Raw genomic sequence first — 72,089 nt, 5'->3', positions numbered from 1 at the left:
AAAACTATTGAAAAGTGCACAGCCCTTGGGACTTTATTTTTATTTGAAGGCAGAGTCACAGAAAATATGAGATAAAGCGGGAGAGAGATCTTCTATCCACTGCCCAAACAGCTGCAGCAGGCAGAGCTGAGCTGAGCTGAAGCTAGGAGCCAAGAGCTGTTTCCAGCTGGAGTGGCTCATGGATTCGCTAGCTCAAGGACTTGGGCCATGCTCCTCTGCTTTCCCAGGCCAAAGTAGGGAGCTGGATTGCAAGTAGAACAGCTGGAAAACAAACTAATGTCCGTGTGAGATGCCAGCACGACAAGCAGAGGCTTGGCCTACTATATCACAGCGCTGGCCCTACAAACAAAAATTTCCATGAAACATTTTAGCAAGCATTCCCAGTGAGGAGCAACAAAACCGAAAGAGCCGCGGTGACTATGACTTCACACATTGTCAACACGACAGAGCTGGATCAGAACAGGGGCTCCAGAGAGACCTCGGGCCCTGAACCAGTGTGAGAGACGTGGATGACGCCCTGGGCACCTAGCTTTGACCTTGCACAGCCCTTGTCATTGCATCTTAGGAGCAAACCAGCAAGTAGAGAATCTCTCTATCTCTACTTAATTCCACCTTTCAAATAAGATAATCAATAATCTTTTAAAATCAGCAAATTGTGTCTTTCTTTCTGGAAAAGAATGCTGAGATTTTTTTTTTAAGATAAACAGCAGTGACTTGTCTCTCAAAGCTATAGAAATATGACAAATGAGAAGTGAAATGAACTTCATTCATACTTTAGGACCAAATTCAAAGCCACACTGATAGGGCCTGGTGCAATTGCCTAGCAGCTATGTCTTTGCCTTGAACACGCTGGGATTCCATATGGATGCCAGTTCTAATACCAGAAGCCCTGCTTCCCATCCAGCTCCCTGCTTGTGGCCTGGGAAATAAGTCAAGGACAGCCCAAAGCCTTGGGACCCTGCACTTGCATGGGAGACTCAGAAGAGTTCCTGTCTCCTGGCTTTGAATCGGCTCAGCTCCAGCCTTTGTGGTTGCTTGGGGAGTGAACCATCGGATGGAAGATCTTCCTCTCTGTCTCTTCTCCTCTCTGTATATCTGTCTTTCCAATAAAAATAAATAAATCTTTAAAGAAAAACCACTGATAAATAGTAGAATCTGTGATTGGATTTTATAGCCTATTTCAGGTTGTTTGCTTTAGATTTGGTGTAAAAAGATCATGAGAATGTTAAAATCCAATATGTAATCATTATCAGAATACATCCTTCCGCAAGAATCCTTCCGGAGAGACACACGTGGCACAGCCGGCTGTGAAGGCTTCCTGGCAGAGCAGGTCGCAGTTTATCTGCCACTGATGTCACGAGTCTAGAAGCAGGAAACTGCTTCGTTCTTCCCACTGCATCCTGAGTACACCCCTAAAAGCAAACACGGTTCCCTGTCTTTACCCAGAGGGCCAAGGGTCTAGTGGGCTGTGAAGTCACGTGGTTGGTATCTCTACACGGACTCACCATTCTGCAAGGAGTGCACCAAGGTCAACGCTGAGCACGGATGGAGCATCCCGTGTCCACCCGTGTTAGAAGCTCAGGTGGAGGCAGAGAGCAGAGCGAACCACAGCTGCAAGGCCGTCAGAGCACTCGCACCAGGACGAAGGTAACCGTGTGTGCGTGGTAAAGCAGGTAGAAGCCCTTTCACTCCAGGGGCTGACAGAGCTCCTTGGTGTAGAAACAGAACAGGCGTGTGTGTTGTAGAAAAAATTGTTGTAATAACTGACATGTGATTATGGAGGCTACATCCTGACTCAGGTGTAGGGATCTGTGGGGCTTCCAGTGTAAGGCCAAGTTCAAGGTCAGGGGATGACCCGCGCTGGAGCTCCTGACGAACAGGCAGAAGGCGAGGAAAGTCCTGTACACCCAACCTTTTGTCCTCCCGGAACCCGTAAAGGGTTGGACGAAGCCTGCCCACCTGAAGCTGAAGCTGTTTCACTTAATTGACCAGGTAGGGTTGGTCCCAGACCCACCCAATGCAGCGTCGTCCAGGTGCCTGGGCACCATATGGCCCAGCCAAGCTGACATAAAATTAACTACCACAGTGCTACCAGTAGAAGCTTAAAGGAAGCCCAAGGAACCCTGGGTCCGGAGCTTGGTGAGGGCAGCCCTGGGGGCATTGGGCGGTCTCATCCTGTATGCAGAGTGTGGAGCAGGGACCTGGCAGTGGCAGCTGGCAACAGACATGAAGGGGATGGACACACCATGGCTCTGCCCCTCACTGGCTTAGAGCCTCAGCCCTCACCTTGCCAGGGACCCTAGCGCATGCACATGTCCCCGTTCTCAGGCACACTCTCCATACTTCCTCTGTCACTCCAGGAAAACAACTGAGCAAAGCAAGCTTAACTCTGGCCACAAGAGCTAAACTGGAAACATGAACCAAGGCCCCCAAGAGACGGTCCCAGGTTCTCTACGCTCCAGCCGGACTAGAGGCTCATCTGTTAGCTTTAGATCACCGCACCAATATGTCTGAAATGCTTTCATTCATTGTCTTTGGCCATTGGGTATTGCCTTTCAAACATGTTATAAACATTTCAGAATTATAGAGTGCTACTTTTTAAGCATGTTACCTTAGTGATGAAAACCATACTTGTGTTATTGCATAATACAGCACTGACTCAGTCAGCACTGCTTAGGGTCAGCCTCGGCGTGCTCAGATGTCTAAGGCGCAAACTCTGCACCTTGTTGGATGAAGGCACCACCACTAACTCACCCCACGGCCTGGGATGCGCCCCTTGCCCTCCCAGGCTTCAAGACACCAACTTGTAAGCAGACATCTGATGGTGCAGAGTTTCAGTTTCAGAGGCACGATAGAGAAAATTGTGGACATACTTAGGAAGAAAGGAAAAAGGAAAATGTAATGAAAGTTACAGGAAAAGCCTTAAAAAAATAGGAATAGAAGGAAGACCCCAAAGAGCACAGCAACTGAGAGGGTGGTCCCTCACCAGAGTGGGGGACATCTGTGTGTCCTTCCAAGGACAAGTCGTGATGGAGGAAGCGACACTCTTCTGGCGGGGAATGAATCTTTACTTGTGCTGTTTCTGCCTCCTGGCTTTTTAAATTCTTCAACCTGTCCACTGTGCTGCAGGGAGGACGGACCAGCCAGGGCATTCCCGGCTGATGACCCTACAGCTGTGCAATGGCCATCGCTCACTCATGCTCCTTGAAGCAGCGTGTGGGAGGTGCACCCTCCACTCCCAGAGACCAAATCCTGCCCAGCTGGCCTTGTGAAACCCAGGCATGGCAGTCATGCTAGCCCTAGCCGGGGTCACGGCCAACACCTCACGGCCAACACCAACACTTGCTGCCATCAGCCACTGCCTGGGGCTGGCTTGTCCTGCAGCAGCAGATACAGGGAGTCAGAGCTAATGGTGCGTACTTCAAAGCTGCCAGGAACGGAGTGTGGCAGCTTGGAAAGCTACACAGCTGCCCCAGCTTTTAGCTTCATTTTGCAGCCTCTTTGGCACCGGTCTTACCCAAATAAAGAACTGCCAGAATTTTCCCCTTCCGTCCGGTGATGCTCCTGCCTCCGGTCTTCTTCCTCCTCCTGGGCATATGTAAAGCGCCGACATCAAGAAACACGAGGACAGATTTTCTATCTAGGAAACTGTGCATGACCTAGTAACAAGCATCTTGCTTCCTGCTTTAAATGCCCGCTGGGGCACTCCTGGAGGCAGAGCATGCGCACACTCTACTCGCTTCTCCCCAGCGTTCTGCTCTGCATGCTGGCAGCTTGGCACCAGCCACTCCTTCCTGCAGGAGGTCCCCCTCCCGCAGGGCTGCGTCTGTGTTAGCCTGGGTGAGTGTCTGGGGAAACCAGAGGCTTCTGCCAGGGCTGGTGCCACCGTCATGGGCGGAGATCTTGTCCTGAGGGACTCGTATCAATGGTTCAGCACAGGGAGAGGGTGACGAGAGATGTACAGTGGGAGCAGAGCACTCACAGTGTGGAAAGGGATTTCAAAACATCCGTGGAAAAACAAAATGAAAAGATAAGGATTTCTTGGAATAAAAAGAAAATATTTTGAAATCCATGCAGTTTTTGTCATTTGCATTTTCTGTGAACTGTTTAAGAATCCCTGCATATGTGGGAATAAAAAAAAAAAGAATTGCACCAAAATAAACTAATTTTTCCCTTCTATTTTCCACACTTCTCGAATTGCCCCTGTAGTCAGTAGCAGGAATGGTAGTGTTCAGGGATAACCAGAAAATGAAGATTAGAATCCCTTCCCATTCGCTCCCTGCATACCAATTTCACAAGTTAACGGTGACACTGAGTCATTTTGAGATTTTCTGCCAGGAACTGCCTCTCTGGCCATTGACCTTGAAAGCTCACAGAGCTTGGAAATCTGCACAGTTAGAACTCCGTCTCCCAGGGCTCGGAAGGCCTCCTGGGAGGAAGCAGCAGTGTGAAACACACCTTCAGGAAGCTGTGGTTTCAGTACCATCAGCCTCGACACTGATGGGCAAGAGAGTTGATGGCAAAGAAAGTTATTCTGTTAATTGTACGGAAATGAAGTCAGTGGCCACACTGTTTTGGAAGTGTGTCATCAAGAGACAGTCTCATCACGGACAGAAGCACCAAGCACACGCCCTGTTGGCCTTGCTGGAAACATCGCTGACCTTTGCCACTAGCTGTCCTTCTGTGTGTGGGACAGACAGGAAATGACACCTGCGGGGCTGGTCATGTGAGCAGGAGGCTGCTCTGAGGGGGCACACAAAACCCCAGTGCACAGATTCTCCACCCGCTCAGCAGCCCATCGAGTGCCTTAGAGTGATGCTCTCTGTGCTTCTAGCAAGATGGATCCACACGGGACACAGACCCTGTTCAGCTCCTGCTGGAGATGTGTCCCTGCACCCATGTGGTCTCACACTTCTGCCCTCTGCACTAAGCCCTGCCCGCCTGAAGCCTGCTGCCAGCCGACGGCTTCCCCTGCACCCGCTCTGGTGTATCAGGTGTTGTACACGTTTCTCTGTTCCCTCATCTGTTTCTTTCAGCTTTCTGTGTATTCGCCCCTTGTCCAGGAGGCTTGGAATGACATCAACTCGATCCAGGAACATGTGTTTGTGGTTTCTCCACAGTAAAACTGCCGGTGGCTTCCCTGAGTGTATCTGAACTTGAGACTGTTCTTAGACCAGGCTGTCTCACCTGACCCTGAAGTATATGTCCTGCTAGATCACTAACTTTGTAACACTGTTCTGGACCTGGCTCATACAGATGCTGACAGCACATAGTGTGACAAGAAAAGGTGTTGAAGCCAACGCCAACCATTTTCTTCACACAAGTTGGGAGATGAGAACTAGTGGACAAAAATGTCTATTTTCAGCAACCATAGCCACTGTGATTGATTTCATGTAATTTCCAGAGAATCCTTTGAGGAAAGCTACACATAGGAGACTGCTGGGCATTGTTGGTTTGATTCTTTAAAGAAAGTTCAAATTCAACTCCAGGAGCGATTTGGAAATCTTTGTCACAATCATGTCAAGATGAAGTGATTCCGACAGGCCCTATTCAGCAGACTTGCTGTCCTTGCAGAAGGGGCACTAGGCAGGCAGGCACCTTGTGAAGGTGAGGATGGAACTGGGGTGGGGCATCTCTAAGCAACAGACACCAGAGACGCCAGCATGCCATTAAGAGCTGGCAGGACACCTAGAGCAGAACTTTCCCCAGAGTCCCTAGAAGGAACATGCATGGATCCGACCAGGATGACACATTTCCATGAGTGAAGTCACCCTGTGGGTAGACCTGGCTGCAGCAGCCCTAAGGAATGCAGGTGCCACGTGTATATGTTCCAAGTTCATAAGAATCTTCCAGGTTGCCAGGCAGCTGCCTCATATCCCGTAGCAGCACAGCGGTGTTCCAGCTGCTGCCAACCCTTTCAACACTAGCTATCACCAGGCTTTTAATTTCATCCCTTGTAGCCAGTGTGTCACAAGACTCTCAGGGTGTTGTTCTCAAGTGCTCATTGCCACAACAGGTGTTGATTTGCATATCTTCCTGAATGCATACTGACCATGTCAGTAGCGTTTCAGTGGAGTGGCTGTTTGCATAATTGTCCATTTTATCTGCATGGTTGTTAATCTTTTTACTAACACTTGGTGAGATACAGTCTACAAACGAGTTCTTTGTCAAGCACACTTTTCGCTAGGGCTTATTCTTCATCTGAGGTTTGTTTGCATTTTCACTCCATTATTCATCTCTCTCCACTAAAAAATCTGTTTTCAATTTTATAAGGTTGACCAATATTTTTCTTTCATTGTTAATTAGTTTCATATAATATCAACAAAGTATGTGCTTTACCCAGAGTCATGAATGTTTTCTGTTTTCTGATAGAAATGTTTTCTTGCAGTTTATACTATGTTGTATGAGGGACTTGAACACGGTCTTGCAGGGGTGAACACAGGCATGGCAGGTATGAGGCTGTCCTAGAGTCCACATCCTACACCTGCTCAAACCCCCTCTCACATCTCACCCTGCTTCCTGCTCAAGTGCATCCTGGAGTGACTAGCAATCCCCCCAGTGCTTGGACCCCTGCCACCATGTGGGAAACTTGAACTGAGTTCTTCGTTCCTGGCTTCAGCTTGGCCCAGCTCTAGCTGCCATGAGGATTTGAAGAAAGAGCTAGAAGATGAAAGATAATTGTCTCCAACTTTCAAATAAAAGAAGAAAGAAAATCAAGATGGTGGAATAAGGTAAGGACACATTTAAATAGACAGAGAAATATTATCCAGTGTGTAGCAAAGAGGGCAAATTCCAGGATATTGGAGAGGACAGAACAATAGCAGAGGGGCACCTGGAGACTGACAGACACAGGAAAGCAGCGGACACAGCAATGTAGCATTGCAGTGACTGATGCCCCCACAGCATTCAGCAAGTAGCATTCAGCGAGTGGCAATCCAAATCACACCAGCAGCTGAAACTACAACAACAACCAGGTGGGAAGGGAGCTCAGGTTATGAACCCAAAGAACTGCCAGTCCCGCTGCTCTGTCTAATTTGACCAGGAGCAGAGACAGAGCAGCAGAACCCGTATGAGCAGCGCAGGAACAGGGTGGATTTCACAAACCAGTTGGCCAACAAGAGTCAAATTTGGTGCCATTTTGTTTAAGCAGGCGAGGGATATAGACAGTAATGCACATGAACTGAGCTGGGAGTTAACTATTTTCTGGCTCAGTGAACTGCAACAATGTGGCATCTTACATGTTCCACCCAAGACAGGTCCAAGTAGCCCTCAGACTTGATGGTCAATAGGTCGAGATTTCTAGTAGTGGCACATCAGGCGTCATTTTGTACAGTTTGACAAAGTCTTTAAGTCTGAAGGGACAACAGTGAGCTGTGCATGTACTGAGGTCGGCAAGAACTCATTGAGCTCAGTGCATTACACAGGTCTCACAGGAAAATAATCCTATGCATCAAAATAGGTCCAGGTGGCCCTCCGACCAACAGGTTCTGGCAAGATCAACACCACCAACCACCTAGCTATATTGGACATCTGATGTCTCACTAATCCTGGGAACTGCTCCAACGAGATGTGGGAGAAAGGTTGTATACACAATGGTGCAGCCTTAGCATGGAATAACAGGATGTGGAGAGTGGCAAGCCAGGAGCTGAAGCTCCAGAGACCATGGTGGAAGTTTAACATAAGAGCCCAGACCTGGAACTCCCTGGAGGGAGTGGCATACCTGACTGCAAACAAAGAGCCATGACCCACCCACAATAAGTAAAATTTAACTGAAGACCTGTGGGTGACAGAGCTTAGAAACCTGCCTCAAGACAAGAATCAGTTAAACAGAAGTACAATGACCAAGAGCAAAAGAAAAGACAAAGACACAATGAATATTGTTGGAGACTCTCCTACAAAGGAGCAAAAGCCTTTGCCAGCTTCAGAGTTAACTGAGGAAGACATCAAGAAAATGGGAGATACACAATTAAAAACACAAGTTACAAAGCTTCTTATCAACGATGAGAAGCACATAATACAAGAAAGTATTCAAGAGTTCAAGAAATTTAAGGAATATGTCACACTGGAAATGAATCAAATGAAAGTTGATATCAGACATTACGAATACAGTGGAGCAAACTAAAAGTACAGTGGAGAGTCTCCAAAAAAGAATGAATGAAGCAGAAGAAAGAATCTCAGAATTGGAAAATATTTCCTGTCATCAGGCAGAAATAAATAAAAAGCTGGAAGCAGAGCTGGGTCAAGCTAAAAAAGGTATTCAAGAACTGAAAGACAATACTAAAAGAACAAATTTAAGAGTTATGAGAGTCACAAAAGGTGCAGAAAGGGAGGCTAGGTTGAAATAGGTATTTAATGAAATAATAAGAGAAAATTTCCCTAATCTTGAGAAAGAATTAGGAAACCAAGTACAGGAGAAGCTCAGAACCCCAATAGAGTTTACCAAAAACAATCTTCATCATGACACATGATCATCAAGCTCTCTTCAATCAAACATAGAGAAAAGATCCATAAATGTGCACATGAAAAAAAAATCAATTGATATATAGAGGAACGGCAATCACACTCACAGGAGACCTCTCACAGGAAACTCTACAGGCCAGAAGAGAATGGAGTGACATATTCCAGATTCTAAAAGAAAAAACTGTCAGCCGAGGATAATATCCCCTGCAAAGCTTTCCTTTGTCTTTGAAAATGAAACAAAATTGTTCCACAGTAAAATTAAAAGAATATGCCTCTTTGAAACCTGCTCTACAAATGATACTTAAAGGTGTTTTCTTGACAGAGAAGAGGGCTAGCACCCACCAAAACCAAAGACAAATGGGAAGAACTTCTCAGTAAAATAACAACAGAAGACACAATCAATGAACAACCCATTACTAAAATGACAGAACAAAAATATCACCCATTCATATTAACCCTGAATATAAATGGCTTAAACTTATCAGTCAAACATCATACAAGAGTAAAACGGATTTAAAAACAAAACCCATCTATTTGCTGCCTACAGGAGACATGTCTCACCAAGATAGATCAGTGGAAACTATATCCCAGGGATTTTGACTTTTCTTTTGTTTCATCTCTTCAAACCTCTTCCTCATTAAATTCTTCACTGACGCATAGATCATACAATAACATCATTTTCTTCAAAAAGCTTCTTACTTTTCTTTTTCATTTCTTCAGCAACACATTAGTCATTCAGTAGCATGCTATTTAACTTCATGGCATTTTTAGTTTCTTCTTTTCATCCTGTTGTGGATTTTGTTTTGTGGCTTTTCATTTAAGGGGATGTACAGTAACTGTGGAATGGGTACTATCATATCCAGATGTGGGGATACAATGCAGTCTGCATCTCTACTTCCAGATCAAAGATGGACTCCAATGAAACTGTTCACTGTATCTTGACAATAGGATGCTGGACTTTCTGCCATTGTCCATGCCTGCAATGATGGACATATGACTGTGTATGAAGAACTAACTATATAGTAATAATATAGGAAAACTGAATGGGGGAGTGACTTGGGGTGTGGGAAAAGGAAATACCAATGCCTATTTAACTGTATCATAAAATGATCATAATTTAAAAATAACTAATTTTTTTAAAGCCAAAGAAAAAGCTTATGGAAAATATAATTGGAAACAAATCCACTTTGAAATCCATGCATAACTTTTCATAATGCACATTTTGCATAAACCTTTTGAAGAGCCTTGAATGATTTTTTTTTTTTTGGTTCCCATTGTGCCTTTTTTTCCAAATGAGGCAGAACACAACCTAAATACAGAACTTTTACAAACTCCATAAACTCACACCTGAAACATGTCAATTATTTAATCCAGGTACATCTGGTGAGAAAACTCTTCCTGCTTGCATCATCACCTTTCAGCTATCCAAGGATTTGATTTCTTTGTTTGGGGAACAATAAAATTGGTTAAAATTGATTAAATAGCTAATATATCCTAGGCAAAATTCTAAGCGTTTTACATAGATTATCTAACTTAATCTTTACAACAAACCAATGAGGCAAGAATAATCACTAATTACAGGATAAAAATGAGAAAATGGGAGCAAGCAGGTGGAATGATTGTCTAATGTCACCAAAGTGTGATTCCTGAGCTCATTCTGATTCTTCATTCCGTGGTGGCAGGATGTTCCATGCAAGGATGGGATGTCAACTGTGTGTACCCTTTGTAGGTGACAATCCTTTTTCTTCTTTTTTTATATATATAATTACATTGCATTATGTGTCACAGTTTTATAGGCTCTGGGGATCCCCCAACCCCTCCCCGTACCCTCCCCCCATGGTGGATTCCTCCACGTTGTTGCTGTATTACATTTCAAATTCAATCAAGATTTTTTCCTTGCAAGAGTATACCAAGCATGGAGTCCAGCATCTTATGGTTCAGGTAAATTCAACAGTTTCTTGGGGAGACTTTCTCTGTGTATGTGACAATCTAATACCCTTGCTTATACCGATTGCTTGGATTAATCTTTTATTGTCCAATTTCACTTTTTTGAATTGTGGTGAAATATACTTGGAGCTTATCATCTTAACCGTTTTGAGTTTCCAGTTCAGTGCTTTTAAATGCAACCACAATGTTGTTCACCATCAACATCCTTCTCCTCTTTTTACCCTGTAAAAGTGAACTGTGCACTCATTGCACAGTCATTCCCTGTTCCCGGCAGATCCCATTCTGCTGTTTGCATCTACAACTGACTCCCAGGGCTCCTAATCACAGCTTGGCTGTGACGTTGTCATGCCTCCTCTGTAAGCAACAAGAAGCATTTGAATGTTTTTACATTTTTCTTTTTATCACTGATTAAGAACAAATTTGCTTATGATGCAGTTTTCTGTATTTTTCCTGTGCTCAGTGTTCGTTGAGCTCCTGGAATTTGTGAGTTGAGAGTTCTCACCAGATTTGAAACTTATCACGTATTTGTTTCCAGTGCTTTTTGCTGGTGGTTCTACCCAACCCTTCCTCCTTGCCTTTGCTTCCTGTTTCAAAGCACATTAAAAATCAAAATCCTTCATGTTTCATTTTTGTTGGCTTGTATTTCTATGTGCCCAACTTACTAATCCTTCTTCTGCAATATCTGATCTGATGTTAACCTCTTTCAAGGCATCACGTTTTCTTTAAAGGTGTCTATGTTTATCGGAAAGGCAGATTTTACAAAGAGAGAGACAGAAAGGTCTTCCATCTGATGGTACACTCCCCAAATAATCCTAACAGCTGGAACTGAGCACCTCTGAAGTTTCTCCTGGGTCTCCCATGTGCGTGCAGTGTTCCAAGGCTTTTGAGCCACCCACTGCTTTCCCAGGACATATTCAGGGAGCTGAAGAGGAACTCAAGTAGTCACAACGTGATCTGGTGCCCATATAGGGTAATATTGCTTGCAGGTGAAGGATTAGCCAATTGAGCCAATGTATCTGCTCTGAGAATGGGGTTTTCATCTTAAGATGTGTAATTTCCATCTCTAGAATTTCAATTTGGATCGTTTTTATATTTTTGTGTTCCTTCTTTATATAAGGAATCCTTCACTTGTGATCCTGGGACATCACACAGCTTGTGGTCTAGTCTCAAACCAACCTGATCTCATCTCACACTTCAACTGAAAGTATATTCATTTCCTAGATAGTGTCAGATGGTTAATCCAAGAAATGAATACATGGCCTCATTTCGAAGCCTTAAACGAAGCTTCAGTTTGCATTCTGAGTGAACCAGCTTGATAGAATGAGCCAAAGTTTTCATAATATACAAAGTTCCATTCATCCAAATTAGACGATTACACACTTTCACAAACATTGCAATTCTCTGACCTTCTGCTGCTCTGGAGGCATCTTGGAGCTGATCAGATCATGTGAATACTATGCCAAAACTCAGATAGCGCTGACACCTCTATCAAAGCCGCACTGCCTAATGCTGCTTCCACCTTCCAGTTAAAGCGAAATCCCACGTACATCCGAGTTGGCTCTAAAGATTCCTGAGCCGTCCTGAAGCCAACATCTACACTTACATTTTCCCTTTGCAAAGCTTGTTGCCTTTTCATGACTCAGCTCCACTCAATTCTGATAACTTTGTTCCACTCTAGCCGGCATTGTTACAGGACCATTTTTAGAAAAGCCATATTCCTTCCTGCTCTCTGGTCTAGGAGTCTGTTTTCTGTCAACTAATTGAGGTAATTTATGCTAAAGCTGGACAGAAGATGTTTCTTGTGTATGTGAAATGCAGTCAGAACCCAGGAGGTGTCCAGCACAACCTGTTATTAGCATAAATCCCTGTATCATATGCAAGGACATGCTGCAAGAGAATTACTAATTTTATATCAGCCCACTGAATTTGAAGAGAGTTCTGAGTTTAACAGACCATGAAGTATCTTTTACCACTGAGTGTGTATGTTAGAAGAAATACTCTCCGATTTCCTAGCCACTGGACAAAGAACTGTTTCCTGTAGGCGTCACCGGTTCACTGAAAATGAGGACTTAAGGTAAAGCGGGGACAGTATAAAATGCCTGCGACTCTATTAACTGTGCAGGGCATGCAGAACAGAAGCAAATAAAACAGAATGCCATTGACAAAATCCTCCACGCAGCTAACTAAAGTCTGAATGCCTGATGGTGTCCAGAGGGAACTTGCTTAAACGCAGAGTCCTGAGTGATGGGCAACCAGCATGTACGTCACCAGCACACAGGTTAGATGCTACCCCCAGTGCTTAAAACCTGCTTAATGCTTTAGAAAGGTCCCCCCAAATCATTCTTACTCCATTATCTTAAAAAGAGCATTTCCAGCTAGTTTCTGTAAGCAATACCATAAATTCCAAATTAGCAAGGCCCAATTCATCGAGGTTTATTTCTCCAGCCAAATCTTTCTCTAAACATTTACATTCACCGAGGTCCTGAGACAGCAGAGGGCTGGCACACTGCTGAACATAATGATGTCGAGTGTGCATCTTGCCAGGAGTATTTGTTTTAGAGGCCAGTAATTGCCTTTGCATGGGAGCTTTGCAGGGGTTTGAGATGTGTATTATCCAGAAAGTCAACACTGCGTAGTTCTGCTGACACTCACTTGCAGGGCGTCCAACACCATTTCTCATCTGTGAGGCACCAACTTGAACTCTTGGGCCACACGACCATCCTAGGAATTTTCCAGACAAAGAGCACGGCTTGGGCAGAGTCTCAGCAGTCGGACTGTAACCTTCTGCAGCAAACATTTGTTTTGCTGGCGCGAGGTTTCGAGCAGAAGCTTTTATTTTGAGAGCTGCAGGGAGGTAAATATTTGATTTTAGACAGTTAAGACGGCCCAAGGATTTTCAAATGTCTTCTCGGGTCAGCTAATATTTATTCTGGCCACACACACAAAAAAAGATGAAACAGAAAGAAAACTCTCAAATTCTTTTTCACGAAAGAAGAGGGTCCTGATTTAAAGTTAATTACAAAAAAAAAATTATAAACAGACCCTAATAAACATTTAAGTATTTTTATATTATAGGTAGAGAAAATATGTATGTGTAAATAACCCGTGTGTGTGTGTGTGTGTGTGTGTGTAATGTGAGACAGACAGCACACACCACATTCACATCTTGAGACCACAGTCATGTCTTACAACTTGCCCCTATTCATCGGGTTCCTCTTGCCTGCACATCTGAAATCCATTCTGTCTTCACTGGTTCACATTTTCACAGCAGAGCTGCTCCACCCCCGGTCCGATGTGAGTGTACCTTCCCCCACACGGAGGTCTAGCCACTTGGTGCATCAGGCAAGTCTTCCCGTCACAGGCTGGCCGAGCTGTGTTTTCCTTAGACACAGTTACGTGCTCGTTGGCTATGACTGAGTGTACCTGGGTCAGGGATACCAACCTGGCAGAGATATGACCTTGGGTTCCTGCCCATAGGCCCCCAAACTGTGACTTGTATCATGAGGCATGACAATGAATGTACATTGACGATGTAGTCACCGCCATGTTGGTCCAAGGGAGGTGAGAGTAAGCGTTATAAAACAGCACATTTAAGAAAGGGTTCAATTTTGTGATTTCTCACCAAGAATCTCAGGGGAAAAATATTCCAGAATTCATTTTTCCCTTCACTGATCTTCATTTCTACCTTTCTTTCCTATCAAAAACTGAAGCGCCTCCTTGGTCAGTAGCTATTGCTCAGAATAGGAGGGAACGAAAATGCCGAAATGGTCAGGCCTGAGCCTTCTACACCATCAGGGTGTCGAGACCCGCAGTCAACACTTGGGCATCATGGGTACCAAGGTGGAGCTGACACCTGCTTGCTTAAGCAGAAACAGCCCCCGACCACAGGCATTGCCCTTCCACCACCAAACTGTTTTTCAGCCAAAAATTGCAAGGCAGTTTCCACAGAGAGCTGTTTCATGGGAGTGACCACACAGAATAAGCCCTTAGAAACTCAGTTCACCCTCTCCCTCTGTGACAACACTGGTTGTTGTGTTTACAAGGCCTGGTACCCAACAGGATTTTCCACCACGAGAGCTGGAAGAGGCTTGTGGAAGCCACACTGAGGGCGCAGCTTTTTCTCGGTGTCGTCTTGCTGCTTTGCTAAATCATTGCTTCCAGACCTGTGATTTTACCTGGACTGACTCGGAAAGACCGGAAAACCTGAGAAAGGAAAAAGGCAGATTGGAAACACCGGTGACAGGCTGTCTTTCTTACCAAACTCCATCCGAAAGCTCTTGTCAGCTTTCTCCTTCAACCTTGTTGTCCACATCACTCAAAGTTTTAGCATAATTGCAAATGAAGCAAAAAATCTGTGAAAAGATGAAACTAAGAGGTAAGTTTATTTTATATTGTTCACATCTATATGTTTCAACAAATATTTTTCACAAAGGCCTGGAACAATGGTTCAGTGGGTTAAATCCTTGCCTTGCACATGCCAGCATCCCATATGAGTGCCAAATGGGCACCAGTTTGTGTCCCAGCTGCTCCACTTTGCAGCCAGCTCCCTGCTTGTGGCCTGGGAAAGCAGTAGAGGGTGGCCCAAAGCTTTGGGACCCTGCACCTACCTGAGAGACCTGGAAGAAGCTCCTGGCTCCTGGCTTCATATTGATTCAGTTCCAGACATTGTGGAGTTAACCAGTGGATAGATCTTTCTATCTCTGTAAACCTGCCTTATTAATAAAAACAAATAAATCTTTAAGAAAACATTTTTCACAGCTGGTGTATTTTGTGAACTTTCTGAGAACCCTTTCTCATGCAGCTTTAAGACAATGTCACTAGTATTGAGTTTCCATGACACTTAAAAAACTTTTCTTTTTTAAATTATTGCTGGACAGTCAGATTTACAGACAGAAGCAGGGACAGAGAGAAAGATCTTCCACCTGCTGGTTCACTCCACAGGTGGCTACAATGGCCACAGGTGGCTACAATGGCCAGAGCTGAGCCAATCTAAAAACAGGCGCTCTTTCTGAATCTCCTACATGGATGCCTGGTCCTAAGACCTTGGACTGTCCTCTACTGCTTTCCCAGGCCACAAACATGGAGCTGGAAGGGAAGTGGAGCCCATGGTAAGAACCAGTACCCATATGGGATCCCAGTGCATGCAAGGTGAGCACTTTAGCCGCTAGGCTACCTCACCAGGCCCTTTTCATGACATTTTCAACTAAACTCCTGAAGTAAGTTTGTGGAATCATTTCATGGCAAAGTGAAACTTTAAGAGCTTCTAAGCTGTATGTGCCATCCTTGGAATGTTGGTCTTGAAACTCTAGCCAAGGATCTTTTCGCTTTTTAAAAAGCGTGTATACTTGTTGTTATCTACCAAAAAGACAGAGTCCAGAGACAGAGAAATCTTTCATTCACTGATTCATTCCCCTAAAGTGCTTCAAGAGCTGGAGCTGAGCCAGCCCAAAGCCCAAAGCCCAAACTCCATCCAGTTTTCTTCCAAGGACGGCAGTTGCTCAACCGCTGCTGTCTATCAGGTGCATGAGAGAAAGCTGGATCAGAAGTGGGGGAGCTGGCACCTGTACTGGCACTTCAGCAAGGGCACAGCGCTCTCACCCTGTGAGAAGTTAACCCTCTGTACCACGATATTGGCCCCCATAGATCTTTTCTTGTGGTCTTTGAATCTTCCAGAGTGATGGAGTTGTATTATCTAAAAACTACTTGAAATACCATGTACATATTAAACCACAATTCTTGCTTAGTGTTTTCAAAGGAGTTATCACGGTTTCTCTATAACCTATCATGTGAGAGCTACCATGAACTAAGTGCGTATTCCATCACAGAAGCCTGTGAGCTAGGCCTCTGACTTTCTTTTTTTAAAATTTATCTGTTTATTTGAAAGTTAGAATTACACAGAGAGAGAGAGAGAGAGAGAGAGAGAAAGAGGAGTCAGAGAAAAATCTTTCCTCTACTAACTTGCTCCCTAAATGGACCCAATGGCCAGGGTTTGACCTCGCTGAAGCTGGAATTTTTATCCATATGACTGCAAGGACCCAGACATATGGACCATCTTCTACTGCTTTTCCCAAGTCATTAGCAGGAAGATGCATCATGGGTCAGACAAGACATAAACTGCTGCACATCTGGGAAGCTGGCATCACAGCTGGTAGCTAAACACACTCTCCCACAAGGCAACCCCTTAGCCCCCCTCATCCTAATCAAACCTTCTTACAACCGAGCCACAGGAAGTGACCCTGAGGGTCACAGGACCTGCGTGTCTTGCCTGTAAGCGTGCCTGCAGAGAGGGTGTTCTGTCGCCAACATGGGCCTACTCAGTTCAAAAGGCTGGCTGTGTCTAGTCTGGCTCACCTCTTCTGATGGCTTCTCTACCTGATGCACAATGCTTGCTTTCTTGTTACTGCAGAATTATCCTAAGCATGTAAAACCCACTCTTCCAAAGCCTATTTTGTGTTTATTTAATTTTACGTAACAGTATTCAGAAATGTTGGGTTTTTTTAAAGATTTACTTTTATTATTTTTTATTGGAAAGGCGGATATACAGAGAGGAGAGACAGAGAGGAAGATCTTCCGTCTGATGATTCACTCCCCAAGTGAGCCGCAACAGCTGATACTATGCCGATCCGAAGCCAGGAGCCTCTTCCGGGTCTCCCACGCGGGTGCAGGGTCCCAAAGCTTTGGGCTGTCCTGGACTGCTTTCCCAGGCCACAGGCAGGGAGCTGGAAGGGAAGCGGGGCTGCCGGGATTAGAACCGGCGCCCATATGGGATCCTGGGCGTGCAAGGCGAGGACTTAACCACTTGCGCCACTGCGCTGGGCCCAGAAATGTTGGTTTTATATAGTTTTCATCTGGGATAATACTGTGCATTAGTCATTCAGTAGCATGTTACTTAATTGCATGGTGTTACAAATTTCTATTTTTTTCTTGTTATTGATTTTATTTTATGGCTTTTCATTTAAGATGATGTATAGTAACTGTGTAATGGAGACTATCATATCCAGATGTGAAGGTACAATGCAGTATGCATCTCCACTTTGAAACTAAAGGTGGACTCCCAATGAAATTGCTAAATGTATCTTGGCAGTATGATGTTGGACTCACTACCATTGTCCATGCCCACAATGATGGACTAACAACTGCCTATGAAGAACTATGCTACTGTAATAATATAGGGGAAATCATTGTGTGTGTGTGTGTGGGGGGGTGTATTTGAAAAGGGAAGTCCCAGAACTTCTCCAACTGTATCATAAAATAATTCATAATAATAAAATGGAGGAAAAGGTTTGCTTTAAAAATTTCCTTTGTTCTCTTACAGAGGCTGATTCCAGCTCCACCTCATCAGAGTAATCCGGCATCTTGCTGGGGAAGAGGAGGGAAAGCAACATGTCGTGCCTTCACATTTCCAAGTCTGCACCCTGAGATCCCCCACCTGTTCTCCAGACTGGACTTAAAGTTCATTGAAACTGTGCAATTCTCCACTGCTTAAACTGTTAATGTCATGGACCCATGCACCTTGCCCTAGGAGGATGGCCTATCCCAGGTACTATCACTGACAGTAGTTCAGCTGGCTGTGGTGTGTCTCTATACACTCTTTGATGTGCCAAGAAATCTGTTTTCACTCCTTCAAAAACAAAAGTTAATTTCAACAAGACAACAATGCACATACAGTGAATGGAGCACATTTGGAGCATGCAGTTCACTCTGATTTGAAAAGATTTATTTGAAAAGCAGGCATCTTTCATGCACTAATTCACTCCCCAGATGTCCACAATACGCAGTGCTGCACCAGGCTGAAGGAAGGAGCCGTGGACTCCATCCAGTCTCCCGCAGGATTGGTATGGCTCCAAAGATTAGAACGATCTTCTGCTGCTTTCTGAGGCACATTTGCAGGAAACTGGATTGTGGCTGGAAGTGGAGCAGCAAGGACTCAAGTCAATTTGAGATCACAAGATTTTCTGTCATTGCATCTTACTACTTAACCTGCTGTGCCACAACACTGTTCTCTTGATGAGTTTTGGCATACACATGTTTTTGCATTAATAATCAGTTGAAACAACACAAGGAACGTTTCAATCACTATTGACTGCCCATTTGTAAGTCAACCTTCTCTTGCCTCGTGTAACGGGCGCATTGCTAACAAAGGTCTCTTTTGACTGAGGCCGAATCTCACCCTTTGGAGTCATCTTATTCAGATGTCCGGGTCCTCTCATTTATTGTCATGTTTTAGAGCCCGAGTAGCTTGCAGCATGAACCCTCTGCTTCTTTATGCATTGCTGAGTTGCATGACCATACTACTGAATGTTTATGAAGTGACCTGGTGATGATCAAGCTGCTTTTCTACTACAATGGCCAAAGTTAACGTGAACATTCATGTAGTAGTCTACACGCATGTAGGAACATGTGCTTCTATTTAACTTTGACAAACGTTAAGCAGTGAAATGATTGAGTTGTGTGGTGAATTCTTAAGGCTGTACCTACGGCTCATCTCATCTCCACATGCACATCCTGTATGGTGTGGTGTGCACTTCCTGTATGGTGTGGTGTGCACTTCCTGTTGGTGTGGTAAGACCAGTGCATGATCAGCAGTGTTGCTTTGAGTAGGTTGCAATGGGGCAAGGATTCTAAGCTGTAACTTAAACCTAAGATGAGCTGATTTTAAGCTAGTCAATGGATAGATTTTCCTGGTGTGCTGAACTTTATCGTGTAGCCTTTTCACAGAGCCCTTGGAGGTGAGATCTTCCATTGGCCTCAGAGAAGCAAGCCACGAGGGAATAAGTCCCTTTCAACAACAGCATGGGATAGGAGGATGACCCTGCTCTTAACTGGCTTCTCAGGCCTCAATGACAGCTTGGCTTACACTTGTGAGCACAGGATCCGGCTAACCCAGGGGAATCGGGAGATGCTAAATGTGAGCAGTTTAAAGCTGCCAGATCTGTAGCACTTTGTTACATGGGAATAAACATCTAATTGTAATAAATGTGTGCATAATTTTATAAAATATTGTCCATTTTTTTCAAATACGGTTGATAGTTTTTCATTCACAAGTTCTATGCATCAGATTTCATTTATTCCACACACTCGACTACGCTTACTGTGTCTGCCTTTTCGTTTTACCCAGCCGAGTGGATGCATATTACTATCCTGCTGTCATCCTAATTTGCATTTTCCTAATAACTGGTGAGAGAGAATAATCGTTTGTAAGCCACTTAGATATCAGCATATACTCTTTCATGAAGTAGCTAGTCTTAAGCCTACTTATATTGAAGATTGTTTCTTAATATCAAGCTGCACGTGATGTTCTACATAATCAAGATACAAAACCTTTTCCAGTTATAGAGTGTTCTCTCCAAGTCACTGACTTCAGATTTTAACTCTCAGGAAGATAAAAATATTTGTAATGAGTTATAATTTTGTTGAAGAAATATTTGCCTGCTTTCAAATTCCATTATATTTCATATCTGTTTTCTATTAGCGATTTTACAACTAATTGATTCATTTACATATGTGGTCCAAGTAAGCCTTTATATCAGCGTGAGTGTTCAAATTTTTCCAGCTCTTCCAGATGTTTTGGATATTCCACATTCTTTGAATTTCCATATAAATTTTTAAAACAACCTATCAACTACTTCAAAAAAGTTTACTGGAATTTTTATTAGCATTGTAGTGAAGGCATAGATAAGTTTGGAGAACTAAACATATGAACAGAATTGCATAGTTCATTTTATAAACACATTCAATCTCTTATTTAGACATTTTTTATTTACTTTGAACAATGCTTTTTAGTCATTTAACAGAGGTTTTACACATTGTTTATACAATTTGGTCTCAAGTTTTTTGAGCTTATTGTAGTCAATATTTCATTAAGTTTATGTTTACACCATTGGAGTTTTGAATATTAACTCTGATCTTACAACTTTGTTAAATTCATTTATTTATCCTAGAAATTTTGGAAGATGTTTTTAGAAGAAGGAGCAGTCTTTATTTCTCCCTTCCCAATGCTCATGTCTTACACTCTTTTTTGGGGTGTGACCCCACTAACTGGTACCTCTCATATGACATGATGGAAGTCATGGGAGCATACACCCGCACTCTGTTCTCTGGCTTGGGAGGCGTGGAGCTGGTCTTGGAGCATGAAGTGTGGTATTACTTGAATGAGCTATGGGTGTGCTGTCCCTTTCACTCTAACGAAGTTTTGTTCTTATCTGACTGAGAATGCTGTTTTGCTTACAGGAATGAATATGCTGTGGAATGTTAGTGCTGAGTTTATATATAAATAATATTCACAAGTTAAGGAGACAGGAAAAAAGTCAATCTTTCTTGTGTCCACTCCAGTCAGTGTGGTAAGCTGTGGTTCATTCATGAAATGACTCCAAATATTTTTATGGCAACATTGATCTCTTTCTCTGCCACTGGATCCATCAGCCAGGGTGACACAGCAAAATGTCATTGCTCAATGGTTTCAGCAACAGGAATTCATTCTGCGGAGTGGTGGTCTGAGATGGAAACATCTGTCAGCAGGGCTGGTGTCTGGCTGGGTCTGCCTCCTCTCTGCATGCTGTGTCAGCCCAGGTCCATTCTCGGTGCGCTGCTTCTTCCATTGTTTACTAATCTTATTGAAAGGCAAAGTTACAGAGAAAGGGATGGGGACCAAGAGACAGCTCTTCCCTGGCTCACTCCCCAAGTGATCTCAACAGCCAGGGCTGAGCCAAGCTGAAGCCAAGAGGCAGGAGCGCTACCTGGGCCATCAGCCAGACAAGGACTAAAACTCTTGCCCGATTCTCATGCCGACATCGCTGCTGGTTGCTTTACTGGCTAGGCCACAATGCCAGCACCCTCTGTGTACCTTGGGTGTCTCTTTTGCTTCTTCTCGGGATGCCAGTGCCATTGGAACAGGGTCCATCTTAAGTCCTCATTTACTTTATCATTACTGTCAAGGCCTGGACTCTGAAGATGGCCTTTCTGGGGGCTAGGGAGGGCAAAAGACGGCTCAAAAACATCCTGACTGGCCACTTAACCGAGTGTCTTCAGCTGCTCACGTGGAAATAGACGAGGAAACCGTCATCCACCCCACGTGACGTGTGAGGCTAACACATTCAACATCGGCCATGTGGTAGGTACTCACAAGCATTCAATGTGGGGTACACAGTAGAGCAGTTACTGTAGCACAGTCATTCAGTCCTAGCCACAGTGCAGGCTGTGTGCTAGGATCGCTGCCTCTCTAAGCAGAATTTGTAGAGCTTATAAGGAAGTTCTAGGTCCTTGTGCTGTTGAGCCAGAATTTTCCATCAGAGATGTTGCTGCCACAGCCCACGGGGGGACAGTGGGGCAAGCTGAGAAAGAAATTGAGTGTAACAGATGGAGAGCGGACACGGAGACTTTCAATCCCTCCATCACTTGAAGTGTGTCCTTCTATGCGATTCAAACAATGTTGTACGGCTTGAGATTTTTCGAGTAGGCAGGGCCATGTAACTTACTGCAGCCACAAACCCACATCAAACGGACAAGGGACATTTGAACTCGGATGCGTCTCACAGCATGGATTATACTTTGTTATCAAGCAGAGCTGGAATGCAGCTGAGGGGTGAGCCAGTAAGGGCAGCGCATTGGCAGAAGAATCCAGGCTCTCCAGAACCACCATGCCTGGATTCTCATATAGGAGCAGATGCGCCGTGAGGCCTTTTGAGCCTTGGCCACCAGACGTGTTGACCTTTTCCTGTGACCTTGGCCTCATCATGAGAGGGTCTGGAGAACATCTGAGAAGCTCAGACTGCACTGCTTGATCCCCATCTGAGTGACTCACCCTGTGTGTTAGCATGAGACCTGCTGCCTCTCCCTAGTGGGAGAGGCAGGCAGTCCCAGCAACGGGCCTCCCGGCTGATTTTAGAAAGCATGTGGTGAAGCGATTGAATTTCCCCAACACTGAAAACCAAAGGGAAACTGACCCAAACCATGGGCACTTCGTGTGTGAGGGGGACCCAACCCAAACTCTGCAGGGCCCTTTCCAGAAGCCCAACCGTGATGCCTGGACAGTATGGCCCAGAGTGAGCTATACTTGGATCTCCCTCCAACAGCTGCTCAGGGGTTGGGCACAAGAATGGGAGCCTGTACGGGGTTCGCAGGTGGCCATGGGCTGCAGACTTGCTCTTCAGCTGGCTAAAGAAAAAGCAGCTTTTAAGTCTGAGGATGAAAATGCTTAGTGTTGCAGGCAGGTGGGTTTGAGGGGGTTGGAGCCCTTGCTCCCCCTGGTAGATGTTTCCACACAGGCAGATGAAATGGGAACAACTGTGAGACCACAGAAGGTGAGAGTGCAAATGCCCTTCAGAGCCTCTGGTCCATTGGTGGCAAAGACGAGGAAACAGCCTTATTGGAGCAAGCAAGAACCCACTGAGATGAGAAGGCACAGAGGCAAAGATTACGGCTCAGGCGGGGACTGTGCTGCTCTTGACAGCCAGGACTGGAAGCCACCTGAGTTCCCGAGGAGGTCAGCGGGCAAGGGTCAGGCTGTCTGGGTCAGCCAGCCATGAGTGAGTTCAGGGTAGGTGCACATCCTTCTGAAGCACGGGCTCAAGGGAAGAAGACAGACAAGCCCCCCTGAAGTGAGAATGGTACACGTGCTGCACTTTAGTTTCCGTAATCTTGACAGACTCCCACTCCAGCCTCCAGCTCCCTGGCATTTCAAATGCAGTGAGGCAGAAATGAGGAGTTAGCCTAGTGCCTGAGACACTGGTGGAGATTCCAGGGCCCACATCAGAGTGCGTGGCCTGGATGCCCAGCCCTGGCTCCTAACTCCAGCTTCCTCCTAGCACTGACCCTCGGAAGCAACATTCGACGTCTTAAGTCATTGGGTCCTTGCCACTGCAGATGGAGATGGAACTGCACTTCTGGCTCCTGGATTTGGCATTTGCAGAATAAACTATTGCATAGGAGATCACTCTCCCTTCATATCTCAAAAGCAAAGATTTTTTTCCCTTAAACACAGTAAACAATGGTGTCCATAGTTGTATGACCTCTGCCATCTCTCCATTTGTAAATTTCCTCTGGTTCTCTGAGGTTGTTAAAGGAAATTTAAAAGACAGAGAAGAGGGTCCTCCAGGGGAAAGACACGGTGAGTCTATTCTTGGCAGCCACCACCCAGCCTCAGGATTCCTTTTCCTCTGAAAGCTGAGAGATCTCTGAATGTTGCCCATTCCAGGCCGAGGCATCCCCAGAGGCGACCACACCCGGGGATTTCCCAGGGATCAGGAACCATGAAAGGAAACATATCCATCCACTTCCGGGCAGCAGCTGGCAGGGCAGCCCTGTGAAGCCTGCCGAGGGCCTTGCCGGAATGCAGCTGCCCCCTTCCTAGAAGGAAGTGCAAGGCCCTTGGCAGCAGCTGTGTCCTAAGCCCACCCTTTTTGGTTCTCCAGTCTCATGGCCTGAGGATCCATGGGACATTCTTGGGATCCCAAAGATGCCTTTGGCCATTGCCCTCCAGGAAGTTTCAGAGCAGCAGCCCACCTCATCTTCCTCCTTCGAGCTGTACAAAAAGTTCCAATCATGTAGTATGGCAAGTCGTGTGAGTGCACACCTGAGCTTCCATTGAGACAGGGCAGAAAGCAACATGTGCAAGCTGTTCCCTTCTGTCACTGTACTTGCCAAGTCCACGACCTCACTTCCGGCCAAGTGGGTGGATAAAATAGCAGCAGAGGGCTTGTGCAAGACCCTGCCCAAATCCACACCTACCCTGGTATGGCAAAAACATGAGTCCTTGTCTCTGGGGAAGTTGCCTGACCTGCTCACTCAGCACTGAGAACCCCGTGCTTTCTGCTGCATGCAACCTCCTCCAGCTGGGGTGAAGTCCAGAGGGCCAAGATCATATCCAGTAGATTTTCCCAGGTTGAGAAGTGGCTGCCACCCAGGGCTGACTTCAGTAGATGCCTGCCAAGAGTTCAGTTACACTTCCATCGTATACATCAGGAGGTGGGGGAGCCAGGTCACCCAGACAGCTCTGAAGGACACCGTTCCTCACATGCTCTCTGCAGGGAAGGGTGCTCTACATACAACCACACGACACAGTGGCAGAAAGATCCAGGTGCTCGCTATGAGTGCTAGGTGATCACCAGCTTTGTCACAACCGCAACTTCTTAGTTCATGCATTTGTCACGTGAATGACTAGATGATTCCAGGGGTATACAGGTTACTGAACCAATGACTCAACAAAAGAATCAACTCTTCCAGGAGCTTAGTTAAGTGTGTGTATAATTGCTGTGAAAGAGAAAAGGATGATTTGTGTAGATGAGAGGTTGGATTGGCAAGGTCCTTTTGCTGGAATCTGAGCCTGTCTTATTTGCAGCTGATAGCAACTTGAAATTTATAGTGTGCCCATGATCTCTGGATCACTGTACATGATGGTAGTTCCTGTTAATTTTCTGCTTGTTTTATGAGTGCAAAGGAAGGAGCAAAACATTTGGAGAAGTGTCCAGAATTTCTGTAGATCAAGAATTCCTGTAAGCATGTTCTGGGCAGATCCCGATGGCAGCGACAGGGTCACCTGTGGGTTCCGAGGGAAGCAAACACTTGAGCTATACATGTCCGTAGTAGAATTCCCCAGCCTGCTCTCCTGATCAGCTGTTCTAGAAACTTCATGTAACGAGCCAAAGGGGAGGAGGTGAAGACAAAGAAAGCCTAAACAGAGAGGAATGCCAAGACGTGCTGAGTGTCTGGTGAGCCACATCCAGACCTTTTGTCTGACCCCTGAGAAGTGACTGGATTTATCTAGAAAGCCCTGTGTGGTGGGATCGGATGTTAGCTCCATTCTGTCCAGCAGCTGTCTGCACAGGGGATGGCAGCCTTCACATGTTTGTCTGCAAGGGAAGAATTGGCAGTGACTGCGGTCAACTTTGTCCTTTGCTCTACTGTGGGATGACCTGTCAGGGCAGGCAGTGCTTAATATATGCTCCCTCCAAGCCCTTCTAAGGGCTTTCCATGCCAAAGACATGGGCCATTCAGGAGGTGTGGGCACAGAAGCAGCCGGAAGCACACATGCCCACTGGATTCCTTCTATTTTCAAGACCTGGGTCCACCCACGCAGGCAGGGATGCTGAGGGGCAGTCTGCAGCTGCTGTGCAGAACACTTGTGGGGAGGGACCTGCCCTCTAGGCTTCAGCAAGGGATGCCCACAGCCCACGCATCCTCACAGGATAGAGGGTAGCGACTCATCACAGTGATGGCTATGCAGTTGGCACCTGCCCTGCTGGTACATCGTCACACACAGCAAACGTAATCCTCTTGGAAAGTGCAATGAACGCTGGCTGAGAAAGGCAACTCCAGAATGGCAATACTGGTATCCTAGAAGTGCACATTGGAGATGCAGGCAACTGTAGACCAGAGCCAGCGTTCCCATCCCTTCCATGGTTCAGTCAACAAGACAGTTTGTCCTCAGAGTGACTGGGATGCAGCACAGCCATCTCTAGCTGTTAGGGCCACATCACTTCCGTGGGGCATTCATTCAGCCTGTCCTTCAAAGCTGACACTGTGCTAAGACCATTGCCTTGCTAATCCATTTATGGCCATAAGCACCCCAGAAATCCTATTTCCACTTTCCTTATGAAGCAGATGCACACATTGGGCCTAGAGTCAGAGAGGTGGTGGAAGGTTGGCTCTGGAGATGCCCCCAGGATCCCTCTCAACCACATCCTTCTGCACACAGCTTCAGCTACCTGGACCTGCACAGCCTCAGAGACCACGTGCAAAGCTGGCTGTGAGGGAGGAAGACAAATCCAGGCTCTTGTGAATGGATGCCCAAAACTAAGGACTCAAAAGTTAACAGAAGATCTCGGAAGGCCGTAGGAGCACCTACTCCAAAGAACTACACCAGGGGCTGGGCCACTTGAGGCCAAGCCACACTCAGCCTGGAGTCGGGATCTTGCCCTGACATCGCGCATGCACTCATCGCTCACGGAGAGAGTTATCTTCTGCTCATCAGACTGAAAGCTTCTTGGGAACCTTTTCCCTTGTGTCCTTACTCCTTACCCCATGCAAGGAATGTCGTGGGCACTCAGAAAACACTGCTGCAAGGTGTGAACCACCTACACAGTGGCATAGATGGAGATGCTTGATAGAAAAACCCCAGAGACAATGAGGTACACCAACTCTGACACAGCCAGCCTTGGAACCTTAGGGCAACAGAGGCCTGGGCTGCACATGGAGAGAACCAGTGTTCCTCATCTCTAGAAAAGGCCATCAGCTTACATGGCAAAGAGAACACTCACTGGGTATAGCTGACCCTGGCATCCAGACAAGTCTGCAGAGTATGAGCTGTGCATTCTGCAGAATTCTGACAGAAAAACAGAGCCAAGCCAGACACAGCACCGTCTGATGCGAGTCTCTCTCCCAGCCCCTGAGCTTGGTAGAAGACAAACCTAAGACTAAGTGACAGCAGAGGACTCTTGATGTCTTCACATGAAGGATGAGCCCTTCCCAAAAGACCTCGCTGAGGGCAGAACAGGCCAGCTGGCCTTCTTGGAGCCTGTAAATCATCGCTTGCTCATGGCTAAAACCGATACAACTCACCCCTTTAGGGTTCTGGGATCATACGCAATGTGGGGTTCCATGTTGGGGAACTTTAGAAAACATTAAAGATGGAGGATCAGTGACAGATCAGTGACCGCTGGGAATGAGCAGTGACAGATCAGCGACAGGTACATGAGAACGCCCACGCCAGTGCTTTCCTCCTGCATCTCTGCTGCTGCCTTCCAAGAGTCAACCACTGCAGGCTGATCCACCTCAAGAACCAAATGCCTGCCAGCTTCCTTATCTCCCTCTTGTTCCCTCCACAGCTGGTCTACATAGCTGATGCATCCATGTTGGAGCTTCCGTAAGCTTTGCATCCCCAGGAAAGTTTTACTCTTTGCTTCCTTGTTAGCTTTATGGAACTGGTTCTGGGGTAAGCTCCAGAAAAGGAGAGGAGTTGGAGCATCTTTCTATTTCACCTCTTGATCATCTGGTTCACATCTGCCATCTGTATCCATTTCGTGAGGTTACCATAACCACGTACCACCATGTAGGTGACACCAAACAACAGGTGGGAGGAGCCTCGTAGCACTCAGAGCCTGAAGACCAGCTGAAACGCATCCACAGGGTCAGCAGCTGTCCTTCCTCTTGCAGCTTCTGGCAGTTCCTCATAAACCTGAGAATTCTCAAACCTGGAGCTGAGAGACTCCAGTCATGGGAGTCTCTTCCCGCGTGTCTTCGCTCGGTGTCTCTGGAATCTAGTCAGACTGCACCAAGGCCCACTCTAACAAGCTCATCTCAAGTTTGTTACTTCTATAAAGACACTCCCAAGTAAGTCCTTTCTGCGGTCCTAGGGGTCAGGACTGCAACATATCTGTCTGTGGAGACAGACTGCAGCCCTCAACTACTGTTCACTCATCCATGAATGGTTACCTTTAAATCGCACCACGGTCAGTCTTCTGTGATTCTCCCTACTGGACACAACAGGCAACCGGACCTCAGGAAGACACAGCACCTTCACCAGGCCCGATCCCTTAGAAAATGGTGAGGAGTATATTTACTTGAGGGTATTCTGAGACAAAAATGCAAGTTTTGCTTCCTATACCACCATGATAAATTCCCATCATTCTTCAACATCCAATTCAAATGCAGTCTCCTCTGTCAATTACATCCTGACTCCTTGGATCAGCAACTGACTCATCTACACCCAGGTCCTCCACCACCCGCCAACTGTTGACTTTCCTATTCCTCACTGGCCAGTATGAGCTACATTGGAAAGTTTGTGTTTGCTCTGTGTCTGCCTACCCAGAATGCATATGTTGATGCATGCCACAGTGTAGAATTCCCTCACCAGTTACTGACTATTTAGTCTGCCCATGGATGAAGGAAACTAACTTTTTTTTTACATTAAACAATGTTAAGGCAAATATGTCTTTTTTTCCTACACACAATAAAACTATGTCTTCATCAGCCTTTTTTTCTGCAATACTCTCTGCAAAAAAAAAATGTAGTATATATTAAAACAAAAATTGGGACGACATCCTCAAGGGCTGGCATTGTGGTGTGTTGGGTAAAGTTGCACACTGTTGTGCTCACACCCTGTTTTAGAGCCCTGGCACCAGCGCACCCAGGAAAGCAGGACGTGCTGGTCAAGTACATGGGGACCTGCATCCCACATGGAAGACCCAGACGGAGCTCCATGCTCCTGATTTCAGCCTGGCCCTGACGTCGTATTTGTGGCCATGTGGGGAGTTTTCTCTCTCTCATAAGCCCCCCTTCTCCCTTTCTCTCTGTTACTCTGCCTTTCAAATAAATAAAACAAATATCTTAACACCACATCACCAACATAAATCCTCTTGTTGCTAATGATTGATTCTTCTGTCAATCCTCAAACAGGAATACAACATGTGTCTAATATAATGGCTTTAGGAAGTAACTTTTGTCATCAGCCACTATTGATTTCCATAAAGAGCCACTTTTATTGTACCCAGAATGTGATATTCATTGAACACACATGTAAGTATCAACTATTAATTATAGATATGATGTATGTTGGATGCGGTAATGTATAAATCACAATGAAAATGTGCTGGGCTTCATGGGAGATACAGAGGAGCAATGTGACAGAAGCACACACACACACACACACACACACACACACACACACATACACACACAGAGGCTGGGCCTAGAGCAAGTGGGCAGGACAGGGGCCACTGGGCAGTGAAGATCCCTTCCCCTGGGCCAAATCAGAAGGAGAATGGCCACACCAGCTCCACAGAAGAACCAGTCCTTGCCTGGATGTTAGCAAGCAGAAAGAATCCTGCTAGAATGCCGATGCTCCATTTCACAGAAATCCATCAGAGGCATTTGAGATCTATGTTATCCTTGGGTCCCAGACAGGGGTGCCTTCTCTTCAATGAACAGGAAGTAGGCTAATCCACCAGAAGACCCCCTATGTCATCTCAGGCACATGGAGCAGACACAAAATCTGCAGAGTATGTCCGGATGTATTTGATCTTAGCCGAAAGGCTGAGAAGTGATAATGTCTGAATTCAAATTGCAGCTACGTTCTCACTATTGACACCAACTCTGGGGGCATATACTCCATGAAGGAAAGGCCCGGAACTTAGAGCTCAGTATCCAGTTGAGTGAAGTTCAAGAACACGGTAGCAGCGTATGTCCCTGATATTGAGGCTCCTCATCCAAAGCCATTTGGATAAAGAGACTAGTAACTGTCGTTTAGCAAGTGCTTCAGTGGCCCAAGCAACAAGGATTCTCTGTCCCAAGATTTGGAAATTTCCTCATGAGTTTTCATGGCTGTGTGTAGCAAGATAATCCAGGACACAAATGTTTCTTAAAACCTGTTTATCGGCACAAGCCTTCGGGTCTTGCCCACCCTCGCTTCAACACTAAGAGGATGAAGCAACGTGATCAAGAAGGAAAGGTATTACAAAAATACGGTGACGATGACCTCTGGGGCTAAGTGAAGGGAACAGCATAGTCAACGAAATCTGAACCTTTTCCTGCAGCTCTCTTAAGATTTCTTTTGCATGATGATATGCTATTTACCATGGCTCCTGATTCCTCCACCTCCCCAAAGAAACCTACGTTCAGGTGCGGCTTGTCTTGGAGGAAACCCGTTCTGAGATGGCAAAGCAAGGAAGGCTGGTGTGTGGTGAAGAAGAGGTTAAATGCTGAAGATTTAGAGAATCTGAAGACTTGGGCAAGAGGAGATTGGGGTAGATGCTTGCTTTATTTTGGCTTGTCATTTGGTATTAAAGTGGAATTAACCAAACTTCAGGACAGTAACAACAGTTGGGGAGAATTAAATCACATTTAACTTACATTTTGGTATTTCAGAAGAGGGTCATTGAACTTCTCACATCAGAGTCACCTGAGGCCGTTGATTCCTCAGCAGTCCTAAACTGAAGTTTGTTTGTTGTGCACTCAGACTCTATTCTCTGAGTGGCTCTTATTGTCTCTGAGGGTGAGTTTCCTTTCTAATGACATGATCTGTAATGGCTGGAATCATACTCCTACCTTCCATTTCCAGAGTTCTGAAAAAATACAGAAAGTGGAAGAGTCATACAGCAAGGCTCTGTCCATAGTCCTTGCCCTGACCCTGAGAGAGGCAGTGGACAACCCTCCCAGAGCCCAGCATCCTCACCTGGACTGCAGGACAGAAGACAGAGATGGGGAAGGTCAGCATTCGGCAGGCTGCAGAGCTACACAGAGAAATCTGGAGAACGACAGAGAGCAGCCGGTATTTGCCCGGGTGTGGGAGAAAGCTCCCTGCGGTTGGCAAACGGCCAGGCAGAGGTTGTAAGCAGCTCACACCAACTGGTGTTTCCACTTTCCAGGTGGGAAAGATGTAATTACCCATGCGACATCTGGAGACTCTTGGCAGGGGAACAGGATGATCCCAGGTGCAGAGCAGAGCTGCTGCGGCCCTGCTCCCATGAGATGCACATGTAAACTGAGATGATCCACTGGACAAAAAAAATACTGACTACGTGTGCCAGAATAAAATCAAACATGAGCTAAAGAGCGCACACACACACACACACACACACACACACACACACACACACACAAATCCTGAAGTCAAGAACAAAATTCATTCCAAGATTCCACAAAATAGGATCAGGGCTGTAAAAGAACAAGAGGTATAGTCCCTTAGCAGGAGGGTTGCAATCCATAGAAACTGACCCAGAAATGGCCAGGCTGGTGCAATCAAAGGGCAAGGTTAGAGCAGGGGAGCAACTCTCAGCCTGCCTGCCCAGCAGCACCGCTCCCTGCCACCTGCCATTCCCACCTGCCGTTCCCACACAGCCTGTCTCATCCTGAGAGAAACCAAGCTGTACTCACTGTGTTCTGGTAGCTGATGTGCTTGTTATCTTGAACATCTATTGTTGCAGAGATGAAAACTCAAATCAGTTCATTTCTGTCATTCAGAGAACTTTATCACTGCAACAAAAGGAGAAGCCAGACAGTATCTTCATGTGACTAATTTTGTAACTTTTCTCTAAAATATAATTAATTTAGTTCATTGTATATTGAGATAGTTTAAAGATTTACTTATTTTTATTGGAAATGCAGATATACAGAGAGAAGGAGAGACAGAGAGAAAGAACTTTGTCCACTGGTTCACTTCCTAAGTAGTCACAGTGGCCAGAGATGAGTTGATCTGAAGCCAGCAGCCAGGAGCTTCTTCTGGGTCTCTTTAGCAGGTCTAAGGTCCCAAGGCTTTGGACCATCCTCAACTGCTTCCCAAACTAAAAGCGGTGAACTGGATGGGAAGCGGAACAGCCAGGATACGAACCAGCATCCATATGGGACGACTCAGAAAGCGGAGTTCCTGCAGCTCAGGGGACGATCAGATTCAGATCCTGACACCAGCTGCTGCTCCCGGAGTCTCGGAAGCAGAGCAGCACCTGGGAATCTGGGACTCTCTCAATCTGCCTCTCCACCTCTCAAGATGAAAGCAAACAAATACAACAGCTTGTCATTAAATAGTAAATTTAATTTGCATATGCCAAGTTTAAGAATATTTTTGCAATTTTATTTTATTGTTGCTTCGTTTTCTTTTTTCTCTTGTCCGTTAAGTTGTCCTTTCTTGCTTGCATTTTACCTTCATAGTCATTAATTAGCTCATGCCTGCTGTGGGTCAAGTATCTTTCTTGGCATTAGTGTTTTAGCAACCAATAAAACAAGAAAAAAATCCCTGTCTATGAGAGCTTATATTCTCAGGCAAAAGGACAGCTTGGCCCATCCGAGGTATTGCTAGACCCATGCAGCTTTAGAAAATGAAATCAGATCAAGTCAAATGGAGTCTGGCACAATTACACATGTTTCATTCTCTATGGCAGGAACTTTCTGGAAGTTCTTAGTAAAATACCAGTGTGACTTCACTTGAATTTTAAATGCATTACCATGCCTTCCACTCTGAGAATGAGTCAACAAATGAATAATTAAAGTCCATGAGACGGTGGTGGCTTAGGCCATGAAGAGCAAATGTGGGGCATTATCTTGAAGGTTGAGCATATGTGATTCAGCAGCCAACTGAACATGTTGTAAATGAGAAGACTGGACTAAAAAACACCTTTGATAGTTTTGTTCTGAGCCTCTAAAAAATGGAGCTCCAAATGGGCACACTGAGACAGAAGGATGGCGGAGGGGAGGGGGGCAGGCAGGAACCTGGCTCTGGGGAAAACGAGATGGCTCATGTCTGTTAGACACCCGAGACAGCATTGAATCCAGAAGGACATGCGATTCCTGTGTAAATCTACAGTGTAGGGATGGGATCTGAACTCAAGAATGTGTGAGCAAGTACAGGTATGTAGATAACATTTAAAATCAGGAGAATGCACGGGTAAAGGAACCAACAACAATCTGCGCAGGTCAAGGCAGCAGCACCCGAATGTGCAGCCTAAAACAGGATGTGGGGTGCAGGCTGTAACTAGAAGAGAGTTGACCAGGCAGGGTCAAGCAAATTTTAACTCATAAGGAAGAACTGAAATCAGGCTGGAGCATAGGTCATGCCGAGCAAGGCTCTTACACCAACTGACCTGCATGAGCCAGGGACTCATGTGAGCTAGATCAGGGCAAAGCCAGGCTGGACTGACTGTTCAGACTGCTGCATAAATTAGAGTGGGTAAGGGTTGGTTGGGCTTTGCCGCAGCATCAGCTGGCAGAGGCTGGCAATGGGGGCTAATTCTGTCAAGTTAAACTACAGAACCACCTGAAGAGTGCATGATCTGGGAGTGGGAGAGACCTAATAGGGAGATAGTGGGCACCCTCTTGGGTTACCACTTCCACTGGAGAGCATGAAAACCAGGACTGGGGCAGGGGTGGCTAGACAGAATGGCACTTGCCAGCATGTGTGTGGGCTGGATAGTAGGGCTGGTTAGGTTGAACTAGGCTTCAATGCCCATTGACATATACGAGAGCTAAATGGAATTTGGGACAGACTGAACAAGTGTGCAGTACATACTGGCAAGCATGGAAACCAGAGTAGGGGGCAGGCCTGATAGGGATTATGGGGAGTCGCTCCAACTAGGCTGATCAGCTTAGTTCAACCCAACCAGCCGTACTATCCAGCCTGACTGTGCCAGACTCTGTACTGGCAAGCAAACATAAGAATCAGATCTGGGATCACCTCAAAGTTTCTTTGGGGATCCCTCCAACTGATCTGCTCATTTCAGAACCCGAATCATGAAGAGACTATGTCAGCCGGTGGATTTTGAATAGACTTCACTGTGCTTGGAACAGTGAGATTGGCAGCAATTCAGAACTGCTGAACTATCAAAACTGCTTCAGCAGGACCCTCAGAGCATGCCTCATATAGGGCACCTGATCAGCTATGTAAAAGTTATCAAAACAAATATGTATATTTAAAAAATAAAATCAGGAGAACAGACAGCTCATCAAGAGGATGGATAGAGAAAAGACTTGCAAAGATGCAGTTGTTGAGTATCAGGAAGCTGGGGAAGCAAGCAACGGCAGTGCGGGAGAAGGAACCCCTGTGATGGTCAGAGGCCAAAGGTGTGAGTCTCAGTGCTAACTGTGCCGAGCCATGTGGTTGATGATGGAAACGGACCGTGTCTGGACCCATGTGCATTTCGGCTCTCTACAGGAAAGTTATTTCCTTGGGTCTTACTGAGGCTCACAATCAGATTCTTCAAATTTCACTCTTATTTTCTTCCCTTTAATATCTCAGATAACATTCATTCTTCCTGGATTTTTGTATTTCATCAAAAAGATCTTTCCTTCCACTAACTGAAGGAATAGCAGCCACTAAGATTTGTTAAAACTTTGGTTGATATTCAAATTCTCTTTCTCAAATACATAGCTGCACTTTGAATTAATAGGCAATATTGGGCCAAAAATGTCCAGGGTCTAGGAAGAGTTCCCCATGTGAACTCCTATCCTGCAGAGGCTAGGTCTCGCCCATCGCCGTTCCCCACGGCCTGGATGGCAGCTCAACTGCAATCTGCATGGTTGTGTCACCTGGAGCACACCCTGAGAATAAATGTGAGACCTGTGCAAAGGTCAGAGTGCACAGGACACCATGTCATAAGCAATCAGATAACACATCCTGCTATGGGCGAAGGAGACAGAGACGCCGCTGAGCTTGCCGCGACCAGTGGAGGCCTTGGAGGACTCCTGCCGTACACACATTCTTCTTGTGTCTGCTTCTCTACATGGCTCTCACCACACGGGCAGTCACTCCCACAGTCTGTCTACATGAGGGTCCTTCAAAACATACATGGAAAGCTACATTTGAGATAAAATAATTTGGGCAAAAAATTTTTTTTTTAATCCATGTATAGTTTTTCTAAAAAGCATTCATTTTCCATGAATATTTTGAATATGATCAGTGGCAAACATTTCAAAATTCTTTTGCATCAAGACAAGTATTTTAGTGTCTTTTTCCACCCCTCCTTTGAAATGTTCTTGTGGAGGAAGTGCAGTTTTCATTGGAGGTGTCTGAAAGATATTGAAAGATACTAGAGGATAAGCCTGGGGAGTTTTCAGCTAGGCCCAAGGCCAGTTTCTCTGAAAGTGGTAGGAGAGAAACCCACTGAAGACTTTCAGTGCACTGAGGTAATGGCAGTCCAACTGCTCGACAGTGTGTGCGGGCTGACATGTCAGCTTCTCTCCAAGCCAGTGGCCTTGCAGGCAATGCTACCCTACCACTACTTAGCAACATCAGTTTTCAGTGTACTTGTGAGCATGATCACACTCTATATGTTAGTGGACACTATTTCATTTTTCTTTCTTTCTCAATGCCTTCACACATAATCTACCAGCAACTCCACAACTTCTAACCCATAAACCATATTCAGTCCTTCCTTGGCCAATTTCTATAATACCAGTCTTAGCCACTGTCCCACTACCATCTCTATAAGCTTCATGAAGTCATACCCTCTTCAGAAAATCCCTTGCTTCTTCTCTTTGTATTGATCAACTTGTTTGTAGATAGAATGCAGAATGATCTCTGTAAGATGTGCAGCCTTTAGTATTTCTGCACACACAAGCACCAGCTGAGTTCTCCAGAGCGTCAGAACCAGGCGGATCTAAATAGATGGTAAGTAGACATATAAAAACATACCAACATGATAGATGATAGATAGATAGATAGATAGATAGATAGATAGATAGATAGATAGATAGATAGATGATAGCAGATAGACACACAGGGAGACATACAGAGAGATGAGAAATAAGTAGAGACATACACATGTACATGACAGACAGTGGAAAGAAGACTGATAGTAGACACACACACAGAAGTGAAGTAGAGGGTCTCTGCTGTAGACGCTGACTGCAATGATTGCTCTGAGATCCTGAGAATGTCTATGAGCCACCTCCTGCAGACAGAAGAACCAGCGATACGCAACATGCCTCCACCAAGGACAAGCGACGTAACTCAGTACTGGTTCTGGGTACCGGGAGGCCTATGGTGCTGGTCCTTACTCATCCCAAAGGTTCAAGACCCACAAGTACCAGTGTCCACAGACAGAGGATGCCCCTCTCAGCCCATAGGGACGGAAATCACCGTTTGCTCCTGTTTTACTCTGCATGTCCTCAAGGGGTGGATCAGTGCCCGCCTTCATTGCAGAGGGTGACCTTCTCTACTAGTCTACTGATTCAAACCGGAAACACGCAACACTCCTGACAGTGTCTCTCCAGCTTTCTGGGTATGTGTCAGCTCAGGTTAACACAACTAACCATCATGCATTTGCATGCACCCTGCTTTAAAAATCTTGAATCTACCATATCTTCCCACCCACACACTGAAACACAGATTCCTGAACTTGCATGAAAGCCAACAGTTCAAGCTCTCTGGTTTCTTAGTGCAGTTAGAAAAGTCAAGCCACACAGCTCCAGGCCTCACATGGTAGTGGTTGTGGTTAACTGCACATAGTTACCCCAGAACCTTCCTACCCAAAAGAGATGCTCCTTCTGGGGGAGACCTTCGTATCCTGCCATCCTAGAGAAGGCATCTCATAGCTGACAGCACATACCCAAGCTGTGTTTTCTGCGTAGTAGTTACTGTCGCTGAACACTTGTCCTGACCCTTAGATGAATCAGGGGATTCCCAGCATCTAGTATATTGTCAATTACAAGGCAAGTGTTCAATATCTACTTGTCGAATGACAGGATCAATGGATGGGAATGCATAGATAACATTTGGATAGGTGAGGGATGAATGGATGTGTGAGTGATGGGCAGACATGTGGAAAATCAGCAGCTGGGTGGATGGAATGGGTACCTTGGGAGAGGTAGACCTCCTTCCGTTTCAAAACAAGGCTGCTTAGCTGACCCTTCCTACGCAAACCATCTTGAACTTTTCAGTTCTGACTGATTGGATACTAGTAGTGTACATTGTGGTTTTGATTAGCAGGAATATAGTTGTTTTTCAATTATTAGTTTTGATTTTTTCCGGTGGAGATCTGACATTCTTCTAGCATCAGAAACCCCTTGGACAGCTGGTGGTGGTTGTGAGTAGGGATATTGAGGGATCACAACTATGGGGACAGTAAGCACGAGCCTGTGTCCATTGCGTATTTGCAATCCCCTCAGCCCTGATGCTTACGCCCTAGACAATATTTTAAAGCAAAAGAAATTATACACGTATATTTTATAAATAACCAACACTCTGACCTTGCCGACTTAGAACCAGGATGAAGAGATGCTGTAAAAAAGAGGGAAATACTACATCACATATCCACAGATGCCCAATTTCTCAGACACAGCAGACGAAGGCGTGAAGTGACAGAGGAGCCCGTGCAGCTGAAGTTAGTGGAGAAAGGAGACTCCTGGGATAGCAGGAACAAACACATCTTCTCCATCACTTCCCTACTGCTGCCAACATGGGCAATTGGTAAAGACCACGTTGCTTTATTTCCGTGATTTGCCATAGATCCTCCCACCACCCTCAGGGCTTGGCTGCAGAGAGGTCACCACGACCCCACCGCTCTGTATTCTCCCTGCTGCTCCCCTGCAAAGCAGGCTAAGCGCATCTTCACCTCACATGCCTCCTGGTGCCAGGCACAGGTGAGGACTGCTCAGCAGGATTGCTGTGATCACACCAGCCCATTGAGGTTCACCGGCCCAAAGTGACTCAGTGTCAGCGAGAGGGGCTCGGTGCCTGTTGTGCGTACCACTACAGGGGAGGGGCGTGCGTCCCTGCAAGATCATCTCTGGAGACTTGTGCTGCATGAACTTTCTGCTGACAGGAGCAAAGGGCTTTGCAGCATGGTGTGGCACACAGTGGTCCAGGCTGAACCCCAGACTTGCAGCCAAGTGCTTTTTCTATCACTTCTTGTCTCTTATCAAAGTCTCTGTTCCTTACACAAAATGGGGATATGAAAATATTTTCTGCAACTTCAGAATCACAAGTTGATATTTAGAGACAGCAATACACTCCTGTCATTGTTAAGGTACAAATGGTGTTACCCAGGCTAGCCAACTTCCCACCCAAATTCCGAAATGTAACCCTCGAACTTCCTGTGCTGATGAGCATCCATCAGGACCAACTTCCTCTCTGGTCTTGCCTGCTGGGGTTTTTCTGGCTGTGGATGTTGTGCACAACTTCTCTGGGTACATTCTCACCAATGGAGCAACAAGCTTCCCATGTGTATGCATTTTGCAAGTGACTCTGGTCTGTGTCTTCATACGCCTGGAGCACATTGCACACCAGCGTTAAGGTGCACACATGCCCTCCTCATCGCCAGGGAAACTGTGCTGAGAAACACGGCTAAGCCCACCCTTCCAGAGACAAGAACACACACGACGCCAAGGACACCATCAGCCCTCTCAGATGACTGGAAAAGGACACTGCATCGACTCTGACCGATCAATTAAACACGGCTCCTAGTGTGTGCACTGAAGCTATAACACAGGTTTAATTTTCACCCCAACACCGTCATGAGTACCAACGACACAAATGTAGCTACCAAGCTTATGAGTGAGGGGAGCCCTCTATGCAGTCTGCATGTCCAAGCCGAGCAGGGGAACATTCTCCCAGTTTAGACTGAACGAGAGTGAAGACTGATTCCAAGCCAGATGGCATGTGCACAGCGGCCCGTCTCTGCAGGGAACGAGTGCCTCCCTTTCCCACGGAGTCAGCCCTGGTGCCCAGAGACAGATCTCACATCTGACTGGAATCGAACATCCAACACAGGAATCCAGAGACTGAGTTCGGAGTAGTCACTCCAGGAACCAAGGCGGACGGAAAAGCTGCACTGCAGAAACACCAGTGGTATTAATTCTGTTTTGAAAGTCTGACTTCAGGCAGTATCGTATAGCACAGATGCCTCATTTAGTGTGGTTAAGCCTTGACAGTGTATATTTGCATATGAACCAGATGGCAAGACCAGAGCATTGCCTATTTTGCCCTGGGTCCCACCCCAGCACACAGACACACACACACAGTTACACATAAACAGTCACACAGACAAGCACAGAGACCCACAGGCGAGCACACACAGGCGAGCACACACAGGCGAGCACACACAGGCGAGCACACACAGGCGAGCACACACAGGCGAGCACACACAGGCGAGCACACACAGGCAGAGCTGCACGCATTTTTATGTTCTCTTACACTTTTGACCTGCTGAATAAAAAAAAGAAAAACATATTTTCGTAAGCTCTGAACGTCACAAATGGCAGTCTGGACATTCACAGCTGAAGGCTTCTTTGAGAAATACAGTCTGCATCCTTGGAAATTTCCTAGAAAAATAAAAGACCCACTGGATTCAGAGAAAACTCTTCCTGCCCTGGGCTTTTCTGAGAATGGTGAGAGCAGCCTTTCTCTGGATGCAAAGCTGTCCCTGGGGAAGGGAGGCGTGGCACTTTCAGAATTGCCTGCAGACCAGGTCAGCGTGCTGGGGGGGCTCCTAAGGCTCCTGCCCAGGCTCCCGCCCCAGCAAATGTGGGTGTAACAGCCTGGAGGAAACAGTCCCTCCCCAAGGCCCCTGGCCACTCACCAGCATGGCCAGAATCTTCCAATCCGAGATGGATCTTTGTCAAGACCAGTGGGTCTGCTGCTCACAGCTGTCTGCAGCCATCATTCCTCATTTTATATGCTTCTACCAGCACAGTCTACTTTAAAAGACACACACATGCTTGTGGCCTCCAGGCACCTGGACAGGGCATCTCAGGACTACCATGGGTCCTTGCAGCACCATCCCTGTACCTGTTCACCCGCACACCTGCTTGCCCATTTGCACACATCCGCCCATTTGCACACATGTCCTTGGGAGTCTCTGGCCAACGCTCTGCGACTTACAGCTGAAATGCACTGAATGACTCAAGGGGAACAAAGCACCAAACCACAGTGGGAGACAACTGTGGATGAGATGGCAGAGCCACCTCCTTCCCCTTCAATCAGCTCTGAAACACCTGACACAGAATTCAATTACTTACAATTCAATACAATGTCAGGGAACTCCATCTATCAAGAAAGACCGTGTGTGTGTGTGTGTGTGTGTGTGTGTGTGTGTGTGTGTGTGTGTGTGTCAGAGAGAGAGTTTTGCAGGCTGTGTGACCTGGTACTTGTGGCATCAGCAACCCCTGACATGAGGCAGGTGTCTGTGCTGCAGCAGCCCTGAGAGTTGCTGCTGCCATCCCCACTGGCCACCAGCGATGCCCATTGCCTAGGCAGCACTGCCTCTCACCAGCAGCCCTGTGAGTACGTTCTGACCATGCTTCTCTGCTCGAGTTACTTCTCAAGGGTCTCCTTCCTTGCAAGGTTTGACTGGTTCATATTCACAGTTAATCCTAAGTATGTTCCTATTCTTTCAGTCTTCCCGGAAAACTCCCACACGTCTCTACAAAGCAGCTCCGGTTTCTGAGAAAGCATTGCGTCAGCCACGGCTCGGTGCTCAGCTGCCCCACTTAGAGACCTTGGATTGTTGAGGACATCTGTCTCTTGAGCTCTTCCCATCCACAGGAACGGCACTGGAGCCTCTTCTGCCTGCCTCTCAGAGACACAGAAAGTGTGTCTTGAAGGGACAAGGGTCACAGTCTCTAAGTTACAGAATGAGTGGGAGGGCATCAGGATGCCACTCTCAGGCTGGTGCGTTTTAATGACCCCAGCCTTCCAGCATCAGGCAGGGTCTCCTGTGCAGGCACAAGCTTTCTTCTCATGGCCCACGAGGGGCAGGTGTCAGACACAGTCAGGGAGCAAGTGGGAGCTGGTTCTACGGGAGAGGCTGGGGGCCAAAGACCTTGGAAATAACTCTGATGACCTGACCTGGGTGGGGTTCTATTCTAGAGGGAAGCCCGAGAGTATGTGGGGGGAACAACAGGTAGATTCTCGAACGCAGCTCAGCCAAATGTGTGATTAGAGAAAGAGGGTGATTTGTGTTGTGAGGAGGGAAAGTGCCAGCAGCTGAGGTGGGACAGGAGGTAAGGAAGGCACCAACTTTGGCACAGGGATACTTTCAAAGCTCCACATAAAGTTTATACATGCCCCACCCCTCCCTGCAGCCAACCCAGCACCTAAAGACAGGCAGCTGGAATGCAGATGGAGTGACTGCTGTAAAGGACTCAGTGAGGACGCTCCCTTGTGCACAGAGCACTCAGGCTGCTTTAGCACTTCTATCCAGAACAGCGAATGTTGTAGAAAGTGACCTGTACACCCTGCAGGTTGCTGCGGACCTGGCCACACTTGGGTTAAGGGAATCTTGCAACTGCTCTTTATGTATTTGTTCTCATTGGCTGTAATAGCAACCTCTGGAAAACAAGCCGGTGTGTCCTGATTAACTGTAGTCACACCCCAGTGCATTCCTACAGGAATCATCTCTTCAACACACCAAGCTTCCTGCCTTGAGCCTGCACTCACACTCAGCCCCACTCACCTGTGGCTCCCTGCTGCTGCCACACACCAACGCCAAGCATGCATGGGCTCTTCTCTGCAAGACAAGTTCAGTTACACAGAAGAAAGGTGCTTGTTCCTCCCGGCTACCCACAGCACCTGCGCCAAGTTCCGGCCTGTAAACTCTGCCACTAACACAGCGCACTCTTGGTCAGCCACGGAATGCTGAAGGCCACCTGTGGGGACGGGCTGGAGTAAGCGCACAGGGACCCAGCTCAGGGCTCAAAGCCCAAGGCTAGTCCGCTTCCTTTTCCAATGCCTGGGCCTGCGTGGTGTCAGCAATCCCACTCCCCGCCATTCAGTTGCTTTGCTTAGAACTTTGTTAAAACATAGCTTACATACCAGGAAATGCACAGGGCATATAGATTAATGAAGCTTTGTCATATGAGCACATGCAGGCTCAACCCCCAAATTAAGAACAAAGGAGGACTAGCACCCCAAGGGGCCTCACTATGACCCCCCATGTTATTTCTGTTACTGCTTCTTAACATGTGCAATAAGAACATATTGTCACTTATATGACATGAGTCAGTGAAGCACATTTTATAATTGTGTACCAAATATTATGACACAGTTTATATACCCTGTATAAATTAACTACCACCAAGAAGGGAAAGTGTGTGGCATTTGTCTTTTGGGGTCTGGGTTATTTCTCTGAGAATAATGGCCTCCAGTTCTACTTTTTTATTGCAGAAATCAGAATTTCATTTTTATTTGTAGCTTGTTCCTATTTCACCGTGACTATGTACCAGAGTTTCTTTGCGCAGTCATCAGCTATTGAACACCTAGCTTGATTCTATGCCTTGGCTATTGTGAACTGAGCTACAATAAGCATGGAAGTGAAGGTAAATATACTATATGTTGGTTTAACTTCCTCCAGACATTCCCTGTCGTGGATTACCTGAGTCATGCTGATAGATTTAGTTTGCTTTTCTGAGAAATTTCCATGCAGGCTTCCATAATTGTGCCAGTTGTATTCTTGCCAACAGGGTATGCTTACCAACACGTGCAGATTTGAACGAGTGAGAGCCACTCCAATGGGGAGAGGAAAAAGCTCATTGCAATGTTCGTTTGTATTGCTGTGACAGCTGGAGACCCAAAGCATTTTCTCATGTTCTCTCGGCCATTTGCATGCCATCTTTTGAAAAATGCTTAGTTGTATCTTTGCTCATCTGAGTGTCTTGAGCCCTTTATCTAGTTAGGTTATCAATCCTTTATCAGATGCACACTTTTAAAATATTCTCACTGTGTTGTTTCATATCTATGTTTCATTTTGATGCAGTATAGTTTGTCTTTTTTGTGTATTTCCTGTGCTTCCAGCGTCTTCTACAAGATATCTCTGCCCAGAACACTCTCTTGATGCGTCTCTTGTAAGCTGTCCTCTAGGATTGTTGAGGATTCCAGTTCTGTTGCTAGGGTGTGGCGTAGGATCTTGTTTCAGACGTCTGCATGTGGAAATCCAGTTTTCCCAACACCACTTGTTTAAGAGATTGTCCTTTCTCCAGGGCATGATTTCAGCTTGTTTGTCAACGATCAATTGGTTGTAGATGCAAAGATGGAACTTTCTGTCTGTTTCATTGGGCTATATGTTTATTTTTGTGCTAATATCAGGCTGGTTTTATTGTTAACAGCTCTGTGGTCTGTCTTGAAGTTTAATGTTGTGATGCCTCTGGTTTGTGTTGTTGTCTTTTGAAAATTAGCCCTTGGGAGAATTTTGTGCTTTCATATGAATTACATGGGTTTCTTTTCCCCTAGGGCTATTAGGAATGTCCTTGATACTTTGGTTGGAATCACGATGAGTCTGAAGATTGTCTAACACAGGCATTTTGTCCATCGATTATTTCAATCCACAAACATGGAAGATTTCTCCAATTTTTGTGTTTTCTACTTCTTTTACTATTTTTTTTTAATTTTCATTACACAGACTTTTTTTACATCCCTGATTAAATTTATTCTAAATTCTTCAGATGTTTTTATACTACTCTGACTTATCTTTCAAGCTCTTTCTAGCCAGAGCAGCATTGGTGTGTAAAATAGCTGTTGATATTTGTATGTTGCTTTAATGTACTGCCTCTTTGCTGATTTATCTTAGGATTTTTAATAGTCTCTCAATTGCGTCTTGGTTCCCCTACGTAGAGGACCATGCCATCCACAAATAGAGTCCATGTGTATCCCTTTGATTTCTTTTTTCTTATCTGATAACTCTGGCTAACACTTTCAGAACTATATTGAATAGTACGGGTGAGTGTTGGCCTGTTTCTGTGATTCAAGATCTTAGTGGGAATGCTCGAACTTTTCCCCACTTAATAAGATGCTAGCTGTGAGTTTGTCAGATATCACCTTGATTATGTTGAGGCACATTTCTTCTGCATCTGACTTTCATAATGTTTTCATTATGAGTGGGTTTTTTAACCAACTACTTTCTGTGCATCTGTTGAGATAATTATATGGTTTTTCATCCTTCCTTTTGTTGATGTTATGCATGCTTGTGGCTTTGCCGATTTTGAACCCAATCCCTGTATCCCTAGGGAAAACCCCACAAGGTCTAAGTGGAGTGTCTTTTTGATGTATTGCTGTTGGATTTTATTTATTCTGGTTTTTGCATCTATGTGCATCAGGGATATTGATCCCTAGTTCTCTTTTTTTGTTGTATTTTTGTGTGATTGTGGAATGAAGCTAATGCTGGCGTCACAGCATGGATTTCAAAGTGTTCCCTCTGTGTGAATTGCTTTCAACATTTAAAAAAAAAATTGAAACAAATGCTTCCTTTAAAAGCCTGGTAGAACTCAGCAGTGAAGTTGTCTGGTCCTAGGCTTTTCTTTCTTCAAAGGGCTTTGATCACTGATTCAATCTCCACGTTGACTATTGGTGTATTCAGGTTTTCTGTCTCTGAACCCCGATTTTGTGAATTATGTAAGTACAGAAGCTTACCCATTTCTTTTAGATGTTCCAGTTTGTTCGCATGTGCAGTAATTTCTAACTATTCTTTTTATTTCTACTTTTATTTATTTACATCTTCTCCTCTTTCTTGGTTAGTTGGACCAGTGTCTTGAAATTCTACTTTCTTTTTTTTTTTTTTTCAAAAATCCAGCTCATTATTTCAGTGAAATCTTCATAGCTTTTTCATTGTTTCTGTTTGGAAATTTCTTCCATACATTTTGTCTACGGCCATACCACCCTGAACGCGCCCCATCTCGTCTTCCATACATTTTATTCTTTGTTCCTGCTGATTTCAGATTTGGTTTATACTTTTTTTCCAGGTCTCTGAGATGCCTTGTTAGCTGATTTCTTTGATACTTTCCCAGTATTGTGATGTGAGTATTAATTGCTTCACAATTTCCCCCCTTACATTGTTTTTGCAGTATGCCAATATTTGACGTGTTGGGTTTTCATTCTCTTCAAGAAGTTTTTGGACTTTCCTTTTGATTTCTTTGACCAACTATTTTTTGAGCATGACTTTCAGTCCCCGTGCTTCTATTTTCTAGAGTCTCTTATATTGTTGGTCTTCGGCTTCATTCCACTGTGAACAGAAAAGATTCATGACATGATTTCAACTTTTTTAATGTGTTGAAGCTTGCTTTATGGCCTAGCCTACAGCCTCGTTAAGACAATATTCTATGCACTGATGAAAGGAATGTGTTATTCTGCAGCTGTCAAATGAAATGGTCTGATTTTTTTTTTGGCCTGCCTGACTACCCACTGATAAAAGTAGGGTGTTGAAGTCCCCATCATTTTTGTATTGAAGCATATGCCTTCTTTAAATTTTTTTGTAAACTGTTTGTTTTATAAAACGGTTTGCTCTGGCATTGATGTATATACATATACTATAGTCACATTTTCCTGTTAAGTAATCCCCTAATAATTATACATAATCTTTGTCTCTTTTAACCAGTTTTGTCTTATGGTCTATTTTTTTCTGAAAATAGTATAGTTGCTCCTGCTTATTTTGATTTCCATTTCTTTGTAATACCTTTCTGTGTTTTAATCTTTTCACTTGCAGTGTGTGTGCACGTTAACTGGCACCATGTGTTTCTTATAGGCATAATATATATCAGTCTTTTTGTAAACTAATTCAACCAGTCTGTATCTTTAAATTGGATAATTCAGTCCATTTCTATTCAAGGTTATTATTTATAATCAATAACATGGTATTGCCATTTTTCATAATTTTTAAATTATCTGTGGTGAATCCCCTTTGTTCTCTTACTGGGGATGTTTTGCTTTCACGTTGTTTCGTGATGCTGGTCATCCTTCTCTGGTTCGCCTCTAGCACTTCCCTAAGTTTACTTCCTAAGGCTGATCGCATCGTGACAAGCTCTTCTAACGTTTGCTTTGCTTGGAAGGTTTTATATCTCCTTAATTTATGAATGACAGCTTCACTGGTCAAGATGTTCTGAGTTGACTTTTTCCATTGAGGACTTCGACTATATCCCTGCATTTTCTCCCGGCCTTCAGGGTTTCTATTGAGAAATCAACTATAAATCCAAGTTAAAGGCAATCTGGTTTTTCTCTACCACAAATTGTAGGACAATCTCTTTATATTCCATACTTGAAAGTTCGGGTATAATGTACTATGGTGAAGATCATATCTAGTCAGTCATCTATGTTATTCTTATATTTGGATGGTCACCTCTTTCTCCTGACGTGGGGAAGAAATTTCCAAGGGTGTTACATGACTGGTTTTGATTGTCCTGAGACATTGTCAACTTCATTGTGCCAAGTCTGAAAAGAACTTACCAAGGTCTGTTGGCTGACTGAGTCCAATTTGGTTCATCGACAGGCCCAGGAACATGTAACAAATATTGCTCAGGAGAGTGGTCAAACCAGCCTGATTTCCATCCTTTAATGAGGCACTAGACACCCTCTGCAGCCTCAATGAGCAGCTCTCATGCCCTCCGTGTGCACCTGGGCATGCTGTGTGTCCACTGCACGGACATCAGGAACGGAGGAGGCTCAGCCCCAACACAAGGTTGGACCACACATTCTATGACTATCCCTGTGGCCAGTTTGAGTACAGACATCTAGTGGGCAAGTTCCCCAAGAAACCACACATGGAGTGATCTCAGACATGACTCAGATGTGCCATACTCAGGTATGGTCTGTCACCAACACACATGCTGGTGGCTGCAGCTGCCTGGTGAGGTCTATCCCCAGCTCCATTTCTCAGATGAACTGATGGGAGCTATGGCCTAGCCGAGCTCAGCCCACCACAGGCCCAATCTTCATGCCCATCAGCATGTTTTATGGCCTAGTCAGGGAGATCCTCAATAAACCCCACAAGGCCAGCTCCCAGCCCTGGTTTTTCCATGTGCCAGCCTGTGCTGTAATCTAGCTGAGCCCATCCCACATCTTATCTGGCTCTTTTGCACACCCTTGGGTGCTACAGCTTAGCCCAGCCCAACCTGCCCCAGATATGCCCCACATGTATGCCAATGAATATTGTTACCTTGTCTAACCTGGCCTGCCCCCTATCCTAGCTCACATATTCAAGAATGGGTGCTGCAGCCAAGCAGGGGAGTACACAGAGTTCCCATACCAGGGTCACTTCCAATCCTAGATCTTGTGCCTGTCAGGGGTACTGTGGTCCAGCCTGACATGGCTGGCATTCAGTCCAGGCACTTGCTGGAAGCATAGAATCCTAGCCCAGCCTTGCCCACCCTTAGCCCTCATGTAAACTGATGAATGTTGTGATCCAACGCGGCTAGCCTGTACCCTGACCTGGCTCTCACACTCACCAGCAGAAGCTGCAGCCTAATAGAGGAGTTCTCCAAGTTCCCCTACCAGGACCAACCCAGTCCCAAGTCTTGAAGGTGCCAGTGGGTGCTACAGACTTGTCTGGCATGGCCTATCCCCAGCCTTAACTACTGTGCTCCCAGGCAGGAAGTAGGGTCTGACAGGGGTGTTTCAGAAGTTCCCATTCCAGCCCCACTCCCAGCCACAGATCTCATACACACCATTGAGTGCCACAACTCTGTTTGTCATGGTCTGTTCAGTTCTGGCCTTTGCATGTGCTCATGGGTAGTGCAGCCCTGTTAGGCCAGCCTCTCCCAGCCCAGATCCTACAAGTATGAATAGTGTTCAATGGTCCAGCCTGGCTCAGCCAGTCACCATTCCAACTCTCCGTGCAAACCTGTGGGTGCTGCAATCCCCCAGAGGCAAGCCCACAAGTCCCCCACCAGAGTCCATTCTACATCGGGTTCTCTCTGGTGGGTGTTGTAGCCAAGCCTAAAGTGGCCTATACCCACCCCCTGCCACAACATTAGCAGGCAAATAGTGCAGCCTATCCCAGCCCAGGTCTCCCGTGTGGGCAGGTGCCTTGGTCTAACCTGGATATGCCCTCCAGTTTCCCCCTCGTTAAATCACTCTAACTCAGTTTATTCACTTATATGCAAATACAGTATCCCTAGACTGTGAAAACCCCAGAAGCCATTCCTCCCCTATCAAGCATGCCTTCAGCCACTCCCACTCAAATCCCCTTCCCTTGAGAGTCAGGTGGCTTATCCCAATCTGGCATTCCCTACCTTCCCCACACATCTTTAAACACTAACAGAATCACCAACTATGCAGGCTCAGGGGTATAGTCAACATAAATTTAGCATTAACTAGGCCCAGAATGCCTGTCAGCTATTGGCTGATTGTTTCCTAGGCAGTGTAACACATGCCTAGGCACAAGGCAACCTAGGGAGTTGCTTAGAGCTGCGCGGATTATAGATTCTGAGGACTGTTGTCAGTTTCTAATTTCCTTTTGTCTGAGATATTTCAAAAGTCCTGTCTATTTATGTGGGCTATTTTGTTCCAGCCACATGAAGCCTGTTCTCATGGTTTTCTGCTCTGCTTACTATGTGAGCTATTGATAATTCATTTCTACCATTTTTTAAAAGGCAGCTGGAAAGATGGCCGGCCATGGAGGGTTGGTGTAAAGGAGAGTGCAGAGAGAGGGGGACAGAACCGGGCAGAGGAGTTAGAAAGAAGTGTAGAATTGCAGGGAGAGGTACTCGAAGCTCTTTGGACATCGTGGAACCAAGAAGATCCACACAACTCTGAGGGGCAGGCAGAAAACAGAGAGGGAAAAAAGAGACCCGATTGAAACTCCACAATTCCAGGCAGGGGGAAGGCTGATAGGAGCCTCATCCAACCCAGAGGAGACAGAGAGAGTTAGAAGGAATTTTCACAAGTATCCCCACCAGTGGCAGTGACAGACTGTGGGAGTGCCAGAGGCACCAGTGGTGGTGGCAAAAGTGAACGCAGAGGTGGCAGTCGAGCAGTGGGAACCCCCAGAACACTCTCCCCAGGAGGGAGCACCTTTGAGAACGAGAATTTGGGAACTGAAACGCACAGGCCAGAGCTGCACGGAGAGAGAATCGAACCTGCACGGTGGTCCTGGCGGAATCTCCAGTGACCAAAACTCTGAGGGCACCAAAGGTACCAGTGGCAGTGGCGAACATGGGCACAGGGGCTTGTGGAGAACACCTCAAAACTGCTCCCTGCCAGGGGTACTTGGGCTTAAGCCGACCTGAAGGTCTCACAAATGCGCCAAGAGTAGAGACAGGGAGCCCCAAGGCGAAAAAGTTTCTCTCCTGCTCCTTGCCCCTGAGGCCGCACTCTATAGCAAACAGACCACAAGGGAACCCAGCAGCAGAGGGGTTTATAAGTCCAGGGGTAAACAGCATCAAGAATGGAAAAGGCAGCATAACAACAGACACTGCAAACATCAAGAAAATAGTTAGAAATTACTACAAACAACTGTACTTCAACAAATCAGAATACCACCAGGAAATGGAAATGTTCATGGACTCCCACCACCTTCCAAAACAGCCCAGAGGCAACAGAGGACCGGAACAAACCTATAATCAAACCTGAGATGGACTCAGTGATTAAAGATCTCCAAATAAAAAAAAGCCCAGGCCCAGACCAATTCACTGCAGAATTCTACAAAACATTCCAAACAGAGCTAACCCCAATCCTCTACAAACTAGTCAAAACAATAGAAAAGGAAGCAACCCTTCCAAACTCATTCCTTGAAGCCAACATCACCTTAATCACAAAACTGGATAGAGAATTAACAGAGAAGGAAAACTGCAGACGGATCTTCCTAATGAACACTGATGCTAAGATTCTCAACAAAATCCTAGCCAATAGAATTCAAAAAGAATCAGATGTATCATTCATCCGGATCAAGTAGGATTCATCCTGGGAATGCAGGGATGGCTCAATATTCATAAATCCATAAATGTAACACACCACATCCAGAAACTGAAGAACAAAAATATAACACTATCAATAGACAGAGAAAAAGCCTTCAACAAAATCCAACGCCACTTCATGCTAAAAACTCTAAACAAGATAGGCATAGAAGGAACAATCCACAACATAATCAAAGTAATATATGAGAAACCCAACGCCAGCATCATACTGAATGAAGAAAAATTGGAACCCTTCCTACTGAGATCTGGAACAAGACAAGGATGTTCACTGTCACTACTGCTATTCAACATAGAAATAGAAGTACTCGCAGAGGCTATAAGACAAGAAAAAGAAATCAAAAGAATTCAAATGGAAAACAAACAAATCAAGCTTTCACTATTTGCAGATGACATGATCCTATACACAGAAGATCCAAGAGACTCAATACAGAGACTGCTAGAACTTATAGAAGAGTTTGGTAGAGTGACAGGGTACAAGATAAATGAACAAAAGTCAACAGCCATGTGTATGCAAACAGCCTCAAGATGGAAAAATATCTAACCAGCATGCTACTGTTCAAAATAACAGAAATGAAAATGAAGTGTGTAGAAATAATCGTAACTAGGGCCCGGCATGGTGGCGCAAGTGGCTAAGATCCTCGCCTTGCACGCCCGGGATCCCATATGGGCGCCGGTTCTAATTCCGGCAGCCCCGCTTCCCTTCCAGCTCCCTGCCTGTGGCCTGGAAAAGCAGTCGAGGATGGCCCAAAGCTTTGGGACCCTGCACCCGCGTGGGAGACCCGGAAGAGGCTCCTGGCTTCGGATCAGCATAGTATCGGCCGTTGCGCTCACTTGGGGAGTGAATCATCGGACGGAAGATCTTCCTCTCTGTCTCTCTTCTCTGTATATCCGCCTTTCCAATGAAAAAAATAATAAAAATAAATCTTTAAAAAAATAAAAAGAAATAATCCTAACTAAAAATGTAGAACTCTTTGAAGAAAACTGCAAAAAATGTCAAAAATAAATTGAAAAAGACATCAAAAAATGGAGAAACATACCACATTCTTAGATAGGTAAGATCAATATCATGAAAATGTTCATACTACCAAAAGCAATATATATATTCAATGCAATCCGAATCAAATTACCCAAAACATTCTTCATAGAAATGAAAAAGTGATACAAGTGTTCATCTGGAAACACACACACACAAATAAAACGTGAATAGCTAGAACCATCCGCAAGAACAGGAATTTAACAGGGGGATAATAAATTCAGACCTTAGACATACTATAAAGCAGTGGCTACCTGGTACTGGCACAAAGATAGAGAGGAAGATCAATAGAATAGAATAGAATCAGCAGAAGTGAAGCCACACAGATACAGCCAAATAATTTTGATTAAAAAAAAAAAGATGACAATCTGGGGAAATTGGAAGCTCTCTTCAACAAATGCTGATCAGATGATTGTTTGATAACCTGCAGAAACAAGAAGTTAGACCCACATCGTTCACCATACACTAAGAGCAAACATAAATGAATAAAAGACCTAAACCTACATCGAGAAACCATCAAACTTTTGGGAGAAAATGTTGGAAACACCATGCAACATTGAGGTGTAGGCCCTGAATTCTAAAACAGAAAAAAAAAGCTATAGCAGTCAAGATCAAAATGAACAAATGGGACTACATCAAACTAAGAAACTTCTATACAACAATCAACAAAGCAAAAAAGCAACCCACACAATTGGAGAAGATCTTTGCACACTACATAGGTGATAGGGGGCTAGTTTCCAGAATATACAAACATCTCCAGAACAACCAAAACACCAAAACAAACAAACCATTCAAGAAATGGGCACAGGAAATGGACAGACATTTTACAAAGGAACAACCCCAAATGCCAAACAAACACGAAAAAATGCACAAGCTCTCTGGCAATAAGGGAAATCCAAATTAAAGCATCAATGAGGTACCACCCAATGCCAGTAAGAATCACCCACGAAGAAAAAACTACCAACAACACTTGCTGGCGAGGATGTGGGGAAAAGGGAACCCTACTCCATTGCTGGTGGGGCTGCAGGTTGGTACAGCCTCTATGGAAATCAGTACAGAGAGCACTCAAACAACTGAAAATCTGCATACCATACGATCCAGCAATAGCACTTCTAGGAATATATCCAAAACACCTGTTATACCAGAAACCAACATGCACCTCTATGTTCGTAGCAGCACAATCAATGATTGCAAAAACTTGGAAGCAACTGAAATGCCCATTAACAGAAGATTAGATAAGAAAGCTATGGTTCATCTACTCCATGGAATACTACTCTGCTATTAAAAATAAAACCACAAAATGCATTTCTTCGTGGCCAAATGGACCCAACTGGAAACCATATGGTAGGGGAAATGAACCAATCCCAAAAGGTTAGATACCACATGTTTGTGCTAATTTAAAATGAAATGATGTCAATCTGGATAATAGTACCTGTAAATTGCAATATTATTACAACCTCAAATAGCCTGTGTCACACACAACAAAATATTGTGATGTAACCAATGAACCAGCAATCAACGAGAGATAGATTCCCTGTAATTTACATCAAAGAACTGAAATGCCTGATATGCTTTCAATACCCTATGTTATTCCGTAATGGGTCGGGAGAGCAGAGGAATCTTCCACCTTCCTAGAGTGCGTGAGGAAGATGTTAAGTATAACCTATCAAGATTGTAACAGGTAACTTACAGACAGCAAACTCGAATCTGCATTAGACATTAGCAAAAACTATAAAGACATACAGTGGGATCCACGAGTGATCCTAACAGCCCCCTAGCAGAAGGTCCTATGCACAGAGCAGGGGGGACCCAGAGTGGAGCAGGAGGACAAGAGGAGGCTTGTATCCCAACCCTGGAGACTCCCGGATCCTCACCAAGGACTATCAGTAAGGGCACCAAGGACTATATCCCAACTGCCAAGCAGACCACAGGGAATTGGAGCAACCTGGCAGGCCAAAAACTCTGAGGTCATCTATTCCCTATGGGATCTCCCACACGGGATGGAAGAAGCCCAGATCCTTCCTCACAGGATCTAATGTCATTAGAACAACAGCCAGGAGCCCTGACCAGTCCTCAGAAACAGAACAGTAAACTTCCTTCGGGACTCAGAGAGGAGTTTTCTCTGGTCCTAACTTAGTTTCAACTTTGGCTCCCCACCCTCTCTTGCAATGACCATAGGGTCACTCTGGAGCCCCCCAAAATTAGATCAAATAGACAAAGACCAATAAGGAAAGCTTACAACAGGAAACAGTCAGCTTGAACTCCCACATACCTAACTAGGTAGGACGCAAAGATTAATTTCTCTCCTCACTAAGGTATTGAAGATTTCTCTGCACAGCCCTCCTAAAACTGTTCTGCTCCTCAGTTGTTAACTTATGGCTTGTTTGAGGTATAAGCCTGTTTGGACTATCCTAAATATCACATAGTTCAGTAGAAATCATGCTTGAATACTATAAGCTGCTAAATATATAAATGAAAATAGACATGAGACAGCTGAATAGTAACTATAACTATTTTAAGGTGTACTGCAGCCGGTTGTGTATAAACTATGACTGAGATGTCAATGAAGTAGTTACAGGATGTGGTTAAGAACTTGAGTTTTCTAACATACTGGTCACTCAATACCATGTCAATTAACTTCATGATGTTGTAAATTGATGTTGAAGTTGTGTAGTGGCTTTTCATTGGAGGGGATGATATTCTGCCAGCTCTACTTTCAGACCCGGGATGGTTTCCCAATGAAACTGTTGAGTTTATCTGAACAATAAGATGCTGGATTCTCTGCATGGTCCATGCGAGCAATGAAGGAATCATCACTGCTTATGAACTGTACTACTGTAACAATATGGAGGAATTCAATATGGGGGAAGGGTTTGGGGAACCCCAGAGCCTATGACACTGTGTCATAAAATGAAATGAAACAAAAAATCTCTCTTTGCAGACTTTCTCATTAATGTCATATACTGATTTATTTCATTTAATTGTTCCCTTGCATTTTTGCAACAGAAACATGTTGTATTTTCAATACTTAAATTCTGTACTATACCATGTTAAATAAGAGAAAATGCAAGTTGTTTCATGTGTAATGAATAACAAAAGTGTTAACATACCTAACCACAAATGAATTCTTCTAAAGCACAACAAAGTGAATAACTAAAGTTATAGATAGTTTTACTTAGTATTTATATGTGACCAAAGAAAATTTCTATAAGTCCTTATCAATTGCTGAAATACTGGCATATATATGTATATAATCTTAGGCAATGAAAAACTGTTCATTCAATTTTTAGAACTTTCTTCAATTAGTGGAAAATAACTTAAAATACAGATTTTTGTGTATTTGGCACTGGCAATTCCAACATGTAGAAATAGATCGTGAATACTGCATTAAAATCCTGTAACTAATACACAAATCACAATGGAAGCCAATTATGATAATTTTTATTAATAAATTCTACTGATATGCACAAAACTCCATCAATTGTAGGTATCACTAGGGAATAGTTGCCCCTTCATTCACTGTAGCTATAAACGCATGCAGCAAGCAGTTGAGGTTCTTATACTGCTACTATCCTGAGTTCCTCTATGAGATAATGCCATGATACCCCGGCCCTTTGATTTAGTCCAATAACAATTATGAAAGCAACCACTATGTCAAGTGAAGTTTCCCCTCCATGATGCCCATTAGGTCACTTCTCAAAACAAGATTTTTCGAGTCCAGTTTTTGTGACCTGCAAGGAATTTCCACTGGAATTCCATTAAGGAAGGAGTCACTTTGTATTATGAAGATCACATGTTGTTTCAGCTGGAGCTGGTGAAAGACCCAATGGCTCAGCTCAGTCATCACTCCCCTTAACATTGTAGTGCCAAGGGTTATTCCAAAGAACTATGGCAGTGAAGAATACTTGGATAAGGACAGGGTCCACTGAAAATCACTCTTGAATCTCCTTTCTTTATAACCCAATATTATTGGATTATTGTCTTCCCTTCTGGGGAAACATATTGCCTTACTTGTTAATATTTTTTGTATTTCTATCTTCATATTTATCCATCTGGAGCACCATTTATTGCTGCATCCTCTAGAGCAATTATTATTATTAAAGGTTCTATGCTCTGCAAAGCTCTCACTGGGTCTTGGTGGGAGCCTGCAGGTTGGACTTACAATGTAGTGGTGCACCTGCAGAGAGGGGCTCCGGCCACCACTGGTAGGTCAGGTGTCCATGGGACTACCACATTGGGATGGTGGAAAAGTAGAGATTCTGGTTTCTAAATGGTATCTCTTGGACAACAAAACAGTGCCCAGACATGGATATTTTCTGGAGGCTCAAGCTTCTTAGCACATCTGAAGCTTTCACCACTCTCCTAGCCTCAAGCTCCACAACTCCTCACCAAACCACTTCCAAGTGATGGGCACCAGTGTCCTGCTGCCCTCTGCGGCTCACCCACCAATGGCCCAGTTGCCTTCATCTGATAACTTTTTACTTGTTCTTCAACAGAGAGCTGAATAACAACTTCTCCCTGTGACCACTATTCTTTGCCTATGACTGAGCTAATCAACACCTGTTCAAGTCAAGTTCATGGAGGGGACATCTCCACCCATATGTCAGCAACAGAAGCCACTCTCAATGTAACTCTGATAATGATGTTTCCCAGATGAAGTCCCCCCTTAGGGCCTTGAGATAACTTTGGGGAGCCCCCAGATTCGCCCATTACTGCTGTGGCATTAAAGCGCTTTACTGTTTTTAAGCAAGAGTAAATCCACCAGGTCTGGCATTATGACACAGGTGGTGAACGTATCACTTGCAACATCAGTATACTGTATAGGCGCTGGTTCAAGTCCTGGCTGTTCTAATGCAGATCCAGATTTCTGTTAATGCCGAAAAAATCAGCAGAAGACAGCCCAGGCACTTGCATTCCTACCACCCAGGCGGGAGATTCAAAAGAAACTCCTTGCGTGCAGTTTCAGCCAGGCTCAGCCCTGGACATTGCGGCTCTGGGGAATGAACCTGCGTATAGCAGACCTTTCTCTATCTCTCCATGGATAAAATTATTTCAAGTAAATTAATGTATGCCAAGAAAGAGGATGGAGGGACAGCACCTGTGGCAAAGCCATGGCAGGACAGAGGAATCCTGGATATTTACCAACCTGGTAAGGGTGGGAGGATCACGGAAATCGAAGCAATTCCCGAATCCCGAGCTCTGCTCTCAGTGTCTGAACCCCAAAAGCATGCGGACCACATGAAGTCTGTTTCTCTTTTCTAATCCCAGAAAACAAGTTAATATTTTAGTGAAGTAATTCTCCCTCTGAACTGTGAGCATTGTTCAAAGACAAAAAAAAAATGTCTTTTTGTTCCCAAGAGAAAAATATCTTGTCGTTTTTACTAAACTCATCAAAGACACTAAAATATAGAGTGATCAGAAGTTGTTAGTTGTATGAATGTCCTTGGTGTTTTAAGTGATATGAGATGGACAATTATTTCTAAAATGCACACTAAACATATGCAGCATCTCATAGCAATGGGTAATAGCAATTACTGATGAAACAAGAAGTATTTCCTTGTTTCCGCCTGAAACAAAGATTACTGTTTTTGCTTGACCCACTATACAGTTTCCTATGAAACATAGTTCTGGTAACCATGAACTTTAAATTCTCTTTTCAATCACTTACTAATTCTGAAGAGAAGCCATTGCCCGTTAATGAAGCCTGGGATCCTAAGACCATATTGACCCATTGTGTCTGAGATTATATGGATTATTCCACAGATGCACACTCCTTCTGTCAATCACATTGCGCTTTCTCTAAGTTCACAGGGTGTTTATTGGAGGACAACAAGGCAATGAATGTCTTGCTGATGTACAAGGCAACGGCTTGGATCCGCCTTTACCTCAGTGTCCAATCATTGGGCATAATGTTTCAGAATCTCTCTTGGATAATTAAGAAACACAAGGTATCAGTACTCTTGTTTTTTGGTAAAGATTTATTTTGGATCCCTCATCTTGATGTGTGAAATTCAGGTTGAGTTTCCAGCTTCCAGCTCTGACCTTGCTCAAGCCCTGGTGAACATTTGGGAAATGAACCAGAGGATGGTAGCACCCCCATCCTTATCATCTCTAACTGGATCAACTGTATTTACCTCTCTGCCTCTCAAAGGGATAATGATTAAAATGCAGACACACAAGAAGGCCGCTCTGTAAGAAGAAAGATATTTTCCTCTATGACCTCTGCTTCCCTTGTGGAGAGACTCAGACCTGATCCCAAACCTGGAGAGGTGCCATTGGCACATACCCCACAGCATCATGATGCACGTGCCACACTCTGTTACTTCAACTTGAGCAACCACCATGCCCAGTCCCATGTAAACTAGGGTATAGGGGCATGGAGTGTCCTTGTACCCTACTCCCTACCCTTGTTTAGAGCTTTTCCATTTCCTCCAAGTATTGAACGTTGGGAGAACCATCAGCAGTGGCTTCTCAATACTGTGTCCTGGCAGAGGCACTCAGCAACTCCACATAGACCCGATTGTGGGACCTTGGCAGCCACGGCAGCCATGGTGGCTACCCCCAGACCCAAGGATGCTGGAAAATGTAGACTTGCTGAGAAGAAGTGAAGTTCCGTGGAGATCCAGACTTAGCCAGCTGTGTGGACGAGTCTCAGGATGCCTCTGCACACGTGCCAGATGCCTGGCCTTCCCTCTGCAGGGCAAAGAAGACTGCCCTCTGTCCCCGCACTGCCCCCAGCAGGTCAGAATGGGCTCTGGAGTGCAGCCACTGCCAGAGATTACTGGACAAATCGTCATTCTGCCGTCTGGTGCACAAAGGCTTACCACAGTTAAACGGAGTGACACTCAAGAATATGCTTTTTGTGATGGAACTCTTTTTGCACACACTCATATTCTGCTATGGACAGAGAGGATGTCACACTTCTGGAATCTGGGACAGCTTCTAGTATAACATTTTTTGCATCTAGATCATGCTCCACCATATGGAAAGCACCTTTGCAGGTGCTCGGTGAGGCCACTGCTCTGTGAACTCACTCGCCTGGACGTTTGTGACTCTCTGACTCACAGAGGGAGCCCTCGGACTCCGCCACGATTTCGAGGCCAGAGACAAGCCAAATGGTAGGGAATCTTTGAGGGTGCACTATCAAGGAGAAAGAGGGAGAGGGGAGAATAAAAGAGGCAGAAAGTATGTAATTATGAAGCCTCAGAATCCATGGAGACCAGAAGCGGAGTACGGAAACCTGCATTACCCGCCGGGCCTCAGACACCGGAGCCCTGAGAGAATGCTGCTCTCATTCGTCTTGACAAACACAAAAAGGTGTTTTCAGATCTCTTCAATGGCTGCATAGCAGGAGGGGTGAGCAGAGAATCCACTGCCAATAGGCTGCCCCTTAATGAAGTGGAAGCAGCTCCTCACCGGCCCGGTTTCCAAGGCAACGCCAGCTCCCTCGTGCCTGAGCCCCAACCGGGAGCAGAGGGCAGAGCCACCGGGAGCCCTGGAGCCTGGTGCCACCCTCCAGGCAGAAGGCAGCTGCGCTTGTGCGGGTAGCACGTCCCTGGGCAGCACCTGTGGCCACAACCCGCAGCTCAGAGGGAGGGATACCCACTGACAGAGTGGCAGATTCTGTAAAACTCTTGGGCCTTGCAGGTGGAGAGGGGCCCTCCCTTGCTGCTTGGGAGCTCTGACAGGCACAACTGTATGGCTTTGTACCTTGCCTACCACTATTTCCAACCCCCCCTGTGGCCTTCACGGCAGAGGGAAAGAAAAGATCTGAGATGCGGGAACTGGCTGACTGGGCTGTGGGCCCCATGCCCTTTTGAGACTGCCACTTAGAGAAGAAATACTGAGAAGGGACTAAGAATTCAGAATGGGAGAAAGGAGCTTAAAACTGACCTGAAAGTTCGACATGCTTGCCTTCCATCTACAGAAATGCTGAGGATGTATTTCAGAGCGTAAGAGGGACAGAGGGTGAGCAAAAATGGGAATCACAGCACAGGAGTGCTGTGTCTGCCGAAAACCACCTGCTCACTCGTGTTAAGGCCCTGCTCATGACGGATGGTTTTGCGCAGAAAGCAGCCTGGTGTCCACCAGCAGGAAGAGGTGCCGAGGCCGTGGCTGTTGACCAGAACCACACCTGTGCAGCCTGGTGTCTGCTACAGACTCAAGAGCCTAGGACAAAAATCCCACAGAGGAGCACTTCAGTTCCTACTTTTGCCCAGCTTAGCTGATTTGTCTTAAGACTTTTTTTTCTCACTGAGCATCTCTCAGTGCAGAGATCTTTTCTGGCCCTTGTCATGCGCACAACACAAATGCAGACTTTATCCCCAAAATCATCCCAAGAACAGAAGAAGATAACCTGAGTCTGGTGTTCGAAGATATTCCTATTAAGAAAGGAAAGAAGAATTACATTTTCTGCTTACAGCTCTGTGTCTGGATCGCTGTAAGTAGTAAGTGAAACCCAGCTCATCGCACACAGCTGGACCACTTGCTATAAATGTTAAGGCAGAGGGTGAAGAGAACTTCACCAGCTTGTCTATAGGTGGTACAGGTATTTTAAGATATGACACATCTCATTAAGATTTCCTGTTCCAGGAAGAATTAGTCGCACACTCAGGGAAAAAAAAAAAAAAGTAATTCTCAATAAATTACAGCCCAAACCAGGATACTGGTTCATCCCTCCAGGTGAGACCAAAATAGTTTCGCACTCACCTGTCGAGATGGCCCGGTTTTCACACAAGCATCATCACACACTCTTCCTTCAACCAGGGAATGTGCTGGCTGCTTTCTCCACCCACGCTTCCTTTGGAGTTCTCATTAGAGCTCACCCGCGTGGCTTTAAAGCTGCCACTCCCTAAGCATGGTGGTAAGCTGCCTGTGTTGCTCTTGCTGTCTAATCCCCAAAACTACGTTCTGCTCAGTGGTCTGCGCTCAACATTATATTCTGTTTCTTAAAAAATAGCGCGTTCCTTCTATGCAATCAAAAATGCTGTCATCTTACTGTAAAGCAAGGACGGCAGCCAGTCAGGCTTTCAGGTTAGTCCCTCTCCTTTCAGATCCTTCTGAAGTATTCATTCTTGATATTTCACAGCCAGCAACACCAGTCACTGCTAATAAAGGCAGACCCAACTCGCAGGTGTCTGACCTAGTGGGTAACATGCCAATCGGGATGCCCTTATTCCACACCAAAGTGCTGGGGTTCAAATCCCAGCTCAACTTCCAATTCCTGTTCCCTGCTAATGTGCACAAGACATAGAGCAAGTGGTGATGCAGGCAGCCGAGTCCCTGCAAGCAGAGAGGAGGCCAGGATTGAGTCCCGGCTTCCTGCTTTGGCCCTAGCTGGGATTTCGGAAGCAAGTTAGCCAGTGGGAACTCTCTTGTTCTGTTGTCTCTCTCTCTCTCTCTTTCTGAAATAAATATTACCAGAATCCAGTTAAAAACAAAGTAGCACAATTTAATTTTAATAAAACTTCAGAAAGGAAAAGAAAGAGCATTTAAAAAAATAGAAATAATTGAACTGGCCGTGGTCCTTGCTTTGCCAGTACGGTGACAGTGTTTTTTATCATACAGAAGGAACACCCTTTTTTATGAAACAGAATATAATGTCTATTGAAACACCTGATGGAAAATGTGCTTATTTTAAAACACACTGGTGGACAGGCCGCTCAGCCACAGTCAACAGTCAACTGTGAGTCATGGTCAGGTGCTCTGTCCCTCCCTGTCACTGGAGGAGGGAGACTGGCCTGGGCAAGGCCACGTTGGTGCTCACACACTGAGCTTCCTTCCTTTCTAAGTGACCTGCCTGAATGCAGAGGCTGTCAGTGGGTCCCTGCCCAGTGCCCCGCCTGGAGTGCCTGGGATGTCAATGGTGGGGCTCTGACAGCTGCCCGCTCTTCTGTCTGCCCCCGCCACAGCCTCTGGCGATGACTCGGGATGCACGAGGTGCAGACAGCGTGGGAGACAGCATTCCTGGTCACTGGCTTCTATGCACAGTAAGCTTATTGCTAACCACATCATGTCTTAATCATCACAGTGTGTAATACAAGTTCATTCTTCAATTGTGCCTTCTAAATGTTTCTAGCATTCCTCTTACCAAACAGCATGGTAAATTTGGAAAATCAATACAAATAGGAAGAAGATATTTTTCAAGTTGCACAGTCTAGAAACATTGCATCCTGACTTTCAGAATCTTATGCATCAGTGTGCGGACACAACGTGCACAGCAGCCTCATGGTGAGCGTTACCTCTGCCATTCGCTTCTGTCACAGGTTCTTCCATATTATTGTCCAAAACTCATAGCAAGCCTCACCTTATGACTACAGAACTATGGACCAAAAGTGATTTAGCTGTTATGCTATTTCCAGACATTCCGATGGTTTCAAAAACTTCACTTTTATACAAAATGTTGCATGAAGCACTTGAAAGAATGTTGAATGCTTTGGTGTCTGACACTGGCTCCCCGGCAGTAGAACTGCTAGATCAAGATTTTTAAGTTTTCAATAGATGTTTGCAGGGGGACTGCATGATACCTGTGTGAACTCTCAGCATTTGAAAATGTACAAGTTAGAATATGTGCTTTGTGGCTATTGTTTTTAGAAAATATCATCACTATTACCATTTCATTGGCTAAGCCTGCATAATTGCTTTTCTTAAAAAAAAAAGATTTATTTAATTTTTATTGAAAGTCAGATATACAGAGAGGAAGATCCTCCATCCGATGATTCACTCCCCATGTGGCCGCAACAGCTGGAGCTGAGCTGATCTGAAGCCAGGAGCCAGGAGTCTCTTCTGGGTCTCCCACGCAGGTGCAGGGTGCCAAGGCTTTGGGCCATCCTTGATTGCTTTCCCAGGTAACAGGCAGGGAGCTGGATGGGAAGAGGGGCCACTAGGATTAAAACCAATGCCTGTATGGGATCCCGGGGCTTTCAAGGCAAGGACTCCAGCTGCTAGGCCACTGCGCCAGACCCCATAATTGCTTTTCTTAACAAAAGTGTCTAATTAGCTAGAAATACTTTAATTAGGAAAGTGTGCATCAGGATTTTATTGGTTTTGCTGAAGGCATAATTGAGCATCTGACCTAATTCTGCTACATCCTCCCTAACACTGCACTTCCTGAAACTGATGCCACACTGTTCATCTGTTCCTCTGGTTGGTCTGTTCAGGCTTGATGCTTGGCATCATGGAGCTCAGACCCGTACCTTGGCACTCCAAGGCTTGATGCTTGGCATCATGGAGCTCAGACCCGTACCTTGGCACTCCAAGGAGCAAGCTGCTGGCCCTCTCGCTCAACCGCAGGCTCCCTGATGTTTCTGTCCCAAAGCCACCTGCAGCAGCATGGACGTTCTCATCCAGTCCAGGCATTCACAGCGCAGGAGCACCCAGGAATTGGCGGCAGGTGCGGGTGCAGGAGCTCAGCAAGCTCGGAGGGGAAGCTGTGGACGCCTGCTGTTTATTCACAGAGAGCAGGAGAGGGAAATGTGCCCTTCCTGCCCGCATTTCCACTTCGTGACTCTCAGGTACTATTTTAAGAACTCTGAGCAAAATATTCATCGCTCATTGACTCTCTGCTAGTCAAGAGCATTGAGCAACTCTGTTAACCTTTCTGCCAAATGACAGATAAAGTATGTAGCGCTATAAATACACATGGAATGTATATTTTTAAAACTCTGGTTCATCGACATGGCTGTATGAAAATTCTGTGAAGATTACGGAAAACAGCACCCCTCAGCTCCTACACATCTGAGATGTGTCTTTCCAGTTCCACATGAGACATGAGTTTGCCCCCATCGAAGTGACCATGGGAGTGGTTTCCAGGTCAGAGGAGGAGGAGAGGTACAAACACACAGAGGAAAGAAAGGAGATAGGAACTGGGGCCGCGCATGTCAAGGTCAAAGGTCCCGCAGGTGGCCAGGCCTCAGGAGAAGCTAAGAGGAGACTGTGGCGCTGGCTCACTGGAGCACCTGCAGAGACAGCACAACTGGTTCACCTGGTTTCAGACACGTGGCCTCCAAGGTGTGTAAGTCTCTGTGCTTAAGTCACCCAACATGTGACACTTCGTCATGGATGCACCAGCATGCTGAGCTGCTCACCAATCCCACGTCTTCATCTTGAGCTCACAGAAAGAAAGGCACCTGAATCCCAGACTCTGTGTGTATGTGTGTGTGTGTGTGTGTGTGTGGTGTGTTCACACTTCATGTGAGGTCTGAACAATGAGCATCCAAAGGGGTACCCACAGTCATGCCAGGCACCAAAACTTGTCACACTTTTCTGAACTTTCTCTGCAAAGACAGAAATATCAAGAGCTGGAGGGGGTGTGAGTCCTCAGGAAAAGGTGGCCAAGAACAGTGAGGAACTCGCCTGACACGAGCCAGTGGCACACCTTTTGGAGTTCAAGCGTAGACTTCCGGGAGTTCTCCTTTCCTGATTGGATTTTTCCTCCAGTGATGTCTGGATGCTAGAACTGACATGCAGTGCGGTTAGAACAGCAAAGCGACAAATGTGCTGCAGAACAACACTTCCAGCATCAGAAGAAAAGAAAGTTTATATTAGAGGTTAAAAAGATGGACATTTGGGCACATCTGCAGGCTCAGATAACAAGAGATGGCTGAAGGTTAAGTTAAACAGAGAGGTGAAGGCAAAGACAAAGAAATGAAACAGATTTAAGAACTGTATCTTGGGAGAAAAAAAACAGACATAATTCCCAACAATTGAACTGACAAGCAAATAAAGGAGAAAGAAACCAACTCAGTTTTTTAGATCATGTATTGCCAAGGAAACCATAAGTATAAAGTTATCTGACTATGTAAGATTAATTTTTTCCCCAGTCTTTCACCAGTGGCAAGCAGAACTTAGAAATCATTCTTCTGAGCACCTCTTCCGGTGTCTCCATGGAGACGCAGTCAGAGGAAGACCCGCCTGCTAGGCTGAGTCCAGGGGAGGAGAGGAACATGGAATTCCTACAGGGACCACGAGATTCTCCACCCCCAGAGTGGGCTAGGATTCCCAAAGTCTTCTCCATTGCATTTCAAACTGCCCTTGAGCAGGGAGCTGTGGGTCTGCAGTCCCCGCCTTCTGGGAAAGCACCCGGCACAGAGGTCATAGTGCCTGTCCTCCATGGTATCTGGAGAATAGAGGGTAATGTTTAGTTTCTCTTCTGCCCAAACCCAAAATGCTCACCTGAGGTTAGATGGAACCTGGCACAGTCTTTTTGCAGAGGTACTTTGTGTGTTCTGGGAAAAGACAGCAAGCATGAAATGGTGCCCAAGATGGAGATGATGACAGGAACTGGATGGGTGTGCTCCATGCCCACATCCTCCTTAGTACAAAGGATGAAGAGACCTACTGCCCCATCCACATGAGGGTGAAGCCTATACTGAGTGCTAGCTGATGGCATGTGTCCTATGCACTTGTCATAGGCCTGGCCAGAAAGAGTCCTGGGAAGCTTGGACGCTGTATACTGAAGGAGGCTGTGTCGCAAGATGGAAGGCCTGAGTCACTAACTGGAGCAGAGCTGCCCCACTAGTCAGCAGCCTGCTATGTAGATGAATGAGACACCGTGTCGGCTGATAGACATAGCACTTGCGACTCACAACATTACCTAGCCTGAGAGCTACAGGCCGCACAGTCCTGCCTTGAAGCATACCGTGTGAGCTCCTTAGCGCTTCAGCTCACACAGTCCCAAGCAGGTCTTACAAGCCTCTCAGCACCATGTAAATATATTCTGGTCTGAGTTCCACCTGCAAGAACATGTCAGGATCAGCCCAGGCCAACGTTTCTTTGCCCCCATTCTCGATGATAGAACTCCAAGATCAGAATTCAGCCAACTGGATTCCTGACCCTCTTTCTGAGTCATCACAGAGCAGAGAAACAAGCAAAACATTCTGGCCTCAACTGCCTCTTCTTCCAAGGGCACCAACTCCATCATCAGTGCCCCACCCTCCTGTCCTCATTGAACACAATCGCCTTCCAAAAGCTGGCACATGCTCAGAGTGTCAACACATAAGTTTTGAATCTGAAATCGTTTCTAATTTGATCATGCTGATATCTCCATGAAAATTCTATGAGCAAGTGGTTTTTGTCTTTCTGGTTTTTGGTTTTTGTTTGGTTTGGTTTTCTGGGTTTTTGTTGTTGTTGTTTGTTTTTTGGTATAAGAAATATTGAGTTGCATGTACATGTCCTGTGATCTCGGTCTGTGCACCCGTCCCTTTAAAGTCCAGAGAGAAGACAGTACAGATTGTGCAGCTCTTTATTGCCTGGCAGTCCAAGCCAAGACTGTGTCCCTCCCAGCATGAAGTCTCATTACTGATTCCTGGAAAGCAGAAGCACAAATCTCCTTGCAGTCTTTAAAAGTCCTTTAGCAACTCTACCTGTGTTATTTGAGTGGATTGAGTGGATGGGTCCCTGTGGCTGATGAGAGAGGAGGGGTATGCTCTCTGTCTCCAAAGCCAGAGGTCCTGAATGACTGATTCTGAACAGCCATATTCCAGTGCCCAAGGACTCAATTCAGAGCCCCCGATGGGATGAGATGTTGGAATGGAAAGGAGGACAAACTGACATGCAACACTTTAAAAAATCTCAATGAATTGGATAAAAATAACAGGAACATAAAGCAAACTCAAGAAGCTCCTTGGGTTCAACATGACCCTGGTCCCCACTGCTCCATCTGCAAGCTAGCCTCGTCTCTGGACAGCCATGGCCAAGACGAAGGAGTGACCATGAGGCCTCTGCTCCAGGCTAGCAGCTCACAAACATTCTGAGATATGATCAGCCCAGACCGTCCCCATGTTAGGGTTAGACACTAACCTGAATGTTGAATCCCTTCTAAAGGCCCAAGTGTGAAAATCACAACTTCCAAAATCTTACACTGATCATGCTAACAAGGTAGAATCTGATGTCATGATAGTGTTGGAGGCAGGGTCTTTGGGAGGTGACTGAATTAAATTGGGTCATTAGGGTGGATTTCTCACAGTTAAATTCTGCTAACTTTTGGAGAGGCACACATATGCTCTCTTGCTTGCAATGTCTGCCCACATCTGAACACTGTCCATGGAAGCCAAGACAATGGGTCTCTGCACCCCAAAATCATGAGTCCAGAAGCAACTCTTCTCTTCAAGCATTTCCTTCTAATAAAGGAAAGCTGAGTGGGGCTGTTGGCTCCCATTGTACCCTTCACACTCCACTCGAAGATACCATGAGGGATGAGACTTGAAAGACTTCATTATCATGGCCTGAACAGTACGAAACAGATGCATACTCAGGCAAGAAATGGGGGGAGGAAAGTTGAAACATATTATCAAAGGGCTAAAATTCAGAATAAGCAGTGAAGACAATAGCCAAACCTACCTGACTGAAAGTTCAGTTATTCACACTCTATCCTAACATGGATGCTGATGATGACAGAGCCTTTGCTGTATTCTCTAAAGAATCGCAATACATGTGGCCCTTCCCCAGACACTGTGCAACCTGTGAAAGAACAGAGAGTGGCTCAAGCATCCAATTCCCTTCTAGCCTTACTCTGGGTTCTAAATCTGCATTTTAGGTTGGCATAAGAGCACAACTCTTAGTAGGGCCAGTTTCATGGCATTTTCTAACACAGGAGAAATAATTGAGCCCTTGCACATGTCAGGTCATACTGAATCCTGTAGAAAAACTTGAACAATGTGGACATACAGGATGGCGTAAGTCATGCTGGGAAGGGGGCAAAGCCTTGACTGGGCTTTGGGGCACTCAGCAGTGGAGGTCTGGGAGAGCTTTCCTGCATGTTCAATCTATTTTCTGAATCACTGTGTCTGTAAACCAAGACCAACTGTTGGATAATGTGTGATGCTACTAACAGAGGTAGCTCTGATTTTATTGTGGCCCAATGGCAATTGTTCTACAGATCTGCTTAAGCTATTCACACAAGAGCACAACCTGCCCATCTCACATGGGAGGATAGAACCTGAAAGAGCTGCCTTGTCCGAAGCCACACGGCAGCAGACAGAAGCAGAACCGGAACCGGACTTGCTGAATTGCACAGTCAAGCACTGGGGTGCTCAGCGGTGTCTTCTTTGGCACAATCACTTCTTTATTTTATCCACAAACATAACATACCGATGTCATGCTTAGCCTTGAAATTAACCTAAAAGGACTGGGGAAGTATTGAAGAAGAGGAGGGTATATTAAGGTTTACTGCTGAAAGAGACCATGGAAAAAATACTGTGGTCACGGACATTCAGACAAGCAATTTGAGGATATTCAATCAAGTGAAAAATGAATTCATAAATTTTATTTCCAGTTGCGTTTCTATCTCTTGCATGAACCAGAGGACCTGTAAAAGAATTTTCAGTGAATCGTCTTTTAATAGAATAAAATGAAAAAAAAAATTGATTAAAGTACCATCAAAGATAGATTGTTGGTGTGTTTTTATATGCCAGATGTGTATTTATCAACATACAAAAATCTCAAAAGTCAAATGAAATACAATTTAAAGTGTAGAACATGCTAATTATGATACCATTCACTTAGGTAAATTAGAAAATGCATTCTTCCGTCTGTTGGTTATAGACACACCCCCTAGAAAGCTTTCACAGGAATGAGACAGAGAAACAGAGCTGCTCCCAGCCAGGCCTGTAAGGTTGAATGCTTTTACTTGCAAAATGCCTGAACTTAAACTGTATATTGAATGAGAAGATGGAGTTGGTACAAATGGCTCAAATGGAACACACACTTAGCCCCATTCCTCTGAAGTCTCATTCCAATGACCACAGAGGCAGCAGAAGGGCAGAAAATGGATAAATCCATCAAGGACAAGGAAAGCTGGGGAAAGGCAAGCACTAAGCACACAGGTGAGAGCAGGAAGTCGGAAACCTGATGGAGCAGGTGGGATGGATGTAGAAGGAGCAAGAGCAGAAACCATGTCCCGAAAGAGGAAACCTCTTGTGCCAGGTTGCAGAAAAGCTCAGGAGCTGGAAACACAGCAGTCTGAAAGTGAGGGCTGGCTGGGGCTAAAACAGGACAAGCTCAAGGACAACTGCCCAGGAACCACAGGGGCTGGCCCTCTGCAGCAGCCTGGCTAGACCAGGACAGCTCAAGGACAACTGCCCGGGAACCAGAGGGGCTGGTCCTCAACAGCAGCCTGGCTAGTACGGGACAAGCTCAAGGAGAGCCACCCCAGAACCTATGGGGCTGCTCCCAATGTCAGCCTGGCCCTCTAAGACCCTAGAAGGAAGCAATGGTGAAACCAGACTCTGAATGTGCTGACCAGGACAACAAGGCAGGGTTAGTATTGAAAAGAGGATGATTAAGTGAAAATGGAAATCCCAGCCAATGAGTTACACAGCCGTCGGTCCCGCTCAGCACTGGGACACCATTGACAGTGAGCCTCAGCCTCTGGGAGAAACGGGTCCACCTACAGCAAAACGCAGGTAATCTAGTGGTTGGTTAATGAAATGGCCCCTGAGCGTAACAGCCGAAGCCCTCCCAGCTCTCACAACTACACAACCACGGATTCCCTCATCGTTTCAGTTTCTTAAACACAAGTTCTCAGGGAACACTCTCTCAACATTTGAAGACAGTAAGTTCTTTACAAAGCACTGTAAGTTAGAAGGACAAGCTAAAAGCACACAGGGAGATAGAAGACAACTGATGAATTCCTATAGCGCCCTTGGCGCTGCCCAGTCCAGGCGGGCAGGGAGGTGCAAGGCTCTGCCAGAAAGGTGAAGAAGACACGGTGCTGATGCATTTACATTGATGGGGAGATTCTTATTCTAGCTGAATTAGCAGCTGACATAGACCACTCAATAAAAGCAACAGAGAAGGGGAACATGGCAAAGCCAAGGTTACAATAAGGCGTAAGAGGCAAGAAAGAGCGAACATTCTAATGCAGATACTCAAGTGAGAGTGGAACAAAACACGGCTTAGGAGTCCACTGGCAAGCGGGAATGTAGGGAAGGCGACAGAGCTTTCTGCCTGTGGTCCACTCAGGCAAGTCACGAAGACCTCTTCCAACTCAGGGCACGGGGCCGAGGAGAGCCCATGCAGCGTGTTCTTTAGGAAATGCCGAAACATGAGACCCACACCGACCCTCTGGGAAGCTGAAGGCAGAACATGCAGCCTGGATGAGCCTGACGGAGCTGTTTGTTGACGTTCAAGTGTTGGTGCACAGCTTTAAGAGACTGCAATTAACTGTGACAAAAAAGGAAAATAAATAAAACGAGAAACGTAAGAAAGAGGGCACAGTGAAACACACCCCTGAGTGTGTGTGACACAGCAGACTCCTCAAAAGACAGAGGCTGCTAGGCAGATGAGCACGGAGACCCACGCGTGCCTCTGCTTCAAGCGCCCTGGCTCACGGACGTCCTGGCCAGAACTCTGGGTTCTCAGACGCATCCACGGCCGTCCGCTGTCCCAGCGCCGTCATCCGCCCTGCACACGGACAGGCTGGCATTCCCACACAGGTTCCTGGCGGCTAGAGACAGGAATTCCTCAGAGGAACAGTGGCTGGTATTTTGTTTAAAGAAGTGAAACGCTCAGTGATCAAACGATGGAGATAATCTAGCAGGCATGTGAAGGGCCTCGTAAAAGACCATCTAGAGACTCACAGCTTTGCGAGGAACACCTCCTCCTTGAACTGAGAAGGCCATGTCAGAGTACAGGGGTCACCCCCAAGGACCCAGTGCTGGTCCACGCCTTTCACGGAGACAGAAACCAGACCTCCTGATCCCTGGCCTGGCTGCCATAAAGAGTTCTGATCCTCTCCCGAGCAGAAAGCACTAAGTAAATAAGCAAGAAGTCCGTGAGAGGGAAACGTGGGTGTCCAGAGGCGCTGGGAGCGATGGGAGTGGTCAGCGCTGAGCTGGCCGAGTGTGGGACCCTCGCAGGGTTACTTACCTAGTCCCACGGGCACTTGCCCCTCAGGACATGCTAGGACTGTGTTCTGGAACCTCCATGTTCTTTCTGTCGCGGGGCCAGACGAGTCACCCTCCAGTGAGTCTACAGGTGAGAGGAGGGCAGGCACCACAACTTGCTGGCAACCCTGTTCTGGGAGAGACGTGGACACCACCTGACAATCTGAGGGGGGAGGCATACAGCATGATGCTTTTAACCCTGGACAAAAAGTGTTTTCTTAACATTGGTAAATATTTATCTTATTCAAAATTAAAACTTTAGGAGGAAAGTTCATTCAATTTTCTCCATAGGACCAAATGCCAGAGTTTCTAAATGAGGCCGTCACTTAACCTTTCCATGCCACAAACTACAGATCCAGGTTGTCAAGGAAATAAATGACTTTGTTTTCTTGATGATCTGTATGAACATGCACATCTATATTTGGTTTGCAATTTTTCAGAGTTCATCAGATAATTTGGGGGCACTTGTGACACATGACATACTAAGCAGCTTTCAAATTATATGATAAATAAATAAAGCAAATCAGCTGGAATGAAAGCAGTCAACTTGAATTCCAGGGGCCTGGCATGTTTACATAGTAGATAAAGTTGCTCCCTGTGGTGTCAGCATCCCGTATGGGATCTAGTCCAGTTCCCAGCCACTCTACTTCTGACCCAGCTTCCTACTAAGGATCTGAGAAAAGCAGCCTGGGCGCCTGCGGCCGTCTGTGCAATGAATGAATGAGTGAGAAATCAGTTTCTCCCTCTCTCTACAAAACTCTGAAATTCAAATAAGAAGAAAGGAAGGAAGCAAGGGAGGGAGGGAGGGAGGAAGGGAGAAAGGGAGGGAGGGAGGAAGGAAGGAAGGAAGGAAGGAAGGAAGGAAGCAAGGGAGGGAGGGAGGAAGGAAGGGAAGGGAGGGAGGGAGGGAGGGAGGGAGGAAGGAAGGAAGAAAGGAAGGAAGGAAGGAAGGAAGGGAGGGAGGGAGGGAGGAAGGAAGTGTGTGTTTAGGGAGTGATACTCCTCTCTTTCTATCTCTCTCTTTCTCCTTGCTCTATCTTTCTCTTCTCTCTTTCTTTCTCTTTGTCCCTGGTCTTTCAAATAAGTAAATAAATGTTTTCAAAAAGCAGTAGAAAATGAAAAGCCACAGAAAAGAATAAGAACAAAAGTTCTAAAGATGAAAATTTACTTTAAACATGCTTAGTGTAACTAAGTAAACTAGATAACGTAAGAGGAAAGCGGATTTAAATCTTTAGGGAAATTTTAAGAAAAGAAGGAGAACCAGAAGAGCAGCGATGATATTCTTTCTATAAATGATATCAAACAGAGTGAAAAGTGTGTTTTAGTCAAAGAGTGAGGATGGAATATTTTTTTAAATCTGAGAAAATAATAGTTATAATTTTTCCATATTTAATAAAATGTAAATTCATAGGGACAAGAATCTCAAAGAAACAAAGTATAAGAAACAAACAAACCCCCAAAAAAGCCATCAAATGCTCATTAGAATCCAGTCGATCGAGCTCAATGTCAACAAGAGGAAAACAAAAGACAAAAACAAAAGACCAATGAAAAGCACAAACAGTGAGAGAACAATCATTGCAGACTTCTCCAGAATACTGCTGCTGGCAAGGCAACTTTCACACCACTATTCTACTGAAAGAGGGAAAATCCTTTCAGTGTAGAATGTTATATTCAGTAACAAACATCCTTTAGAACAAAGACAAAAAGCTAAACTAATTCATCTGTGGGAGCACTACACTATCAAAAAGAAACAACACTCATTTCCTGGTACTAGACTTTGATATGGCGGTTAAGATGCAACTTGAGAGTGCGTGGGTTCAAGTCCCAGCCCTGCCCCTGATTCTAGCCTCCCACGTGCCCCCAAGGAGGCAGCAGCTGATAGATTGAATCTCTGACACTGGAGAACTTAAGAGACCCAGCTTAAGTTCCAAGCTCCTGGTTGAAACCTAATCCAGTCCTGGCTGCACTGCTGTGGGTGTTTGCAAAGTGAAAAACAATGCTTTCTTGTTATCTCTGTCTCTCTCTCTCTCTCTCTCTCTCTTAAACACACACATACACATACGCACACACTAAACAAATAAGCAAAATTTTTTTCTCAGTTTAATTTTCTCAGGATGAATGAGAACAGCAGACAGAAAGTTGAGTTTGAAGAGAAGGTTGGAGACTACAGGAAACTGTCAAGACGTAGGCAAGCATAAGAGACCTCTTTATTTGGTATGTACTTGGAACATGATAGACAGCTGGGCCAGCACTGTGGCATGGTATGCCTCTTGTTCCACTTCTGGTCCAGCTCCCTGCTTATGGCTTAGGAAAGCAGCGGAGGATGGTACAAATCCTGGGACCCCAAGTGGGAAACACAGAAGCAGCTCCTGACTCTGGCTTCAAATCAGTTCAGCTCCAACTGTTGCAGCTGTTTGAGGAGTGAACCAGTGATAGAAATATTCTCTCTCTCTCTTTCTGTCTCTCACTCTCTTTGTAACTCCATTGTTCAAATAAAAATAAAGCCATTTTTTTTAACAGGGGCTGCCATGGTATCATAACAAGTTAATCCTTTGCCTATGGCATGGTCATCCCATATGGGCACCATTTTAATCCTGGCTGCTCCACTTACCAATCCAGTTCCCTGTTTATGGCCTGGAAGGCAACAGAGGATGGTCCAAGGCTTTGGACAT

Source organism: Ochotona curzoniae, unplaced genomic scaffold, assembly GCF_017591425.1.
Source record: "Ochotona curzoniae isolate NIBS_2020 unplaced genomic scaffold, NIBS_Ocur_1.0 contig_883, whole genome shotgun sequence".
Classification (NCBI taxonomy): Eukaryota; Metazoa; Chordata; class Mammalia; order Lagomorpha; family Ochotonidae; genus Ochotona; species Ochotona curzoniae.
The sequence above is the reverse complement of the archived record's forward strand: the minus strand, read 5'-3'. Positions refer to the sequence as shown.